This window comes from Oryza glaberrima, chromosome 3, assembly GCF_000147395.1.
Source record: "Oryza glaberrima chromosome 3, OglaRS2, whole genome shotgun sequence".
Lineage (NCBI taxonomy): Eukaryota > Viridiplantae > Streptophyta > Magnoliopsida > Poales > Poaceae > Oryza > Oryza glaberrima.
In genome coordinates, this window is record NC_068328.1 from 8,669,469 (window position 1) to 8,732,921 (window position 63,453).

Consider the following 63,453-nt stretch of genomic DNA (forward strand, 5'->3'; position numbering starts at 1 on the left):
CTCTCTGAACACGCACGGTGGCAGGCGACAGAGAAGGCGAGGCAGCAGCGAGGAAGGGCGGCGCAAGGGGCGACACGGAGCGGCGGCGGCGGCGGCGGGGGATGAGGCAAGGCGGCAGCGAGGAAGGAGGGGAGCTTCGCCGCGTCGGCCGCCACGATGGAGGGGAGCTTCGCCGTGCTGGCCGCCATCCCCGTGCGCCAGCGCGTCGCCATCTGCATCTGGTGGCAGCTGCGGCGAGGCGAGCACGGAGGCGGAGGAGGCGAAGCGGCAGTGAGGAAGGACGGCGCAGGGGGTGACACGGAGCGGCGGTGGCGGTGGATGAGGCGAGGCGGCGGCGAGGAAGGAGGGGAGCTTCGCCGCGTTGGCCGCAACGATGGAGGGGAGCTTCGCCAAGACGGCCTCCACGTCGGCGTCGCCGTCGTGGCCAAGGAGGACACCCATGCCCCGCGCCGCCATCCCCGTGCGCCAGCGCGTCGCCGTTTGCATCTGGCGGCGGCGGCGGCGGTGGCGAGGCGAGCGCGGCGGCGAAGGAGGCGAGGCGGCAGCGAGGAAGGGCGGCGCAGGGGGCGGGCGCGAGCGGCGGCTAGGTGGCGAGCGGCGGCGGAAGAGGCGAGGCGAGCGCGGCGGCGCCACAGAGAGAGAGAGAGAGGGGGGGGAAGCCACGCCGAGCGGCCGCCGCCACCTCCTCATCCCCCGCCCCCGCTGCCGCCACCTCCTCGGCGCCGCCCGCCGCCACCGCCGCGTCCTCACCACGCTCCGCCTCTCCACCATGGCCGCCATAGCCAGTGCTCGAACGTCATCTCCACTCCTCCGTCGCCATCCTCGTCCTCATCCCCCGCCGCCGCCTCCGTGCACATCATCCTCGTCGTCATCCATGTCCTCATCCCCCGCCACAGCCCCTGCCGCAGCCGCCGCCGCCGTGTCCTCCCCTGCCGCCGCCCCGACCCGTTTGAGAGAGAGAGAGAGAGAGAGAGAAAAGAGAGAGGATGAGGAGGATGACAGGTGGGTCCCACATTTTTTTAATGACTAGAGTGCTGACTGGACTGCCACGCGTACGCCACGTAGACCAAAACCACCGCGGATTGGGTCGAGGGGGGTAATTTGTCCGGTTTGGATAGTTGGGGGTGAAGAATACCCGGTTTTGTGGTTCAGGGGGGTAATTCAGACGATCGCGATAGATCAGGATGGGGGGTAATTCGTACTTTTTTTTCCTTTTTGTAAGGTACTCCTAGGCATGTTCCTGAATTATAAGAGTTATTATACTCACTTGGCGTCTTCTCTCTTTCTCGATAGCCAAAGTTGAAGGACGATTGGCACTCATCAGGCTAAGAGATTCGTGGCGCTGCAGTTTGGTCTTCTCAGGACCAATCAACAGGCGAAAGATATCATTGGCTAATCGGCTAATCTGAAGCTAACAACAGGGAAAGAAAAGTCAGGGCTTAACCCCGCAAAGAAATTGAGAAGCAGACATGCGAGGCAATTTCATGCTAAGACTACGCAGCACACAGTGTCCATATATATCGCCATCTCATCAGTCGCCGTGAGAGGCAATTCACGCTACATCGCTGCCACTTTCAGCTCAGCATGTGGAGGGTTTTGCCCGAGCCTGTGCGGGCCCGTTCACTGCACCCTTCACAGTCTGAAGATGGCTTCTGGCTGCATTCCGGCCAGCTCTTGCTCGTGTAGCAATCAGAGCTGTTTGCATTTAGCAAAGCAAACAGTGCTCTTTCAACGAGCAACTCTCAGAATCCTGTGCCTCTGACGCGTGACTAGTGCATGCATTGTCGTTTCTGACGTTTTAAGGCTTAGAGGACGGGATGGTTAATCAGTAACTACAACTAACTTCCAATTTGATTCGATTCAGATGTCCTGAATCTCTGAAACTCAGCTAGTCAATTTGACTCGTTTGGCAGGTCCTCGCACGGAGCTACTAATAAATACTCCAAATCTGAATAGTATATGCTATGAAGCAATAGCATATATGAAATCCAAATTGAACATTAGCCAATGGACACTACAAAATTGTGTCAGTTGTTGGATGACAGTGGCAATGAGACCAACAATCAGCAAAACTTAAAAATTGTGTCAGTTGCTGGATGACACTAGCTATGAGGCTGACAATCGGCAAAAATTATAGAACTGTACTGATAAGGAAGGGAATTACTGCGGCAGTGTGAACAACAAAGGTGAGTAGTTTCTCTGACGGGCTTCAGTAGTTAACACTCTCAAACACACCAAGCGGATCTTCCAATCTTTTATATTGACTACACCTATAAACAACAGCAAGGGATGCCATCATGGACATAAACAAAGGCTGTGGCGCGTCGCATTGACGGCTTCTTCTTGCAATATTGTAGAGTGCCCTGACCAGCAAGGTCGTCGTCAAATTATTGCTGCGTGTTAGCAGAAGCGTCTACCATACAGGCACCGTGACACCGGCCCCAACCGTGGGTTTACTACTCGGCGGCATGATCAACGTTTAATTAAATATACTTCCAGTCGCCTCCTAACCACTGCTATTTTGGTTTGACACTCGGTGTTCAGCATTAGTTATTCGTTGTTATTAGCTGGAGGCAGCAATCAGAAGATTTTGTGAGGAACTTGGTGTGTTCATACTCCATACTTTATACTTCTTCATAAGGCCCTTTCCTGCTAGGTAGGAGTGATTTTCTCAAGGCGATGTGTAAGGATGCAAACCATGTGAATGCAGGAATGCATGCTCAATGAAGAAGGATGGGCAAGGAACTGAAGAAGACCAGCAATTAGCACACGTGGTTTTAGGCATGTTTGACATGCATGCTTCATTTCGTTCCTTCTTTTCTTTCTGGAAAGATATGTTGGTGAAGCAATTGATTTTGAGAATCTGCTTTTTATCCTTTGTTGTACTAAAGTAAATGTTTCCCTTGCAACCGTTTGGGTCTGGATGGTCATTTTCCTTCCCAGCAAATAACCATCCTCTCGCTTGTGTCATACTCCCTTCATTCCATAATATAAGTCACAACCACTTTTATTAAATGTTCCATAATATAAGACATGCATGCAAGCATGGAATTAACTGTGACATATTCTCCATTAAATTATAACTTTTTAAATCATCCACTCTCATGTTATCTAATCCTATTGGATGCATGCATTATATTTATTAGGATAATCCAAACTACAATATGATAATAAATATTTCTTGGTCTTTGGATTAAGGGTGGTTGTGCCTTATATTTTAGAATGGGGGAGTACTATATATCTAATTAGACAAATTTTACAGTTTTTGAGAGATCTAAGAGATGCTTAAAATATATGATATCTTCCGATACCTCTCAATGACTGTAAATGACTCATCTAATTAACATGTTGGAGGAATGTGTTTTTCTCAAATTTTGAAAAAAAATGCTATTCATGGAGACGACACGTGAAAAAGTTTGGCTACAGAGCAATCCGGTTGGATGAGCTAGATTGGCTGCAGGAAATTTTAGCTTATCGCTAACCTCAGTAACTAGCTTTCGCTCTATCAAGTTACTATTGCTATGCAGGGAAGCACAAGTGGCATGGTGCCATAGTCGTAGATATACACGATCTACCCCCATCAAGGTTTAAATATATAATTTTTTTTAAGATATCACATGCACGCAAATGCATTTTTAACTAGAAATTTAGTAAGACCGAACATTTACGAGAAATTTTACCGTTCTTTAGAAAGTACCTTGAGATACATAATTTTTACACAAAAATTTTTAGTACTTTAAGATACTTAGTACCAAATTTTACACTAGAAAATATGTTAGTATTTCTGAGTACTATCTTAAGGATGATAAAATTACCCAACATTTATAGTTGGCTTTCGTTTATTTGAACGTATATTAGGGAGTGTGGTATGTGTTCCGTGTAATATGAAAATGTTTACTATTGCCATGCAACAGTTTGGATCGTGGATGACAAGTTTCCTTCTCAGTTTGGATCTAGTAGTGTATAATTTTCCGTGTAATAACAAAACTTTTACTATGCTGTGGGAGTACGTCATTTTAGCTTACAGTTTATTAGCAAGACCCATTCAGTGTTCAAGCATTTCCTTTCTGAACCAATCACCAAATGCTCGTAAATTCTGTTTCCCGAGTCCTGACAAGCAGCAAAAATGGACAGCAGTGCCGGGCTTTGGCGAGGGATCGATATCCTGACAGTTTGACACAATTCAAGCTGCCGATTAATTAGGTTAATCTGGAGGTTTATGTGATGCATGCAACTTAAAAAAACGTTGGCCACCGATTAATTAAGACACACAAATGGCTGCCAATGATTAGTCACAAGTACTAGAGCATTGGTTGCACGGCATAGCTTGATGTGCTGTCTCTGAATTATTGAGCCTCTCCCCCCGGATGCTTCCCTTCTGGGTCAGTGATAATCAAACACCATTGCATAGCACTCCCAAGTCGATCTTATCTCCAGTTTCCAATAATTTCGCCCCAAAGAACAATCCAAGCTTCCGAAGTTCAAGTGGCTGCGTTCACTTCAGCCCAACCAAAACAACAACGATATTTTCGTTAAGGAAAAAACACTATAGTATTTTTCGACGGATTACGACGTGTTTCTGCCCTCCCTGACAATGGCAGCTCGCTCGCAATTCTTGCCAGCATCTGGGAGCAATGCAAAGGGACGACGTACCTACGTACTTGGAGAACGGGAGGTAGTAGCATTACATTATTGGCTTTACGTGGTTTTGGTCCCTGCATTTGCTAGCAGAATACGGCAACGGATGCCTGCCTGGCGATGGTGCATCGCAGCTCACTGGCAGCTGCACAGCAGCAAGCTGTAGCAGCAGCAGCAGGGGGTGAGGAGGAGGAGAATTATTGGCTGCCGGTTGTGCTTAAATCGCACGCAGAGTGTGCGTTCGTGGTACGGGTCTGTACTAGGGGCCAAAGATATTTGTGCTTTTGTTGCAGCTGATTGCCCGTTCCGGTGGGTTGATCTCACTTGGACACGCTTTTATTAGGGTACGTTCCATGCATGACACGCAGGCACGATGTTTAATTCCGTCTTTGCTCCTGAGGTTGGGGGATCAGGATGCCGTGGTGGTGTTTATATTAGGCACCCCATGGATTTGTATTCGCGTTAATTGGGATCCCTGATTCCCTGTGCCGAGATTGACCCGTTTTACAACTCCACTGCCCCCAAACCGTATATATATGTTATCAGTGTCGTTTGAGGCAAAATTTTCTTATCTCACACGGCAAAATGTGGACACGAGCTAACCGAGTCGAGTAACAAAAAATCAAATTTGTGACGACGCGAAACCAAAACCACGAGCCGGCCCGAGAGCTGAAAGAACCAACACGGTCGCTGCCGTAGGTAGCACGTACTGGAAAGCGGGCCACCTTCGTCTGCCTGACACTCTGACCGATTAGCCCGTGTGTGCGGGCGGCGCAGTCACCCACGGGAGATATTTTCCGGTCGTCACGAAGCCTTGGGCGCGCGCGGGCGACGAGATCGATCGAGAGAGCTCACGTGCCCACCCCGGCGAATCGGACGTTCGGCCCCGTACGCCGCGCCGTGCGTGCGCGCGCGCGGCTGTGAGCGATCGAACGAACGGGTGGTGGTGGGTGGTGGTGGGAGGTGGTGGTGCGGGCGGGCGGGGCCAGCCACAGAAGCCCACGACGCGGGCGGGCGCGCGCAGGCGCAGCCACCACCCAACGCGGCGTCGTACTCGTACTGTGCTCGCGCGATGTCAACTCAACCCTCGTCCTCTGACTCCTCTCCCCTCCCCGCGCAGCGCAACGCAAGGTCGTCCCTACCTTTTTCCGCCGAGACAGCCACTCGTGCCGCCCCCGCAAAAACCCCACAAAGGCGAGCCCGGCGACCGCATCCCGCGCGCGTTAGTGCGACGCCCACATTGAACTCTACTCGTCTCGTCGCAGCGCAGCGCAACGGCGACTCACGCATGATTTTCTTGGGCTTACGAGATGGGGAAGTGTATGATGGGGGTGTTGACGCGTCGGCGTGCGCAACCTGGGGGGAAAGAAAAATTTGGGGGCGAGTTCCCGGCGCCACGTGGCCCGGGCACGAGTATTATCAAATGATTTGCTTCCAATAATTGGCCTGTCAAATGATTTGCGCCACTGGCACTCTGTACCCAACTTCTTCTTTACCTTCCCCCCCCCAGTCCCGGCTGCTGACACCAAGTTATTTTCAGTTTCTATTTTGCCAGGTCAAGCTTCCTATCCATCCAGGAGAAAAAGGCAGGATAATGTCGCGTTATCATGCTCAAGGCGGTAACGTTTTTTTACGAAATTTGACAAACCTCGCGATGCGAAATTTGACAAAAATGTTTCAACCGAAAGTCGTGTCAAAGAAAAGATAAGAGGGATGAGCGAACTGTGTCAAGCAGAAGAAAAGTTGTGGGAGGACAAAATCTGTCCTGCGACCGAAGGAAGAGGCCCAAGTTTGTTGCGCCTACACAGCCACATGAACCCCTTTTTATCACCCTCTGAATCTCTGATCCAACCATTCAGATTTTTGCCGCCCATACCCTCGATTCCTCGTGATCTCGGGATCGTCCGCGTGGATATTCCTCTGCTAGTACTCCCGTACTTACGGCCAACCATCTGTCCGTTCTCGCCCTAAAATCTGTGCAACTGATGAGTGACCACCAAGTACATTTTTTTCGTTTAATCATTTTTTCATCTTGTTTCGGCGACACTTGTTGCAGTGCCCGTTCCATATGGAAGCTTGAGGTCACATGATTTGCCTCAGGCCACACGTCACTCGAAAGGAAGAAATGCCACAATGGTCTCCCCAATTAATTCCTCTGAACAACTTCCTCGTAGTTTAATGGCACTGCTATAATGTGTGTACGTATGTATGGTTCATTATCGTGCAACGCGCTCTCTCTGGTCTCTTCTCCTCTCTTCGTCTTCGTCTTTGCCCATGAAAATTCCCTGCCTTGTCCCTCCAGGCAACATTGCCAGGTCAAAATTATATACAGGAGAGAAGAGGGCCAATTCGGGGAGAAAAATAATTTAGGTTTTGTTTGCTAGGACCAATCATGGGGCGACAGCTGGGCGGCACTGGCCATGGAGGCCATTAACAACACGGAGACCTCCCCGTGCTTAGCGAATTAATTAGTGTGGTAATCAGCTGCTAACTACGACTACTAAATGCTAACCCCGGGGTCGCGACGCCATGGGCTTCACCTCCTCCCCCTATATAAACCCACCAATGCCTGCCTTTTCTCCTCCCCCCTCCGCCTCGCACTCTCTCTCGCTATAGCCTATAGCGTCTCTCCCGAAGGCTCGAGACACCACACCTCTCTTCTCTTTGGCTCCTCTCCTCGCTGCATTGCGATCCCAAGAGCTGTGAGCTTTAGGAGGTACGCTCGTGTTCTTGGCTGTGGATTAATTCATGGCAAATGTGGCTCGGTTTAAGAGCTTTGGATGAACGTTGTGTGAGGAATGAGAGGGGAAATGATGCCGTTTATAATACATTAAAAATGATGATAAAATTGATATGAAACTGCACGGAGAAGTAATCGAAGGACCTGCTGATTTTTTCTTGATTCTTTCTGCAGCTTGTTCATCACGACCTGAAAATCATGGAGTTCGAAGACCGCTGCCACAAGGTCCAGGAGCCCAAATTCGACTGCCTGCTGTTTGGTAAGCTACCCAGTTCTTGCAGAATGTCACTCTCTGTTGATTTGTACATTCGCTTTCTTCCCCTGTTTTTTCTTTCACTGAATGCGAAAAGGTCTTGATCCTGTTCTTCCCTGGGGAACTCTGCAGACCTCGATGACACTCTGTACCCACTGAGCTCGGGGATCGCGTCCCATGTCAAGAAGAACATTGGAGGTACGATTAACTGAAACGCAGACTGATCTATTATTAGTTTAGTTAGTGAGATTTGTAGCTGAATGCGTGATTCTTGTCCGCCATTCCGTTCAGATTACATGGTTGAGAAGCTGGGTATTGAGGAGAGCAAGATTGAGAACCTTGGCAATCTGCTGTACAAGAACTACGGCACGACGATGGCCGGACTCAGGGTAAATTAGTCAGCTCCCCTGATCCCTTACACTGTTCTGTTTTTTATTCTATAATTACTCGGTTACTGAAATTTTTTTCTTCTTTTTTCCTTTGCTTTGATCGATCAGGCAATAGGCTACAGCTTCGATTACGATGAGTACCACAGGTACAGACACGAACGCATTAAGCCCATTCATCTCATGGCAATCCTCTGTAATGATCTGCTTAACATCTTCTGTTCATTTCTGACAGCTTTGTCCATGGAAGACTGCCCTACGAGAACATCAAGCCGGACCCTGTCCTGAAGCACATTCTCAAGAACCTGCGCATCCGCAAACTCGTGAGTTCCTCCAGACCAGAATCGAAACCAATCTCACATGTCTCATGTAATCGTGTTTTGGTTCTGAACTGGCACGCGTCGTTGCAGATATTCACCAACGGCGACAAGGACCACGCCGTGAGAGCCCTCAAGAGGCTGGGGCTGGAGGACTGCTTCGAGGGGATCATCTGCTTCGAGACCCTCAACCCGCCGTGCCCGTCGCCGCCGTGCGACGGGGAGGCCAGCATCTTCGACATCGCCGGACACTTCTCCATGCCCGGCGCCGCCGCCGACGAGCTTCCCAGGACACCCGTCCTCTGCAAGCCCAACGTCGACGCCATGGAGGAGGCCCTCAGGATCGCCAACGTGAACCCTCACAAGGCGGTGCGTCACTCACGTCACTCCTGACGCCAAAAGGATCGTTCTTTTTTATTCCTCCCTTCGCTCGATCGATTGACCTTCGTTTTTTTTTCTCAATTTCTTCAGATTTTCTTCGACGACAGCGTGAGGAACATCCAGGCGGGGAAGAGGATCGGGCTCCACACGGTGCTGGTGGGCACGCCGCAGCGGGTGAAGGGCGCGGACCACGCGCTGGAGAGCATCCACAACATCAGGGAGGCGCTGCCGGAGCTGTGGGAGGAGGCCGAGAAGGCGGAGGACGTGCTCATCTACTCCGACCGCGTCGCCATCGAGACATCGGTGACCGCGTAGGCCACACCTACTGTCTCTCCCGACTCCGGCGAATCGCTCAGAACGAGCAACCATCCATCCATCCATGTCCATCCCTGGCCGGGCAGGTGATCATCAGGTGGGAATTCAGAATTGGCCGGGACAACAATACGTTCCAAGAAAAAAAGAGGAGGGTGTTCCGTGGAAGTTCAGGATTCAGAATGTAACAGCAATGTTGGAACGGGTCCTGTAGTATATATATGTATCGGTCAGATCTTTGCATGTAAATTAGTACTCCTAGAAGCAATAATAATAATAATTAATAAAGAGAATGGGGGTTATTTATCACTTCTTGATTGTGTATTTATCTCTCGTGTTTAACTGAAGCTCTGAAGGATTTTTATTAGCCTGAACAAGTGAGCAACAAACAAGTGTTCTGATCTGCTCTGCTCTGAACTGATGACCAATTTCGCTTTCATTTCCTCTGTTACTTGGTGCGTCAAACTCCTCGACTAGGAGATGGGGGATATATCGTATCCGCGTGGATAGAAATCGGTTTCGCCAGTCGTGATACGCCAAAAGCTGAAGCTGTGCGTGCCTGTGTGCCTTTGGCTTGCAGGCTTGTGCTACTTGGGGCTTTGGAAAGCATCCACACGGATGAACACACACATCTGATCTACCTGCCCAGGAAGCAACACATAAAGAAAAACAAAGAAAAGAAGAAAAAAGGACCGTGCGTGAAGCATGTGAAAACATTTGTGTCATGGTCATCAACATCTCCCGGAGCAACTAACAGACTTTGGAGCAAGACTCCAAACAAAAGATGCGACACAGAGAGGAAACTGAACTACTAGTGATGATGAAGGTTGGGGAGGCTGCTAAACTAAGGCTTGTTTGTTTCCAATTTTTTTTCCCTAAAAACGTCACATCGAATTTTTTAACATATATATGGAGTACTAAATATAGATAAAAAAATTAATTGCACAGTTTACATAAAAATCACGACGAATATTTTGAAACCTAATTAGTCCATGATTAGCTATAAGTGTTACATTAACTCACGTGTGTTAATGATGGATTAATTAGGTTTAATAAATTCGTCTCGTGGTTTTCAGGCGAGTTATAAAATTAGTTTTTTCATTCGTGTCTGAAAATCACTTTCGATATCCGATCAAACATCCGATATGACACCTAAAAATTTTCTTTTCGCAAATTAAACAGGGCCTAAAGCATGAATGGATTGATGGCTCTGAAATTACTTCCTGGTTTCTGATTATTATATCACTCAAGTCAGTCCCGTGTAAAAAAGATTTGGTATTCAGGTCAACACCGCTGACGCAGTGTTGCCTGTGCCTGTCTCAACTTTCCTTCGTGCCGTGACACCATGAACAAACTGCTTTGCTTTGCCTGAAATTACCTTACAGTTTCACTTCAGTGGATTAGAACTGATGTTTTGATCAATATAAATGAAACAGGGTTCGAGAAAACCATTCCAATGCACATAGGATTACTACTCCCTCCATTTCACAATGTAAGTTATTCTAATATGTTTTTCACATTTATATATATCTATCTAGATTCATTAGCAATAATATAAATATAAATAATACTAAAATGATTTACATTGTAAACGGAGGAAGTAGTAATTAGCAGTACGCAGCGATGATGCCTCCCTGCTGAGATATGGAGTGCAGATCGAGAAGAGCCTGAAGAAAGACTGGATCTTACTCCCTCCGTCCTATAATATAACAGTTTTGAGTTTTTCTTCACTTGTTTGACCATTCGTCTTATTAAAAAAATTTAAAATTATTGTTTATTTTTTACTTACTTTATTATTTAAAGTATTTTAAGCACAATTTTTTGTTTTATATATTTGCATAAAATTTTTTTTAATAAGACGAGTGGTTAAAGAGTGTAAGAAACAAAACTCAAAATTCTTTATATTATGGGATAGAGGGAGTACTACTTTCTGATGCAAGGAATCAGACAACAACCCCGTACTACTTAATTAGCTAACGACATGATTGAAGAGACCTCTAGTAGCATGTATTAGTTGTTAAAAAAGTTTAGGACTGGGCACTCAAAAGAGGCAATATTTAGTGTGCAACTTGTGCAGGATGACAAAGGCACAGAAATGTCGCAACGTCAAGCCCCCTTTCCGTTGATACTTAGCCAAGCGATCCTGATTATTTTACAGGATTATCGCCCAATAATTAACGGCGACCGGGGTGCTAGTAAACAAGCTTGAAAGAAACATGTAATTGCCACTGACATCAGGACAAGTGACAACGAACCATCAGTGCTTATTACCTCCGGGTTCAGGTAACCACCGGATTAGCACTAATCAATACCCATGAGTAATTTATATACTGGCCTATTGATGAGTATGAATGTATGAAACACACTCAACACATGGATGTCAACACCTCAATACTATTATAGTATCGCGCTTAGCCGCGTGAGTATCCAGAGTTTTCTCGCCGAACTGACAAGATTGTAGAGTACATCTATCATTGTTCTTGTACTTGTAATTTGTAGCAGTACTCGGAAGAGGATCTCAAGCTCGGCATTAGCGTGTTTTTTTTTTCTGTGTGTGAGAGAGAATGAATCATGAGAAATTTTACCATCTTTGAAGGTTTATTTAAAGTATCAAAATTATAGTACAAATTTTCGTACATGTTAGTATTAGAGGTACCGAGATGTTTAAATTTTTAGAAATTTTACAGTTCTTAAGGAGGTAGCATGATAAAAAAATTTAGTGTAAAATTTAGTATCTCCTAGTACTTTGGTATCAAGAAATATCAAATTTATAATAAAAAAATAGTACCTCATGGTACCTCCTTAAGGACTATAAAATTACTCCTAAATTTGACATATTCACCTTTCAATATCTCCTCTAGAATTATAAAATCTCATGAATCATACCCATGGTGAAATAGAAGCATGCTGGCCGGTTTCAAATTTCAGTTGACAATAACATGCTACTAGTACACGCTTTAAAAATATACTAAAATATACTATTATAAAAATTTAAAATGTTTTTGCCGGTATTTTGGTACGTCATCCCCGTGTATGAGGCGATTTTTAAATTCGTTCGTTTTTGGAAATACATATTCGTATTTGAGTCAGTTTTTAAGTTCGTTTGCTTTTAGAAATATAGGAGTCATATAAGAAAATCTCTTAAAAAATTCATATGCTAACTTAAAACAATTGGACTCCTAATTGCGACTCATGATTTTCTAAAAAATATATATATCGAAGTGAATTTCCATAGTGAATTTCACGTTAAATAAACCGTATAACAATAATAAAGTTAAAATAATCTTCACTCGTTACAACGCACGGACATTTTTCTAATACTATATAAATACACCCACGAAGGTTCAGAACACCCTCTGAAAAAAGAGGAGGACCCACAACTCCATCTCTTGGCAATTTATTGATATGTCCTTATTACTGAACTTCAGCTCAAATTTATCAAGAAAAGATCTCGTTAAAGTTCTAAAGTTCCATTAAATTGAGACAAGGCAGCCGTAACTACGAAAATTGTTCACTTCTCAAACCTAAACTATCAAAACCGTTTACATTTCAACCCTATAGCTCAATATAGACTGGCTTTTCTTAACTGGTCGTGTTGACATGGCCCAAAGACTCTTAACGAATTTTAACAATTAGTATATGACTTTTGAATTCAGAAAATTCTGAGAAAGTCAGCACTTGCATTATAGGGTTTTAATGTTTTATAACTTAGACAAACATCGTACGAAACAACAAAATATCCTTTGGACCACGTCACCGCATCTTCCCAAACCATTCTAAATTTGGGCTAATACTGAAAATAATTGAACAAGATTTATAGTGCACGACTGAATCAACGTCCAGTTAGAAAGGTTATGTTGCTTTTTTCCTAACTTTTATTTAAGTTTAGAGTTGGAAAATGCACCTTTTAAGTAATCAAAACAATTAGTACCCGAATGTAGATGTCAGTATGGCTAGTAAAAGGCCTCATATAGATAAATACTTCAGAATTGAGTATTACTCCCTCCGTTCTAAAATAATTGCAGCCATGGTTTTCCACGCACAACTTTAACCACTCGTCTTATTTGAAAAATTTTTGAAAAAAATTAAAAACATAATTCACGAGTAAAGTAGTATTCATGTTTTATCATCTTATAACAACAAAATTGCTAATTATAAAAAAAATTCAAATAAGACGGACGATCAAAGTTGGGCGCTGAAACTCATGGCTGCACTTATTTTAGGACGGATGTAGTATCTCGGGTGTGCGATGATGCTGATGATTTGATCAATGAAGTGATGTGCTGCGCAAGCCTACGACGACAGGCAATGGTATACTCCTACTTGGGTAAACCAAATGCATGATTTAGTTATAAAATACCTCAATTGCAATAGTAATCCTACGAAAAATAGCAAAGTGAGTGAAACTCAACTGGTTTAGTCTTATGACGATGGAACCTACCCATCCGAGTTAAGTTCTAGACTTAACATGAATACTTACATTTACAGCTACATAGTGACATCGTCACTCTCAGAATATGTTAGTCCAGTCTCTAGAGATACTCATAGGAAGTAAATTTGCGTGTGTATATAAGTGCATATAAGCGTACGTGTTTATACCGTGTTTTAAAAAAGATTAAATTTCACAAAACTACATGCACTTTGCCCAAACTATCATATATAAAACTACAGATTTAGGACTATATCACAAAACTATAAATTTATCGAAGAACTCCATATTTAATATGGAGTATCATAAAATTACATGTTTAGTAATAAAATTATCACAAAATTACATGGTTTGCACCAAGTTAAGTACAAAACTACAACATTTATAACTCTAACATAATAGTAGTTGTAGGAATTTAGGACCTGTTTTGGGGAGCTTCTAACAGCTGCAGCTTCTCCTAGAATCTTAAGTTGCCAGAAGCTCCCCCAAACAGTCCAGCTTTTTACCCAGATTCTGAGTATCTATAGTTGTAGAATCTGGAAAATGAACTAGAAGCCAGAAGCTTCTCAGAATCTTAAACTCCAGCTTCTCTAGATGATCACCAGCTAACTTCTCAGCAGTTGCTTCTCAGAATCTTAAACTCCCCCAAACAGACCCTTAAACTTGTAAAATATGTAGTTTTCGTAAACGGAAATGATAGACCCATGAACACTTGTTCGTTTTTGCATTTGCTGTTCAATTTCTTTCTCGCATGCTGTGAGTCACTCCTGCAGCTTTTCCATTCGTGAAAAAAACCATCTTGTAAACCAATTAGCCAAGCCACCCCTTTTGCTACCTAAAGTACTCCATTTCCGTGAAACTACTCATCTGTGTGGTCCACGAAAGTGCTCAGCTTCAGTCTCCGACGATAACCTTTATGTGAGCATTGTCATCACTGTCATGCTTGCAACAAGCTAAGCTAGCTAGCACGATCGATGGTCTATCAGCCCACACAACTTGCCTCTATCAAGCCACAACTTGGTGGTGTTGATTAGTTGTCGCTAACTAGCATGGAAACTTCACCCCGGTGATGACATCTCAACTGTTGAGCTTGAGCGCTACCTAAGGAAAGGAACCTAGACATATTATAGGGAAGAAGTTCAGGACCAGTGTACTTACACACAAGAGTCCACTGAAACTTTTGGGGTGCTTTTGCCTGGATTATTACCCAAGTGGGAATTAACCACGGGTTGCACGCGGTGCCGTTGATCTTGGTGCGCGCCAAATGTACGTGCCCGATCTGATCGAGGAGCCAGCTTTGTCGGTGAGGATGGTGTTCGGCAGTACAAACCCAATATTGTGCGTACAAAGTGAACCACGAAGAAATTGACGGTTAAAAAATGGTCAACTTGGTGCCGCTTTTTTTCTTGGCATATATGGTGTGACACAGTAGTAAAATATTTCAGGCTCCAGTGTTGCGATTAGCAAATTAAGGGGAGAAGAAAACAAAACTTTGGCCGGCGTACGTAGCGAGAGCCCGCGCGGGCGCCGGCCGGGAGTGCATTGGCCCCTGCCTTTCGGCGTCCGTGGAGTGGACTTGCAATCTCGTCGTTTTCACCCGCGGTCGATCGAATCAGCGACGGGAAGTGACCGCCGCGTCGCTGTCGTGTGTGCTAACGATCCCTGGCCGGCGCCGGCGTCGCATTTTTTTTTTGCTCTTCGGCAACAGGAGCCACCACTGAGAGATCGATCGAACGAGCTCTCGCAGCTAACGGTGGAAAATTTCCCACCAGCAACGATGATGCCTCTTTGGTTAATTACTCGTGCGCGCTGCTGCAACCGTGTTTTCTGTCCGATTAATTAACTTCTCCTGCCCTGGATAATCTCATGCTAAAAAGTTCTCCTAGCTAATTAAGCTAGCTGTAGACTCCAAGCTTAGCTAGGTGGGCGTAAAGCGTACGTGAACTGAAAGTCTGAAAAGGGAGTTCAGAAGGAGCAGCTTGTGCTACTGAACCATCAAACTTTTTTCTGAGCTAGTAGAGTACTTGTATTAAGATAAGGAAGAAAGGTAGCCAGTGTAACCTATATAGCTAGTACTAGATATTAAACATATCATGAAATGTAATATATTCGCCTCGTTTTAACATATCGTGTTTTGTAATACTCTCTCTATTTTTTTAATAGATGACGCCATTGATTTTTTCTCACATGTTTGACCATTTGTCTTATTCAAAAAATTTACGTAATTATAATTTATTTTGCTATGAGTTATTTTATCACTCATAATACTTTAAGTGTGATTTATATCTTATACATTCGCATAAAATTTTTTGAATCAAACGAATAGTCAAACATGTGAGAAAAAGTCAACGGCGCATCTATTAAAAAACGGAGGTAGTATATTATATGTAATGTAACATACATACATACATACATACATACATACATATATATATATATATATATATATATATATATATATATATATATATATATATATATAGAGAGAGAGAGAGAGAGAGAGAGACACACACACACACTACCGGTGTGTGTTGCTTGCATCCATCCATCGAAAGAGGCTCTCAACCACGAAAGCATGACACACGACGAGTGGTTCCCGTGCGATGATATATTCTGTCGACAGGAGACGAGTCAAATCCGATGATGGAAACAGAAGGGAGTGTATATACTAAACACAAGGCTGGCAGCTAGGGGACAACCACCCCCATGGAGTGAGGCCACATCTGCTAGGCCACTAGGTGCCCTGAACTAAGACAACGTTGTTAAGAGAAAAATTAACGCGATCGATCATAGCCATCAGAACCAATATTCTCCAGCTCAGCGCTTATCCCCACGACGCTGCACAAGTGGCCATCGATCGCTCGCTCGGTCGTGATTATTTACCAGCGAAATTAAACCAGCAACCGGGGCTCTGAATTTTCTGATGCGGATGACAGCGGCGGCGGCGGCGAATACGCAACATTGTGGACGCTTGTGGCCGCCGTTTGCTGCCGCGTCGGAGCTGAGCTGAGCAAAGGCGCCGGCAGGGGAGAGGAATGATCGATCTCGCTGGTCCACGAGCGATCACGTCTCGCATGATTCGTGGGCTTTTTGGCATGATTGGGTATTTGGGTGAAGAGCGTTTTACGTTGGGGTCGTTGGGGCCTGCGTGTGACTGGATCTCGTTTGGACTCACCCTGCTGCTCCTGCTGCTCCTGCTCCTGCTCCTGCTCCTGCTGCTGCCTGTCGTCGTCAGTCAGTTCAAATAATGTGTGTTCGCGCGGATATGATCGACGTCCGTCGCGTGCAGCAGTGGTCTGAAAACATCGCGAACTTGTGTGGGTACAGATCGCGGGAACTGCAGATGGATTTGGGCGTGCGTCCACGCGTAACGCGATGCGTTTCCCCGCTGTGTGCCGTCCATTTCATGCTCGCGTGGCATGCTGTTCGGTGCTCATCTCATCTATCCCGTAGTATATGCTCGTGTATAGTTCGCTTCAGGTTCCAGCCCAACACGACCATTCAAGTAAAGCACACGGGATCATGGAAAGAAGCCCACATCAGAAATCACCAAGGCCACTACCATGCTGCTGCGAAGGGATAACCCTTTTTGGGCTGAAAAAGAGAAACTAGTGCTCGGGTGGGAAATAAGTCCACTGTAGGTCCTTCAACTATCGGCTGAGTTTCATTCGTGTCCCTCGACCGCAAAATTGGGTACAGAGTGTCCTCCAACTATTAAAACTCATGCATACGAATTGAGTCCCTCGGTGGATTGGACAACAGTTTTGCCCTTCATGGCATCCACGAGGCATCTTGACCTAGCTTTTGTCTAATGGGATGAAAACTGGATATGGAATCGCATGAGTATGTGGCGGCGCTCTGATGGCCATATGTGTCCCGCAAGGGAAGGGGCAGGAGAGGCTTGGCGTGGAAGGTGGGAGCAGGGAGAGGAGTGACAACGCGGTGGCATTGAGGTGGTAGGGGCAACAGAAGGAGAGGGAGGCTGAGTTGGAGGGGTAGAGGTAGACATAGATGGCGAGCATGGATATTAAGGTCCTGTTTGATTTAACTTAGGATTATTATAATCTGGATTATTAGAAGTAAGCTGAAACAAATAGGTAGCTTATTGTGATAGATTATTACAATATATAAGCCAAATTACTATAATATGGTAATCCACTCTAAAGGTGCTTTTTTAGATTATTGGGTGGCTAACAGCTAACAAACAGCTAATAATATAGAGAAACAAATGGCTTGTTAGCTTATTATATGTCGGCTTATTATAATTCATTTTATAGTAGTCTCGCTCAATAATTTAGATTACAATAATCTTAAGCTAAACTAAACATAGCCTAATTTAGGTGGGGATGTGAAAGGGATGGAGACAAGTACAGCTGGGAAGAGGGAGTCAGGTGTGCAAGTATAGCGGGAACAAGACCACATTCGATGTGTTTCGCATGGAGTCCATGGTTGCACTTGGGCAACAACTGCACCTTCTCGACATCCGCCACTTTGGATTGGTACACCACAGACTCAAACTTCTCGTCATCGCCCGTCGTAGGCTTCGCGTCGACCATCGTCGGGAGCGCCCAAAGCTCGGTGGTGAGGAGCCCACCCTGTGGGAATGGGGAGTCGAGGACAAGTTGAGGAAGAGAAACCAAGATGAATGCCATGGCAGGAAGCTCGCCGGTATGCAGGGCTATAGGAGAGGAAGGTGGGAAAGGGAGCGAGAGAGTGGAGGAGGGCTAGGAGAGGGAGTAGAGATGTTTTTTAAAAAATAAATAAAAATCAATGTGACTGACGTATGACATAGTCTTTTAGTGTTATTGTACAATTACCTCCGACATATGGGTGCCAATTTTTTATTTTTTTTTCGCAAATTGTAGTTACACATAAGTTCCGCGTTGAACGAAGACTATGCCAATATGCCACGTGTGATAAAGCCTCCAAGAAACCCTATTTGCACGGGTTTTAATAGTTGAGGACCGTTATGTAACCAATTTTGTGGTGGAGGAATGTGAATGAAACTCGATCCGTAGTTGAGGTACCTAAAGTGGACTTTGTCGTCCTAGGGCGAGCTCTACCCAGGGAAACATAGTAGAGGACCGGGCCCGTTCGAAACGACCAAACGGACCAACACGGAACACGTCAAAACGGGCCCAGCATCTCATCAGAAACTTGAGATCGCGGACGCTCACGTTGTTGCTGTTGCCGCGAAGAGATTGGGCCCATGAGAAGTTCCCTTCCAGCGAAGATCCACGCGGCGAGGCGGCGTTCGCATGTGCCGCGAGACAGAGACTACTCCCTCCGTCCCAAAATAACTCAATTCCTGAGTTTCCGTGTTCAACGTTTGTCCGTTCGTCTTATTTGAAAAAATTATGAAAAAGTTTAAAAAGATAAGTCATGTATAAAGTATTATTTATGTTTTATCATTAACAACAATAAAAATACTAATCATAAAAAAAATTCATATAAGACGGACAGTCAAACGTAGGACACGGAAACCCAGGAATTGAGTCTTTTTAAGACGGAGGGAGTACTAGAGGAGGAACCTGTCATGATTCCATCAAATCAGGGCCGTTTTGGCAGCGTGCGACGTGAATAACGAAGTGAAACACCGTGGACCAGCTCAAAAGGACAGGGCATAACCATCATCTGCCAGCCGGCCAAGCCAGCAAGGTTATCTGGAAACATACCAGTAGAACGAATCATAAAATCTTGCTGTCCTGGCTTTTTTTTTTTCATTTCACTTGATGTCTTTATTCCCTTTCAAACGTGTCAAAAGTCCACGATGCCCTCCTCCAATCCAACGCGGCTGATTGTGATTATGGTTAGAATTGTGTGTTTGATCTAGAACGACAGCTGTTTCATACTTTCATTTACAAAATGGTAATTGAATATGTAAGCCGAACACTATGCTTCTAATAGATATTTGCGGGTACGTTTTCCAAACGACTAGAACGATATGGTCCTCTAAGAAAAAACTTTCTATGTGAAATATTAAACAAATCTATATTTAAACGGTTAATACTTAATTAATGATACGATAATTGAATTTATTCTCTCCCAGCCAATCGGCTAATCAGCCAACGAAGGAAAAAGAGTTTCAACCGAGAGAAGAAACCTCGTGTAGAAGAAACCGCGTCGGTCAACAGAGTTGTACCTGTACTCTTATCAGTTCTTCCGTCCAAAGACTTTTCAAATCTTCGTCTGAATCAGGGCGGCTTGGGTTTTACTAGCCAGCCCGCACACACCACATTGTTGGCATTGGCAATGTGGAGTCGGACGCGGAAAAAGCCCAAGAAATATCGCACGCGGAGGTGGGAGGTGGGGGGGCACCGTGGTCATCTCGCCCACCCAGCCACGAGGCCAGCCACGACGCAGCGCATCCGCGCCTCGCCTTGCTTGATTTGCCTCGCCTGCCCTTTTTCTCGCGCGGCCGCCTCCGAGATTTCTCCTCCTCCTCCTCCTCGACTCGACTCGACTCACCCCCCACTGAAATCTTCCTCCCACCACCGCGCCGCGACGTCGCACGCCCCCGCGGCCGCCGCCGCCGCCGCCGCCGCCGACGTCGCTGTACCCCCAAACCCTAGCCCCGCTAGCGGGAGCGGTCGAGCACACACGCACGCGCGCGCGCGCGCGCGGAGTTCTCTCTCTCTCCTGTTGACCACCTGCATATCGCCCGCGCGATGGGATCCAAGGACGGGAGTGGAGCCGCCTCGTCGGGAGGCGGCGGGGGCTTCTTCTCCTCGATCGCCGCCGGCGTGCGCAGCTTGGGCACCGCCGTCCACAAATCTGTCAACGGGTGAGTCTTCCCCACCCCCCCTCGCGCCGGTCTCTCAGTTGCTTGCAACCCCGTGCCCTCTCAGATCCCGACCTGAGCTCCCCCGATTTGTTCACCCCCACTTTGGGCTGATCGGTTTTAGGATTGAGGCCTTCTCGCCCTCGTGATCTGGCGCTTCAGCGCCTGATTCAAGCTGGTGGGCGTTGATCTCTGCCGGCGGGGGTTCTAGACGAGTTTTGAACCGCGTCGTTTCATTGAATTTCAAGCTCTGGGCTTTACTGATCGTAGTATGATGTGGCGTCAGTTGATTGCCAACTTATAGTTCTTGTTACTGAGTTATCTTCTGTACAGACTCCTAAGATATATAGTGGTATGATCTGCGTGTTAAATATGCCAATCCATCAGCCCTTCAGGCTCATACTTAGTACGACGAAGTGAATAATTGGTTATAAAAGCTCAGTCATTTATTTTCTGGATGCTGTAGTATATACCAGCCGCTAGCATGAATTGTGATTTACAGTCTATTTTTAACTCTTCAACCTAAATAAGATAAGATGTGTGATGTGGTCTGTACTTAATTCTCATGTCACATTTTTAGTTAATGAAACCCACCTTTTACATGCATAGCATTTGGTGCCTCTTTGCTTTACTTTATTAGTATTTCTTCTGTTTTAGTCTTGAATTCTTCTTCAACTTGCACATTTATTGGATGTGTGGTAAGCTCTGTTGTCAAGGGACTGTTTTTAGCTGGAAAAACAGTTTGTCATGCATTTTGTAACGAGCAGTTATGTGCTGTACATAGGTTGGTCGGCTATGAAGGACTTGAAGTTATTAACCCAGATGGAGGCACAGAAGATGCGGAAGCTGAGGCTTTGAGAGGGCGATGGAAACAAGAGGTGAGAATCACTGAAATGTCAACAAAATAGTAATTTTATTTCTTGAAATACAAGCATGTTATTAGACTGACCATTGTACTAGTTTATGTGTATGTCAATTGTGTAATTTTGAATTAACTACGGTCAACAAATGGTAATGTCATGTATGGAAAGAAAAGCATATACTTTTTTTATACAAGCTGTGGCATATGTATTACAGACACTATTCTGGATATGTGTTCACCAATCACCATCCTGCAAGTGGCAGTAAAAAATAGTTAGGATGAAAATGTTTGAGAACTTTTCGTAGCTAAGTTTCTTAGCACACCCATTGCCTATATTTTGGAGAAATTATATATAAAGTTTCAGGTTTTTATTGGAGAAATTGGCTAATGGTATTTCTGTAATCTGTACTTCTTTTACTCATACAACCTGTTCTTAATAACATCTAATGTTGGGGGCTGCTTTAGTGTTATATACTTGTCTTTATGTTCTCAAAAGCCTTTGTACGACAAATGTTGGACATGCTCGACAAAATTGTACTATGCTTGGCATTAGTGGTAAGCATTTACATGTTTTAACCTTTGCACATAACAATAATTTTTATTAAAATATAAACCTTCTTTTACCTCATATTAGTGAATTCTTACTACTCTTGGTGAGGATACTCTTAAGTCTTAACTAGCTAGATTCCACTGTTTTGTGCAGCACAACACTGAAACGCAAGCTAGCTTTCAATGTTTATTTACTGAGTGACAGATTATTTCTGTTGCATTAGCTTATAAGTATGTTCTAATATATGGGAGTTTCAAAACCCCTAAAGCACGCGTAACAAAGCTGTAGTTTTCTCGTCTCTATTTCCAGATTTATCTTGTATGTGTCCACAGCTGTCATTTGTATATCATGTGCACTCTTCACAATTCCTTCATGCTGCAGCAGTTTTACTTGGATTAAGATTTGGGATTTCACATGCACACTGATGTGATTAAATGTCTGCCAAAAAACTGACTTGTGTAGTCGATTATATCCTGCCTGAATTATTGAACCTGCTGGATACTTACTGATGTCGTATTTATAATTTTTATGGTTCGTTCATGATTCATGATCCATATAGGGACGTGTTGAGATTCTATTTTATACTGTTCAAGTAGACATGTAGTATGTAACATCATTATTCAAAAGTTGAACCCTAGTTCTACTTGTGATGAGAAACAGGCAATTTGCATTACTTGCAGTTGGCTTCATCAAACAATAATTTTTGTGCATTTTGTGCCAAAATGTGTGATAACCTTCAGTTGGGCTTGAATTGGCATACTAGATCTTTCTAGAGGATGATTGGAACACCTTTGTATTTCAGCTGCACAGTGTTCTCGTGTATATCCCTTCATATGCTCTTGTCATTCCAATTAATCTGCAGGATCGTGATAGTTATTGGAAGATGATGCACAAGTACATAGGGGCAGATGTTACATCACTTGTGACACTTCCGGTCATCATTTTTGAGCCAATGACAATGCTTCAGAAAATGGCAGAGGTTTGTACTGTTAAACTCACATTTAGAGCGCAGTAGCCTGTGTTCGTCTTCTCATCCTGTGCATTGGCAGAATGTTACGTTCATTTGCTTAGCGTAGTATGTTCCCCAACATATTAGCATGCTGCCCCTTGGAAAACTATTAATCTGGTGAGAACTCAAAGTTGCCATATAGTCTTTGTCTTGTTTCTTGGGCATAAAATCTAAGCTATTATTATTGTTCACTGAAGCATATATGTTATATAGTCATGGACTGTAAAGCAACAATTTCTTGTTCACAGGATACTTGTTATATCTGTATGTCAAAAGTCAAATAATAAAATTCAGGAACAAGATACTTTTGTGAGAATCTATTGTTAATTACTGTTGCAAGCTATAATTTGGCCAGTCATCCTTTTGTGCATCCATTCTCTTCCTGTTAAAGTCTTAATACTCGATTGCTAATGATGTTAGCTGCATGTTCTGAATGCAGTTGATGGAATACTGTGAACTTTTAGACAAAGCAGATGAATGCGAAGACCCGTACATGCGTATGGCATATGCCTGTAAGTTTTGCACCTTCCCTCGTGAGCAATGCCTTTAATATCCTTGTTGTTTGATCTTTTAACTTAACTTTTCAGCTGCATGGGCTGTATCGGTCTACTTTGCATACCAGCGTACCTGGAAGCCTTTCAATCCCATCCTTGGGGAGACATATGAGATGGTTAACCACCAGGGTATTTCATTTATTGCTGAGCAGGTTAGTGATATCACCATTGCAGAAACCTTCTGCAAACATCTTCTGCCAGCCAATGATGCTGGTTCCACAGTTCTTTACTGCATGCCATCGATAATTTTTCATTTTATTTTCTCAGGTAAGCCATCATCCTCCGATGGGTGCCGCTCACTGTGAAAATGCACATTTTACATATGACATCACCTCCAAGTTGAAGACCAAATTCTTGGGGAACTCTCTGGAAGTTTATCCACTTGGAAGGTAATTTTGTCAAACTGTGATTGTTTCAGGATTATGAATAAACCAGCTCTTTATATCCTAAATGGTTTTTTGTTTCTGCATCACAGGACTAGAGTGTCACTTAAGAAGTCCGGTGTCAAGCTGGAATTGGTACCACCACTCACGAAGGTCAACAACTTGATATTTGGGCGTACTTGGGTTGATTCTCCTGGAGAGATGGTATTGACAAACCTGACAACTGGAGACAAAGTTGTGCTTTTATTCCAGCCATGTGGCTGGTTTGGGTATGATAACACTAATCCTGACTGTCTACTGCAATCTTCAGCCTTGAATTAATATTGTAATTTTATGTTTCCTTCGTTTTAGAATTACATTGAATGTTCCTGATTCCTGATTTAGTTGGGAAGGTGGTGGTATTAATTCAAATATATATTTTTTTTCTCTTGCCTTTGCCTTTGTAGTGTATCCAAAGCTTTAAGTTCATAATGCTTAATTTCTGAGTTTACTCTTCATTGTAGGGCTGGTCGGTACGAGGTGGATGGCTATGTGTATAGTGCAGCTGAAGAACCCAAAATAATGATAACTGGAAAGTGGAACCAGTCCATGAGTTGTCAGCCATGCGATCAAGAAGGCGATCCTCTTCCAGGAACTGAGCTAAAGGAGGTCAGAATTTCTTCGGATGTCCATTATTACACAGAACATTTGTTATATAAAGGCAAAGCTAATTAATACTTCTATAATAACTGTGGATATCTTCTCAACTCTTCAACATTATACTTTGTCCCAGATATGGAGAGTTGCTCCTACTCCACCAAATGACAAGTACCAGTACACGCACTTCGCACACAAAATAAACAGCTTCGATACGGCGCCGAAGAAGCTATTGGCATCGGACTCCCGATTGAGGCCTGATAGATATGCCCTCGAGAAGGGTGACATGTCAAAATCAGGTTCAGAAAAGAGCAGGTAATTGCTCATTTTGTCCTAAACCTGCGTTGTTTTAGGTGTTTAATTTGAGGCATGTGGCAACCATCCAATTATCTTGACATTTCATTTCGTGGAAACTTTCAGGCTTGAAGAGCAACAAAGAGCTGAGAAAAGAACACGAGAGGCCAAGGGGGAGCAATTTACTCCAAGATGGTTTAACAGGACCGATGAAATCGCCCCTACACCCTGGGGCGAGCTGGAAGTGTATGAATACAATGGAAAATACACCGAGCACCGCGCTGCCATTGACAGCTCAAGTGTGGCCGACGACGATACAGACGTCACTACGATCGAATTCAACCCGTGGCAGTACAGTAGCTCATCTTCCCAATGATTTTCGTAGGGTCTGAAACTGCACATCCGTATTTTTATTATCCAATATGCTTCCAGGCCTTGCTTGGCACGCTGATTCATCTCAGCAGAGTTTTCGTGCCTTTGTAGTATTATGACCTTCACTTTTTCCCTTCTTCATGCTTCTACTGTTCAGGAAGTGATGGTGTATTCGATGTAGTCCATATACTGTCGTTGTTAATCTAGCGAAAATTACAACATTTCCCTTGAGCCATTGTTCTGTCCAAGAAGGCACACCGTACACCTGCCTCGCACGGTTGGACGCTTGCACTCTTGTCACCTTTGCACCCATCCACCCAGCTGCAATTTGAATTCTTATCGTTCTCTGCCTTATACCTGCTTTGATTGGAACGTGATAATCTCCTCTCCTTGCCGTAAAAACTGAACAGTTTTTTCCTTTCACGTAATTCTGGTGAAATCCCATTGTTGCAAAGTCCTTTGGACAGGTAGCATTTGATTTTGATCCAACTGCAGGACAGGAGAGAGAGAGAGAGAGAGAGAGAGAGCATTGAGGATCTCGCTACAGCGGCCAGAAAGCTGATGAAACAACTGGCGCGGTTAGCATTGGAAGAGTGTACTTTGATCTGGGACGCTGGCAGAGGCAGGGCTGCGGATTAAAATCATGGCAGAGCGGTTTGTGGGTCATCAGTGTTCGATGGGCGGCACTAATGGCGTTGTTCGGTGATGAATGTGATGTGGCCCTGCCTGCCTTGGCGTCTTGCACCTGCTACGGGCGATGCCGTTTGGTGCAGCCGGTCCCCCGCTTTACCAAATGGCAGCTTAAGCTTAACCCCATTTCTCACCAGCGTCAGGTCACTAATAATGTGCGTAATGCTAACTCCTTGTCTTAGTACACTCCTCCGTACTGAATTCCCCTCCAAGAACCCATTTCTTTTCGCCCCAGAAAACCGGCACCAAACGATCATTTAGTACATCTAAAAGAAGGTAAAAAAAATCAGCTACCGGTAGGAGCAAATGGCGTCGGTTTGATGCTGGTATCTGCAGAAAAATTCCCCTGCATATGAAGCCAGCCATCAACTTGTGTTGTTCGACTGGCACGGAAATTCTCTGAGCTGAGCTGAGCTGAGCGGGAGGGGAGAAAAGAAGAAAAATAAAAAGGGCAGGGACAAGAAGATAAAGGTCACGTGGAGTGCGTCGCGAACGAATGACGCGAGGAGCAGCGGTGGCCTCGCCACTTGTCGCGTTGCTCAGCATGATTGGATCAAGCGTGTGTGGCGTCCCATGATGGACCTGTCAAAATATAACATCGAATTCAGATCACTTCTGCTGATCAAAACCGTGCGCAGTGTGCAACCCCCGGCCCAGTTCATACTTCCATTTCAACCAAAAGCGTCTGTACTGCAATCTGATTGAAGCTTGTGTGTGTGTGTGTGTGGCCATTTCGTCAGCAGTGGACATAGCTCAGCGGCGCAACTCCTTCCAATCTGTCATGAACAGATAGAATTTTGTATGCTAGATTGCTAGTACGACTCTGCAATCTGCATTCTTTTTTCAGGGAATTTTGGTTGGACAATGAGCGATGATCCAGTTGGTTTATTTCGACGATAATATACAGCTCTGTTGCACGGATCAGTGGTGGGCACTGTGGTCTGAACGTGTGATCCAACAAGCCCGGAGGAGGAGGAAGAGGAGGAGAGCACCTAACCGTCTCTCTGCTCTAGCTGGACGGCCACCATCTCCAACCCAAACCACTTCAGTCAGATCAGGAGATGGACCACTCCTCCCCCCCCTCTCAGATGCCCTCCCCCTAATAAAACCATCGCCATCACAAGCACACCCACAAAAAGAAAAAGAAACCCCAAAAGCCCCCCCAAAAAAAAAATTACAGTACTACACTACACATGAGCAGTTGCAAAACCGTGCAGCGGTGCACCGTCTCACACCGTGTCGTACTCATACGCGTCACGTACACCGGTACACCCTGTTGCCGTGCTGGCCCCAACGCAAACCAAACCAACCGAGCGCACGCGCGCGCGCGAGAGAGAGAGAGAGAGAGAGAGATCGAACGTTGCACAGCTCGACGTTCTCGCGCTCGGCTAACGCGGTGAATTCACGGAGGAAAAGGTTTCAAAAAAATTCACGGAGGAATCACAGGGGAATTCACGGAAAAGGATGGTACACGATCGAGTCCCTCTCGCTTTCGGTTTTGGGGGGGGCTCGTGGCCGCGGCGGCCTCTTCGGCCCGGGAAACGAACGAACGAGACGGGGGGGACCAAGCGGCGAGTGCGTGCCCCCAGTTTAAAATGTTTTGAATGCCACATGCGTCCATGTGTACTTGGAGGCGACGCGAATTATTGGCTGCCCCTCCGCTGCGCAGCTTGGATTCTGGATGGATCACCATGGATGGGGTTTTGGATGAGGGGAGGGCCTCAGGCAACAAGAGGGGAATCTCTCCCCCCAAGTTCGGATAGATGGTGATTAGCTTAGCTAGTGTGTCTTATCTCCTACTACTAGTAGTAGATCCATCAGTTTCCGATAATTCTCATGAGGTGACAAACTGACACTCCTCCAATCTCAAATCTGTTGTTTCTGATGAGTTACACAGAGATGGTCTGTTTTGAACGCATGAATTCTGCAGGATTTTTGCGTTTATCTCGCGGATGGGTGTTTCTTGTCTGATCTCCATGCATGCATGTCCAGTTGTCCATTCATCTCTGTGTAAAAACAGAGACAGATCAATGAACAGGTGATTTCCTATTACTGTCTGATCATAGTATGCCGTTAGCAGGTGGGGCCCTGCAGAACGGAATCTATGCAAGCACACATCATCAAGCACGCGAATAAACCCCACATCCGAGCTGAGCATGCTTGTGCCTAATCCAGATGCAAAAGCAGCCACTTAATTAGCATTTAGCAGCTCGTTCCTGGAAGTAGAACCACCCCCCCCCCCCCCCCCCCCCCCACACACACAACCCACTTGCAGTTTTGCATATCGCTGTACTTGCACATAGTAGTCAGTACATGTCAATTTAGCTGTAAATTTGCCCTCTCCTCTCTCTTTTTCTCCATGAAACAGATGGATTTGGATGTGACCCCAAGGAAAGAATATACCATTCATACATCCCTTTCTTTAAATTGTGGAAAAGGGAGGTAAACAAAGACGTGTTCATGTGAAGTCGGCTCACTGAAACTTCAGTAGCAGAGATTCTAGAGTAATTCTAGTACAAATAATTTCCTTTTGCTAGTGTCATTAATCTTTTAATTTTGTTGATTGTTTCTGCGCTTTTTCCTATAATTATATGTGGTTCAACTATTTAGAGAGCCCATTTGTATTTTCTGAAGGAAGATGCCTTTTCAACGGGATAGTGTCAGTGTAAATTAATGTTCTTAGGCTTGTAATGATATGAGTTGTTAAAAGAAACGCCCAACAGCATCCAAAGAATACATTTTTGGTTATCTAAAGAAACAATATGTTTGTCATGTGATCTGATCACAGCTCTAACTTTAAGCGTACCGATCCATGTGATTTCCCAACCTGGCTACATTTGCTCAACAAAAAGAAGAGTTAAAAAATGTAATTAGAGGTGAAAAATATTATTTGATCCAATGGCCTATGGGGAACTAGGCGTGACCTGTTCCTCCAGGAAGCAACAACCTGTTCTTGTAGAGTAGCATGGAGGTAGCATGTGACTGAGGCTCCCTTCACATGACGCCTTACTTTTCTTCTAATCAATATAGCAAGAACCAGTCTGGTAATTTTGTAATCACTTGTCTTTGCTTTAAAGAACAAAAATATTCATTCTCAAGTGGAGTTTTGTATATATAGATTTATAGTACTCTGAAAAGATAGCAAGGATTTTGGAAAAGTATATTCATGCCAGTTGGTATAGGGCAGCTAGCTAGCTAACTTTATTAATCTCTCACCACCAATGGCACTGGTGGATAATCTTAGGTAGGAGATAGCTAGGCAACTTTCTAGATCAAGGTGAAAGTGCATTAATGATGAACTTAAAAATAATTAGCCAATTTTAAGCTCATGGCAATATATGTTCACTGAAAAGGTCAACTCATTAATTGCTCTCTTACATGACAAGGGATCAAACTAGTCAACCCATGAACTATCTATTTGCAAAACCCTTGTATGGTCTCTAGATACAAAAATGTATGTTATTCACAGAAAGACAGTTTGATATTTTTCATGGTTTTGTCCAGTTTATTTAAGCTCTCACAAACTGATCCTATCAACAAAAAAAATCTATAACCGAAAATCATCATAATTTTAAATTGAGAATGTGGCAAGACATTGCAGTGGATTTCACACCCAGAGGGACAAGATTTACCCTGCTCCAAGCAGCTACTAGGAAGGCCATTTTGATCAAAGCATGTGATGAGACACTGAGCCCACACCTCCCATGTGAGCTACTATCTTCACTTGTTAAACCCTTTCTTAAACCCCTCCTACTCCAATGATCCAATGTCACATTTCCACTATATATGTACATATGAAAACTTGACAAAAGAAGAATTTTCAATAGCAGCAGTAGCATTAATCAAATAGGCACCACCATTTTCCTCTTGTCTTAGTTGGGAAGTTGGTGAGAGTGGCAGCTACTGCTCCCCAGTGCAGACAACCAATGTGATGCACGCCTCATTATTCCCTTTCTCCTCCAAAGATGGGGCCCTAATTAGAGGGGGGAGAACACATTAATGATTAGCTAATTTTCTTAGCAAAAAGCGTCTTGCAGCACCACAGAATCTTGTGGTCAGTGAGGCTGCATTCTCACCTTCCATAAACTATATCGACAAAGTTCTTGTCACTAATAACTCTGCCGTAACATTCAGAACGGTAGCAATCCTCAAAAATACTACATCAGCTGTAACTCATGTTTGCTCTGAATCTCTGAAAAAATTGCAGCCAAAATTGGTGGATTTTTGTGTGGGTGTGCTTTTAAGGGTGACTGAAACTCTGAAAGCGTCGTCTTCTAGCTTGTTTTTATTTCTGATATCAAGATTGGAGCCAACCACCGGGCGATTCTGACCATCTAACAGATCGGCCGTCAATGGAGATCGCTCCAGCTGACACTAATAATCAATATTATTCAGTGTAGACTTGAGGCGACTGTGACCTTTTCTATTTTTTGAAGCTTTCTATGATTGCGGTTAGATCGAACATTGTCATCACTGGCTGCATGTGACACTTAGCCTCCCCTTAATTAGCTATATATACATCCAATACGTAATTTGCTCTCCATCTGTTGCTTGCTTAGTCACAGCTAGATAAAAATAAAAATTAAAAAAGAACATATGGCACAAGCATGTGAATATACCATCCATTGTCTACCTTCTTCCCCTCTCCTCTCCAGCGTATCATGTGGTATGTATACATCAAGATTTCAATAAGAGAGAGAAACCATGTATGTGTGTATGTGTGAGAGAGAGGATTGTGTGGCTTGTAAGCAAAAAGCTCAAAGGTCCACTCTGAGAAGCAAGCAAAACCGATGGGAAAAAGCACAAGGGAGGGAGGAAGGTGTGTGTGGTCCAAGATCGATTAGAAACACCTTAAATACATTGGTTTCCTGGCATTTAGACCTGTGAAGCAACTGGCAATGCCTCATCTTAACAACACCAAAACAAAAACAAAAAAATTGGCACAGGGGATCGTTACAGTCTGCAGATGAGATGAGATGAGATGAGATGGAGCTGTACGCCACGGACAGCGATCGGCATTTAGGCCGGGCGCTTTCAGACGGTGTGGCGCCTCCATCCCTGGATATGGCACCGGCTCTCTCTCTCTCGCCCACAAATTCCCTAACTACTACTGCTATTTTCTGCCATTCTGTGGTCATTGGCAACGTTAGCCACGAACGAGAACCGGAGCACATTCCCCATGTTGAGATGCTCAGTTTCGCATGTTGAACGGACGCCTTTTGTTCTCTGAACGCTATGCTTCTTTTTTCCTTATCTGGATCTTCTTCTTTTTGTTTGGGTGAGATTAGGCCAACTGAACAAACTGCTCCTTGGGGGGCTCTAGCTCCTGCCAAACCAAGATCAGCTGAGAATTAGCTTTCTCTTTTTAGTGAGGAGTGCAGTAACAAGTTGTTTACTAATTACTGACAGTAACAGTGACTGTACGTACTGTATACTGTAGTATAGAACTATATTTGATTAGTGGTGGCAAATGGCAGTGCATGTTGTTGTTGAGCTAACCGTAGCTCCAAGTAATCATGCACTACTGCCCGATTAAAATACGTAACCGATCGATCTTATGCTTCCATTGGTACGGAGAAAAGGCCCCTGATTATATTTATCTTCCATCAAACGAGTGTTCCCCGTACTACTCACTCGGCAAGCCGATCATTACTGTCTCCAAGGACCACAGTGTACATAGCCCAACCATGCATGTGGCGTATTAGAGCGAGATTTCGCCTGATATAAACCCCAGCCACGATAACAATCACTCTTCTCCATGTGACATGTACAACATTAAATATTTAAAATTTAACTTGTATATATACCCACATAATATAATACTAGCCTTGATCTGTAATCAATTGATTTCATGTTATTTACATGTACAGGAATCAATCTGCATCATTTCAGTTTTGTCCTGACTGCTGATTTGATCGTAACTAAAAGCTGGAGTTATCTCTGATACGATCTTGGACGAATGGGATTGTACATAGGTGGGCAATGCCGAAGGTGTCACGCAAGAGATACCGGTAGCAGTAATAACACTAACAATTAATAAAGGCCACATGGCCAGCCCATAGAGGTTGTCTCACAGCTTGGTAAGGTAAAGAGGATGAGACCCATGAGAAAATTTTCATGATGCACGAGAGGGAAAGGAAAGGGAGGTGCAAGTAGAAGGAAGGAAGGAAGAAAGAAAGAAAGAAAGAAAGAGGAGGGTGAGAAGTGAAGAAGACCAATTGCAAGTTGCAGCTAGCTAAGCTGCCCGTTTGGTGGTGTTGCCATGGGCTGTGCAAGTGTGCGCAGCTGTGTGAGTGTGATGCTACTGCTCTTTTTCCGGTCTTCTCGTTGCTTGCCTTTCCTACGCCTCTCGGCTCTCCCCGTTGCCGGCCTTACACGTCAAGCAAGCTCACCCCCCCGTAGACCCACGTTTTCCTGCGGCCGGCCACCGCGCACCACCGGGGAGACGACCGTGCTTGGCACAGTTGTGCCGCTGACGGGTGGACCCATAGCTCCCTTGCAGCTGGGAAGGGGAATTAAAAAAAATGCGTGGAGTCAAGAACAATTCTGTTTTTAATTTCTTCAAGTAACCTCTTATTGGAAATTGAATAAATTGTACTTCATCCGTTTCACAATGTAAGTCATTTTAGCATTTTCCACATTCATATTGATGTTAATGAATCTCCGTTTCACAATGTAAGTCATTTTAGCATTTTCCGCATTCATATTGATGTTAATGAATCTAAATAGATATATATGTCTAGATTTATTAACATCAATATGAATGTAGAAAATGCTAAAATGACTTATATTGTGAAACGGACGAAGTACAAGCAATGTATTGGAAAAAAAATATAGGTTACGTACTTGCGTGCTTATAGGAAATAGCGGTTCTAAATGGAAAGGCGACACACTCGTTACCGATGCCAACGGTGACTAGGGTTGCTAGATCCAGCGAAATGGCCTGATGTGGTATCTCTCTAGTAAGCAAAGCAGCTACAACACGGAGCGGCACTGTCAGAATGATAGCGGATTGGTTGCCACTACCGGTGATCGCTGGGACGCGATACTGGATTTGTGGGGTCTAAGTGCTGCTTAATCTAGTCCATTCGGATAGAGGCAAGTTACGTTGGAAATAATTATTCTCTATTTTTACTGGATGGCATTTGATGAGCGAAGGCACTTGCAAGCTGTAGGATCTAGATCGTATAGATTTGGCCAAAGGTAGTAGTATAGCGAAGGAGCTTGGTAGAGGTGGATGGAATAAGGATGGTGCATGAGTTTTTCTTTTTTGCAGCGGGCCAGGCTCATCAGGCAACAAACATCATAAGCTTAGTCTTGTACTCCCTCCGTTCCATAATATAAAAGATTTTGAGTTTTTGTTTGCACGGTTTGACTACTCATCTTATTTAAAAAATTTTAGAATTATTATTTACTTTTTTGTGACTTACTTTATTATCCAAAGTATTTTACACACAACTTTTTGTTTTTTATATTTGCATAAATTTTTTGAATAAGATGAGTGGTCAAACACTACAAGCAAAAACTCAAAATCCCTTATATTATGGGACGGAGGGAGTAGTATTTATTTTTTAAAAAAGAAAATTGTTGTCTCTTAGTTAAGTCGGAATCTAAGCATTTCTTTAACATTTGATTATGTATATCCAATTTTGGATATAGAGATCGGATTTCTATCCGTTACTTAAAAAAAAGAAATAATAGTTCACTGCTAATTGTGTGAGAGCCGTGGAAAGAAAAGGAGTACATGTGAGATGGCTAGATATTGTACTGGTGATTTTGTTAACAATAGCGAATGATAACGGACCAAGGGAGAAGCATCAAGCATGATGCTGCCTATTTGCGTCTATAATGATGGATAGCTAGTGCGTTAAGCAAAAGCTTGCCGAATTTCTCTTCTTTTTTTTTCATGAGGCAATGTCATGTTAAGTTTTGGTGTGGTAGGGGTGCTTATTGGCAATATTTCTATATACGGAAAACTATTGAAAGCAACATTGGTAGAAGCATTAGGCATTGCATATATGATACTAGTTGACTTTCCACATAAGTATTGGAGTGCATCGTAGGCCATTGCAATCGTAATCGCAACAAGCACAATATATTGTTAGTGGCTTAAACATATTCCTCGAATAGATAGTGTAGTTAAATGCTCAAATAATAAAGAGGAATATATATATATATATATATATATATATATATATATATATATATATATATATATATATATATATATATATATATATATATATATATATATATATGCCCTGACCCTGACTATCAACTAAGATAAATTTTATGGTTCTTAAAATGGTATCTACATGTATCACAATTTTACATTAAAAATTTTGGTATCTCAAGATACCTAATTACTTAGAGGTACCAAATATGATACCGCTCAATATCTTCTTAAAGATGATAAAATTATTTATTAACTAAATTTTTTATGTCTCTTAGTATTACTTTATCCGTTCCATATGGTTGCAGTTTTAATAATCTTATACATGCAGATCCATTCCTCGTGGGTTAACATCTATCCTTTTATTAAATATAAAATGACAATGTTACCTTGGCTCATAATCTACTTGTGAAGCCTTACAATATGATAGAAATCCCGTAAGGCAGAGGACCTGTTTAAATTGGTGTCATTTTAAATCATACTATTTTTTTTATAAAATTGATAAATATATGGACATATTTAGTTTGGTACCACACATTGATAATGCCTAGAGATTTTTTTTTTGCAACACCACGTGTAGCCTATCCTATTAAAATTTGATAATGTTGCCAATTTATCAAAATTTTGGTATTGTCAAATTTTGGAAAGGTTCATTTTGGCACTAATCTGAACATGCCTAAAATTTTCGGCTATGACCAAAGTTTGGACACTCAATAATTCAAATAAACAAAATTTATATTCCTAGCTGTGTTTTGATTTGGGAAATTGGTGCATTTTTCCTGCTGTACACATTACCATGCTCAGCTCACCAACTGAGGATGTGATGTGTGTACCTGGAATTTTTGGCCGGCCAAACACAACCCTGTCAACATATAACATAACTTCCTCCAAACAGAACAATGAAACAGTAGAAAAAAGAAAAGACACTTCCAAAGCAAGGGTACTGTACTTCAGGAGCTCAGGGTAGCCGGCCGGCTGCTAGATCTCTGTCAGCTTTTTATGGACCGATGGAGAACAAAAGCAGAGGACATGGCGTCCCAGCAACGATTGGTATATATCATTAGCAATGGTCTATGTAACCAAAGGTGAATGACATCCCTTTCCAAGAACGTTTGGTATCTTTGGCGTTTTTACCCTCTTTTGGCAAACAAAAAGAAACAAATAAAAGAAAAAGAAACACCTTCGTTGCTATAGTTGCCTCTGCAGTTCACGTGCAGGCAGGTACGCAATCTTTCCCTTCCCATCACCTCTGCTTTTTGTTTCCTCCTAATTTGTTTTATCGCCAGCAGCATAAATTCCCAGAATGCGGCTGGACCAATTTTAGCTTGTTTGTGCCGAATTTGATAAGGACATTAGGGATAGAACAAAGAAAGGGAAGTCGTTGAGAAAAATAAAATATTTGCAAAGAAAAAGTCTTGCTATGTACTCCGTATGGACATATCAGTATTACATTCTCTATATGAGGATGGGTCATATATACATGATATTATATTAAAACACATGGTTAACTTAAGGTAGGTTGGACAACCGTATATAGGGAAGGAAAAGAAAAAGATATGTTGGACAGACTTAGGAATAATAATAGCTGAGCTTGGTTGTTGTGTATGCTGCGGTTGACTTAAAGGCTTAGTTATTTTCATATTATTTATCACATTGTTAAAACGGATTATTTGCTCCATGTTTCAAAAAGTATATTTGAAATAAGTATTCTTCAGTTGACCAATTGTTTTAAGTTATTTGTTAAAATTATTTATTATAATATTTAATATTATCCCTATAATCAATTAGATAATTTGCACCCATAATTCAGTCAACAATATGTTTCAACTTAGACTAATTTTTTAAGTCATGCCTATTGTTGTCATATATATTTGACATCATCTTATCATCTTTTCGTTTATACTTATGCTTATAATTATCAGCCAAATTTTGAATTTTCAACCTTAAATTTGAAGTTGATTTGAATGTTTTTTTCATCGAAGTTAATTTTTCAGTCTTTGCTTTTAGATCGCTAAAAACATGTATATAAAAGTTTTATTCACAAATTAATTTTCGTTTCCAAATATGCGAAACAATGGGGCCATTGGTTCTGCAATGAATTAAATAATCATATCCGGGTGCATTATGTACAAAAGCAAGAAGTTAAGTGCACCGCATTTACACATGACAATGGGCTAATTTTGGATAAAATATTATCACAAAATCAAGGAATTTCTTCCTCCATCTATTTTTGATAGTCATATTTCCAAATCTGAAAAAAATATTTTTGATAGGCATATTTCAATCCAACAACCTATTCTCTTAATGACTTTCTCGGATTTAATGCGTGACTCTTCATTCTTCCACACAAAATTGGCTACATGAGCATCGAGAAATGTGAATAGTAATGAATCGCTTATTTACGAGGAATGACTAGTAGCATATTTAAATGGATGATAAGTAGAATTACTTATTCTTAATCTGTGTGCCAAGATGAAATATGACTATCAAAAGTAGATGGAGGTAGTAATTCGAACTCCTTGTTCGTCACATTTCTCCCTGGTCTCAAAATTAAGAGTATATAGCCTGTGTAGCCATCTTAGGCCATCCACAATGGGTACCCCTGGGTCGTCCCCCCGCTCACGCCGTCCACCGTCCGTCCGCTACGCGTGTCCCTGGAGAGAGGCGCGACCCCCACACGGGGAACACGCGCCTCTAGCTCCTCAGCTCCCTTTTTCTGGAGACACTCCCTCGAGGCTACGCATTGCGGCGACACGGCGCCCCGTTCCCTGTCTCCTCCCCCCGGTGTTTCCCCTTTTTGCCCTCACCAGCGGCATGGCGACGAGAGAGAGAGAAAGGAGAGAGAGGCGACGGCGACGAGGATCTGCGATGGCGACGACCATATCCGGCCACCAGCCGGCGACGGGCGAAGACGGCTTCCTCGCGCCGCGGCAACCGGCGGCCACCAGCCGGCGACGGGCTCGACTTCCGCGACGGAGACGATGACAATGATCCGACACGACCCCGCATGCGCCTCGGCTTCCTCCGCCGCCACCGCGCCCACCACTGCCGGCACCGTCACGGTCTCCTAGCGGATCTGGCCGCAGGGGGGCAGATCCGCCCACGACGGCGCCGGATCTGCCCCCTCCGGCCGGCGGCGAGTAAGAGAGGCGGCGGCGAGGGGGAGAGAGAGAGCGGCGCGGCGGCGAGGGGGAGAGGGAGACGCGAGGGGCGGCGGAGAGGGGGAGAGAGAGCGGCGCGGCGGCGAGAGGGAGAGAGAGGGGCGCGGCGGCGAGAGGGAGAGGCGCGCGGTGGCAAAGAAAAAGAGAAGAGGGCGCGGTGGCAAAGAAAAAGAGAAGAGGGGTAGGAAAGTAAAAATATGAGTGGGGGCTTTGTGTGTTAGGACACCCATTGTGTACAGGAGTATCTCTACCAGGTTGCTTCAGATCTTGAGGAGTCCATTCAGGGATACCCTACACTGCAAGCTGAGTTTCTTTACGGTGTCCTCGATTAGTGAGAACACTCTAGGAGTGTCTCACATTATGGATGCTCTTAGATAAGAAATCGGCTGCATTTGCATGACATCCCTAGGTCATTCTAAAACTTTTAGCGATTAATTTGCCGCTGCAAGCAACAGAGGGCGTCAATATATATTGTTCGGAGTATATATTAGCAAGCATGATACATACTACTAGTACAGTAGGAGTACTATATATGTGTGTGGACCATATCACCATACTCTTGCAACAACACGTTGTAATAGCACACTCGAAAACACCTCCTCAGTAGTGTTTGGACCAGCTAGCTAGCAGCTATCGTTTCACAAATTAAGCTGCGTAACTTCGAGACCACATATCCCTTGCCGGATCACAGCAAGAAACCGGTCATGTGCACGTCATTGCTTCGTTTTCTTTCCTTTTTCTTTTCCTTTTTAAATTTTGTCACCTCTATCTGCTAGCGATCGATCGACCCAGCCATTTGGATATATTGCACACAACATAAGCGTACTGTACGTGATGCACGTTGCCGATATCATCCCTTGGCCCACCGACTCCTCGCCGCCGTGGTCTCGCGCGCGAACGCACGCACGCACGCAGACGCAGGCATGCATGCACGGAAGTGGTCTTCCTCTAGGGCCCCACACGTCGCGGCTGCAGCAAATCCAGCCGTATATCTGCACGCGTGTACTACTACTTGTAGCTTCTGCCAATCTGCATGGCATTCTGGATGTGCGCCTCGTTTTGTAGGAGTATTTTTCTTTCTGTACAAAGGAATGGAAAAGGGTGTATATTTTTTTTATTGTAAATTTTGTATCTCTCGATACTAAGAAATATTAAATTTAAACTAAAATTAATTTTGATACCTCCTATTATTTCTCTTAAATTCTAAAATTTCTCATTAATGCGTGTTCCGTCAAGCTGAGCCAAATCAGGAAACGCTCTTTTTCTTTTATATGTGTGAGGACATTTTCTTGATCCCTATGCGGAGCATAGTACTCCCCCCCCCCTAAGATTATAAGACTTTCTAGCATTACCCACATTCATATATATGTTAATGAATTTAGACACGTATATTTGTCTAGATTCATTAACATCTATATGAATGTGAATAATGCTAGAAAACCCTTATAATATGAACGGATGAAGTATATATATAGCTATATACTTCCTCTGTTTTTTTTAAAAATATTAATATTATATTAGTACACCAAATTTAGACATAGAGTATCTTTAGATTCATTATATTAGAATGTATTACATCCTAATATGATGTCATTTTTTTTTACAGGGAAAGTATACTGTACTATACTAGGGGTGCACTCTAACATTAGTGGTAGTGGCGTGTGCGTGCATGATCGAGGCCATGATGGGGTGTGTGGGTCTTCCATGTAAATGCATCGATCATGCGGCGCTACAGGGACAAATTAAGCGAATGGTACTACTATGGTAGGCTAAATTCGTAAGCCAAGGCAACGTACTCTCCTCCTCCTACTTCGTCATGAATGGTGCCGTTTTGCTCATGCTCATGCATGGCCTGATTGCGCAAGATGGAAAAGTTATCTTTTCCATCAAGTGTGTCAAAGCGGCAGGCGTATGAATGTACGATGGGATTACTGCACGCTAAAGCCAGGAATTAGCGGACAGAGGAGTCAGACGCGGCAGCTGGGTCCTACGGAGGGAGTACACCCTTCTGTCTGTTCACAGTGCTGCTGGTAGGGTAGGGTAGGGATGCTCTTTCTCTGGCGGGTGGGACCCACGGGTCGCTTCCGCATGTGGCCGGCCACCGGCGGCGCGCTCGATTACCCGGACTCTACAGTTTGCCCTGTTGTTTTTAGCTAGGAGTACTACTAACAGGGCCTGATTAGCTCGTGAAAAGAAAATTTTTGAGTGTCACATCGGACGGTTGACCGATGTGAAAGGGGTTTTCGGATACGAATGAAAAACTAATTTCATAACTCACTTGAAAACTACGAGACGAATCTTTTGAGCCTAATTAATCCGTCATTAGCACATGTGAGTTACTATAACACTTATGGATAATCATGGACTAATTAGGTTTAAAAGATTCGTCTCGTGATTTCAACCCTAACCGTGCAATTAGTTTTTAAATTTACGTATATTTAGTACTTCATGCATGTGTCCAAAGATTCGATGTGATGTTTTTGGAAAAAGTTTTTGGGAACTAAACAAGGCCATGTACAACCTTAAAAAATATGAGTATAATATGACAACGAATATATATAAACAGATAGCTATTTAGATTCATAGTTTTAAAATATGTCGCAATTATCTTTTGTTGTACTGTATTTGTAAAAACGAAGAAAGTAATAATATGTTAGAACTTATTTATTAAACAAATTTAAATAAATTTGTTCTGTTGTACTCATTTCGTCCCATAAAAAAAAATTAAATATCGCAAATACAATTATTCTTATAAGACGAATGGAGTATTGCTTAAACGAATTGTTCTGATCCACCTGTTAAGTTTGTTTCTTGAGATACATAATTTTATCTCTAAATTGGAGTATATAACGTATTGCAAAAAATCAGTCAATGATCTATCTTAAACGGGTTGAAGGATCAGCTTGGTAGCTAGTACTCCTAGATACGTATTGGTATCGTCTCTCGGTGACACAGTATAAAAGCGATCGTACGGTGCACGCGTTCGTACGTATTGGCCGGTGAATTAGTACCAAGTCGTATTTTTGGCTGAAAGGCACAACAGTACATATACGGCCAGATTCATTCATCACTTGGCACGGTACAAATGCACGTACGGCGTGGCATGGAAAATGTGCAGTTGCTAATTGGCTGGTATGGCTATGTTATTTCAAGCCGTCGTACGGAGTACTTCGCTAAGGTCTTCAGCCACGAGCAAATTAAAAGCATGGACTACCTTTAGCTTGACTCGTGGCAGTGGAAGTTGTTTTTGGGTAACAGTAGTAATGGTCATTAAAAGCTGGCAAAAAATTAACTTTATCGTAGAAAACTAATTAATTAAATAGTATATAATAACATAATGTATTAATTGTTGAACTGAGAAAAATGAATGTAGCTCAACCAGTGCTATTATAGTTATGTTTCTTCGAGTGGAATAGGTTCATCTGAATTTAAATTTTAAATTTGATATGTATTGCTCATATTTACAACTAATAATTCTTTTAATTATAGATGACTTTAAAATGTGAGTCCAATTTAACGCATGTATTTATATGAATAGAGTGTGTGCACGAACGTTTATACTAGTGAGTGTACTCACGTGTATATAAGCATTTGCGTTTGTGTTATCATGAATTATTTTTTTAACTGCCACGTTATTATTGAAAGATGAACCGAGATCAATCGATCGAGCAGGTTCATTGATATATTCTCACCAGACGAGGGGCTTGTTCACTTTGATGTCATTTTTAACTTTATTAAATTTTGGTAAAGTTGTTAAAAAAGTGGCTACATTTAGTTTGCTGCCAAATTTTGGTAACTATATAAGAAATTTTGCCAAAATTTTAGTATAATTGTCAAAATACCAAAATTTAGTAAGGTTTTTTTGGCATCAAAGTGAACAGGCCCGAGAATATACTGCACCGACGTGTTAGTGGGCGCCCACCATCTGCACACCTCGACCACGCGACTCATGTCACGCACGTACTACCGCGCCGCCCGCCCACCCGCGCGCACCGCACCGCGCCGCACCGCAGCGGCAGCGAACCGTCGATCGGCGCGACGCGACGCGACCCGCACCGCCACGCCTCCTCTCCCGTGGATCCAGAAGTCCTACCTGTCCTCCCACGTGTCACCCCGGCCCCACCGACCCTCTCGCCCGCGTGGGCCCCATGCGACGTCAACGTGTGGGCCCCACCCCCATCGCCCACGGACCTGCATCCGCCGTCGGTCTCTCTCCGCGCGCGCCGCTCGCCCACCGTTCTCCTCTCCTCTCCCCCCTGTCCCTGACCAATTGGGCCCACCACAACCGCGACCGGTTTGAGAAAAGAAAAAAAAAAACAGAGAGACTCCGATCCTTATCCCCTAACTCGCCGTCACCGCTCCCGTCGAGGCGCCGTCACCTCCCGTGGACGGCGGGGCCGCCACGTGCGGCGGGCGGCGGCGTCGCTGACGGCGGCGAGCCGGCGACGTAGCCCTCCAGCCTCCTCCTCCTCCACCACCTGACGCGACGGCACGGAGAGGGAGAGCCCCCCCCCCCCCCCGGGGGGGGAGGAAATTCAATTCAACGGGAGACGTCACGTCGAAACTTTTCTTTCTTTTTTTTTTCGTTTTTCCATTCCATCTCCGACGGACGCTTTCTCCATCGCCCAATAAGAAAAGCGCAAGAAAACAGAAACTGAATTATTATCTTTTTCTGGGCTCGGGAGTACATGATGAAACCGAGAGGAATTGATGATTAAAAAGGAGACAATAAAATGTTTCTTGTTGTGATTATCCATCGTCTCCGTGGGGGAGATAACGAGGGCCATGAAAATTTCCGGCGAAAAGTGACCGGAGGAGGAGGTAACGGAGGTGGGGAGGAGGATAGGCCGGCGGATAAGCGTAGGGGAAAAGGACCCAATCGGGGCGTACCGCATCGACACGTATGTCGCCTTTTTTTTTTCTGACGTGGCAGGAGAACTAAACAGTATTTACTCCTTTTTACACTATAAACTCTACTGGTTGAGACATGCAAGAAAAATACTAGCACACGAGCAGACGGGCTCATATTGGAGTAGATTTAAATTTTTCATCCAGAGCTACAACTGCGGTGGATGTTAATTAGGAGTAGGAGATATACTGGTAAGGTTGATAAACGATTTGTGACATACTCCCTCCGTTTCACCGAACATGTCATTTTAACATTTTCTACATTTATATTAATGTTAATGAATCTAGATATATACCCCCTCCCTTTCACAATGTAAGTCATTTTAGCATTTTCCACATTCATATTGATGTTAATGAATTTAGAAAGATTTATATTAATGTTAATGAATCTAGACATATATTAATATGAATGTGGAAAATGCTATAATGACTCATATTGTGAAACGGAGAAAATACTAATTAATTTATGTTTACGATTATTTATACCTTCTACTATTTGTACGATCTTTGAATCTTACACACATCAACGTTTAAATCATGATTATTATAGACGCGTTTACAATAAAAATTGAGTGAGATTCATCGTTAATAGTATCTCTGTTTCTTTAGTGTGTGTTAAAGGGTACTCTTTGAAGGTGTGAGTATACTGTGCGTATCCTCTATGTTATCTGAATCATTCTTAAACATGCTTAATTCTTAATAGGTGACGTAGTTTTTATAATGGAATAGCAAAAATCCTTCCATCGGGTACCCGATGGGGAGTAAAAATCGGGCGCCCCCACGCCGCGCCTCCCACGCGCGCGCACCGCCCCCACCACATGTCCCTACTACGCGCGCTCCGTTGCAACAACCGCCTTGATAAAACGGAAGCGTTCTATTAGGGGGATCCGTTTCTTTTTTTTTTCTATCAACAATGTTTTAGTCAGTGTACTTGATGTTTCACTATGTGTGGATGAAATGCTTCAATGGATTTTTTTATAATGTTTTAATAATTTCATCTTGATGGATACGTGGTTGTTGATGTACATGGGGTTTAAGTGTTGCAATGACTTTAATTCGTTTGTTGCATACGTTGAACCAAATTGTTTCATCTAACGATATGACTGTGCTTCACTTTTTTTTAAGAACTGAAACATTCTTTCGCTGTTTGCTGACACAGTGTTTTTATATAGGGTGAAACAGCGTCCGGTTTTTTGAAACCGTTGTTTCATACGTTGTACCAAAATGTTTTATGAGGTGATTTGGTTGTGTTTCAGCTTTTTACAAGATTAAAACATTTTCGATCTACCTAGTGAAATATTTCTGATCTACTTTGTGAAACATTTCCGATTTTTGCAAAAATAAATCGGACGTCCGATTTGTAGGCGCCTCCATATAATGGTGTGGCCCAACTTCATGAATTTTTCGATGGTATATATGAATTTGAAGACAAGTGAGATGAGCCAACGAAAAGAAAAAATATCTTCCATTTTACTATCTTTTCTTTTCTTGACCGTCATGACTCCTTTGCTTTCCTGATCATTATGCCCTACATTTTTATTTAGCAGTATTATCTAGTGTTGGATTCAGAAACAACTATAGGATTGTTCAGCAATGCTATCCAATGGTTACACATAGAGATGATAAAAAGGGCGATGCCACTTATCAACCTCCTTATGGTTGTGATACAATGGGTCCTACCCATGACATCCCTAGGTTATATGAGAAAACCACCAATTCGTTTTTAAGCCGTCTGATGACATGATGGGTAAATACTACTTATATTTTTTTAACCATTAATATGTGGTTGGTGTTCAAGTCTATATTGAATCATTTCAAGCGATAATGTAAGGCCCTGTTTAGTTCCAGGGGTGAAAGTTTTTGGCGTGTCACATCGGATATACGGACACGCATTTGAAGTATTAAACGTTGTCTAATAACAAAACAAATTACAGAATCCATCTGTAAAACTGTGAGATGAATTTATTTAGCCTAATTAATATGTCATTAGCAAATATTTACTGTAGCACCACATTATCAAATCATGACGCAATTAGGCTTAAAAGATTTGTCTCGCAAATTACACACAATCTATGTAATTAGTTTTTTATCTACATTTAATGCTCCATGCATGTGTCCAAACATTCGATGTGACATGGTGAAATGTTTTTGCGTGGGAACTAAACAGGACCTAAGATTATGCCTGGTATGAATAAGTTTTTCCCTATCATGTGTACAAAATACTGCCTCTTCAGAAAGTTGATGAAGCTCTAAATAGTGCCTAATTTGTGCATGTAGCTGCACCTTCTTGTGTTTAAATCCTAATGCTCATGTTTATTACTCATTTCTTGATTAGCATTTCACTATGCATTTCAAAAATGCTTTCATGAGGCTAATTAAGAGAAAAAAGTTATAACTTTACTATATGCATACGAACACAATTTAGTTCAGTTCATTTTCTATCGATAAAGCGTGGCATACAATACAAATGAATAATCACCTAATTGTTTTTCCTTCCATTTCATATTATAAGTCATTTGGATATTTTCTCTAGTTAAAATTATTTAAGTTTAATCAATTAATATAGAAAATATAGTAGCATTTTAGAAAACATATTACCAAAATATATTCAATGTTAGATTCAATTAAACTAATTTGGTATTTTAGATGTTGTTAATTTATTTTATAAACTTGATCAAACCTTAAAAAATCTAATCGGGAAAAAAAATCAAAGCGACTTATAATATGAAATAGAAGGAGCACATTTTAAATAACAACAACTACATATTTATACATAGCACATCAAAATAGAGAAGTCGTGGACACATGAGGCGGCATAGGAAGAGCGCTGAGCGGACGAATGTATTGAGATGGTTTGATTTAGCTTAGAGAGTGTTATAAAGGATTGATGGATTTTTTGAGTGTTATAAAGGATTGATGGATTTTTTTAAAGATGAAACTGAGTTAATAATAGCTATTTGAGAGCATAATTAAATACTAGAAAGTTAAAAAGTTTCTCAAAGAAATACCGATAAATAAGGTTATCTGTAAAAATCATACCGTTCACTAGCTTGAGAAGCATATTCGCTATAATCCATCCTCCGATTATTGCACATATGAAATAAAATAGGGAAAATTGGAACCATACACATTATAATTTTGCAAAATTTGAGATATGCCATCCTGACCTACATGTCATTGATTCATATGGGTCCTATGTGTCATTGAGATACCGATGGCATATCTCAAACTTTGCAAAATTACAATGGCATGGTTACAATTTACCCAATAAAATAATAGCGTAACCATATGAATTTAATGCTTAAGATAGGACATGGAAGGATATTAGGCATTGGATGTAATAGATCCGATGTATCACAACCTTCAGTGTAAATTTGCTGCGTACACTTAAAAAAAGAGAGTAAATGCTCCTTTTATTTTACAATATATGTATGTATAAGTTTATATGATAATAAAAGGCAGCAAGCATAGGTCTCAAACAAGCAGCAGTGAACTGAGCTTTTCAATAACAGTAGTTTGATAACGCTTATCCCCTCCAAATCCTTTTTATCCAAAGCTCAGCAAGATTAGCAATATTTACTCCCTACCAAATTAGACTGGATAATGCACGGTCGGTGTGACAGTGTGGTAACGTTTACAAGGAGTGGGAGTTAGTTCCATTTTTGCAGATGGTGAGGCCGAATTGTACAGCAGGGAGTAACAAAAAAAACTCACCTCATTTTTTTTTGACGACGGTGTGCATGGCCGGAGGAAGACAAAGGCCACGAACTTCTTATCTAAAATTTATCTGGCCCCTGCTGCTTTGCTGCCTTGGAGAACCTCCGGAATCTTAGCACCTTTTCGAGCATCGTCCCTGAACATTCTCCTCCACGAACACCACGCTAGCCTCTCAAACCCCTCCAAAATTAACAAAACTTTATCGAAAAATAGGAGAGAAAGAAAAAAAAAGATAAAAAGTGGGAGAAAAACCCAAATTAAACCACAGGACAGACAGAGACAGACAGCGCAGGGAGAGGGTGGGTGATTAACCCCTCCTAATTTGCACGTTTTCTCCCTAACTAAAAACGCCCCCGCTAATAATCCTCCTCCCCTAAAACCCCCCACCTCAACCCACCGATTAATAAGGATCACTCCTCGCGTTCGTGGTCACGAGGGACTCCCGGGATCCGACGGTGGAGGAGGGACTCCCCGCCTGGAGCACCGACGGCTCGGATCATCGACACGTGGCGCGGAGCCGTGGGCTCGCGGAAAGCGCTCGCGTCTGTAATAGGGGGGAGGAAGAGCGAACCGCTACCCGCTCCCTTCGAGGGGGAGGCGCCCGCGCCGTCGGATCGGGGACACGTGGACGGCTGTGAGGGGGTCGGAACCGGTCGTTGGACGCGAGAGGGGTGCGACCGGGTGGGGCCGGTGGCCGCGTGGGGGTTTAACCGGGGGCAGCCGGTGGCGGGGGCGCGTGTGGGTGGTGGTGGTGTGGGAAGCGGGGGTTGGGGGGGGGGGGGGGGGGGGTTTAAGAAGGGAGGGTTGGTTTTGAGGGGTTTTGGCCAAACCACACAAGAGAAAAACCAACAGGAGAAGAGAAGAGGAGAGGAGGAAAAGGGAAATAAATAAAAAGGAGAGGAGAGGAGAAGGGAAGAGAAGCGAAGCGAGGCCTTCTTCGCCGTGGGAATAATTTTGCGCTCGGGGGATCTTGATCTGAGGAGGAGGTGGTTGTTGGTGTTGGGGAGAGGGAGCGATCGGAGCCAGGGCGCGGATCGCAGGCGGTGAGGTGAGTCTGGGGACTCTGGGGGTGGAGAATCCGGGGAATTCTCGCTGATTTTGCCTATATGGTGCTGGGTCTCGCTGTTGAGCTTTGTTCTGGCGGTTTTTGGGTCCAATTCTGTCCGAATTTTGGTTGGTTTGCTCTGGAGGCCTGGTTGGGGGGCTGAATTCGCTTCATTTTTGGAGGATTTTCGCGCATTTCGTGGTTGCTTATTCGGATTTGCGTCGCTTTGGAGGGGTTTTGGCGTCGAATTGGGTGAATCGGGCGCTGAGATCGGATCTGGCGCTGCAGAGGTCCGCCAATTCTTGGTTTGTTCTGCGCCTGTGGGGTTTGTACTTCTTCCCCCCCCCCCCCCCCCCCCCTCTCTCTTTTTTTTTAACCGACGGGCTCGCTTTCCTTTTGGCAGTTGCTTAATCCTCACGGATTCCGATGCATGTGAGTTTTTTAAAGCCTTTTTCCCCTTCTCTCTTTGATCGCTTGGCGTGCTGGTTTACCTGGCGAATTTATTTTTCTTTGGATGCATTTAATACGGCTGGGGGAATCCATTTCCTCCCCCAAAACCCAATTCCTTTTCTTCTCTTAATTTGGATCACGGGTGGTGTACGAATTCTTCCCGTTTGCTTCGTTCTTCAGGTTTTGATTTGATGCAATTAATTCGCTCTTTTGATATGCTTTCGAGCGCTGGTGATTTGAAATTCTAATTCGTTTCGGGCGCCCAAGCCCGGATCTCCAGTCCAGGGTTTTTTGGGATTCTCAATTTTTTTGCTAATTAATTGCACTGTTAACCACGATCGTTCTCTGTTTAATTAATCTCGGAAGGGTTTATCCGAGATTTATCCCAAAGTTCTTCTTGCGGAGATCCCAATGAAATGATTTCCTTCCTTCTTTGTACCAACTGGTTTCCTTCTTGCCAATTGCTGATGTGGTTTTCAACAATTCCTGCGCAGATTTGTGTTCCGGGACAAGCCATGAGCAGCGCAACCACCGGTTGTTAACCAAGCAACCCCCCTGTAAATTGAAAGCAACCGAAGCGAAGCGCAAAGAAATGGTTTTTCAGAAGAGGTCATCGCTGGAGATGGAGTCGGGAGGCGGAAGCCACGTCGCGGAGATGCCGCGCGTCCCCAAGTCCGCGAGGGTATGGGGCTTCTCACCGGCATCATCAAAATTCGGCACCTTGCTGCTCCGGTTGGCGAGCCCTGACAGCGATGGCGTTTCTTCTTGTTTGGTGAAATTGTGCAGGGCAAGAGATCAATTCGGAAGAAGGAGAGCCAGGGTCAGGTGATGTGCGCGTTCGACCTGCTCGCGACTGTGGCCGGAAAGCTGCTTGATGAGGGGGAGGGTTCTCTGGGGAACGCGAGCTCAGGCACCCCGGCCGTGGACGCGTCGCCCAAGGATGTCCGCGTGAAGCAGGAGCAGTGCGATGAGGAGGCGAAGCATTTCAAGAATGAGGTGATGGATCAGGATAGCTGCAATGAGAGTGCATTGGTCTCCCACATTGCGTTTCAGTGGCCGGTGAATCACCATGGGCGGAAGGGGGAAGATCCGGAGGGGAGTCATGCTGTGATTGAGGACCCCAAGGCCAAGTCCGAGGCACTGGACAAGGAATCCTCAATGATAAGCTGCACCAAGGCTGAATTGGGTTGTAATTTTGCAGCGATCGCTGATAGGTGGTCGCCTGAATCCGTGGAGTCAGGGGCCTTCACTGGGGATGCAGCTGCAATTGCGATGCCGGCTACCACATCAGGCTTCCACAAGAATGCTCCAGATATGTATAATCTGCTCGATCCAATGGATGTGGATGTAAAGCCGCCTCCTTTGGTCAGCTCTGACAGCACCGGCGAAATGCCGTTGTATGGCAATAAAATTCGCCGATCGACCTCTTTCCCGAGGGTCCCCAAGGGAGGGGCGGGGTTTACTGTAGATAGAGATGAAGATGATGATGATAAATCTTCCGGGTGCACTCATCCGAGCACCGCTACTAACAGGGGTTTCAGGCCCAATTGTACAGCTGGTCATAGTAGGGTAAAGAAGTTGCTCGCCTGTAAGCACAGGAAAGTTGCTCCAGCCAGGATGCACAAAGGAGATCTTTCCTATAGTGGTGAGCATTGTGAGATCCCATTCACCTTTTCCTATTTTGAGGAGCACTGCATTGATGGCACTCATATTCAAACCTGCTTACTCTATTCTTACTTGAGTTCGTTGATCCTGCTAGATGTTGACCGGAAGCCTTCTTTCCGCAACAAGAAAATGTATTATACACGACAAAGGACACAAAGGAGCACATTCAAGCGGAGGAAGATGTTAGATCGTCATTCAGCCCAAGTTTCTGAAGAATATGCAAAGGCAAACACAAAGTTTGCTGCAAGAGACTCGCACACGGTTTCTTTGGAAGGTTTGTTTTGCTTGAACCTGTGAATTCTTCTTCGTGCAGCTGCCCCATCTTTTAACTTACTGGGGCAATATTTCTTCTGCAGCAAACAAGGGGACCAATTCAACAGCGTTCCAGAAATCACAAGAGTCAAGTGACTGCCACGGTAAGTTTGGCCCCATGAAAAATGTTTTTGATATTGTAATTATTTTGGTTTTATGGCCATAGTCTAAGACTGCCTGTTTTTCTCCTTGCAGTAAAACTTAGGATCAAGTCTTTCAAGGTGCCTGAACTTCTAATTGAGATCCCAGAAACTGCGACTGTTGGTTCACTGAAGGTACGGAAAAAGAGACATTTTGCTCCTGTTTTCTCATTAATTGATCAGCACAAAGAGATGTTGCAAGAATTTCACCTTTTGTCGATGATGTTTCCGTGTTTTAATATGTATTTATAATGCAGAAAACTGTTCTGGAGGCAGTAAATGCCATACTTGGAGGTGGTCTGCGTGTCGGTGTGCTCCATCATGGGAAGAAAGTCAGAGATGATAATAAAACCTTAATGCAGGCTGGGATTTCTCATGATGAGGTACTGGACAACCTGGGTTTTTCTCTTGAACCCAATTGTGCACCGCATCCGTCACAACTCTCACCTCCCGAAGATAATGAATTCATGGAAACTGTTGATACTACTGAACCCCTAGCTAGGTAATGAATATTCTCCATAAGAAATCATTGTAAAACTCGAATGTGTGTAGCCTAACCCAGCCTTATGTATTTCGCTGGATACAGGATTGCACCTGCTGACTCATCTTCCAAGCATGGTGAAGTTGATGCTTCACAGGAGCTTGCATTGGCACCCTTATCAGCAAACTACCAAGGGAGTGATCATGACTTTGTGCACTCTCCTGGGGGCATGTCTTCACCTGATAAGGCATCCACAAACTCGCGAGCTATTGTTCCAGTTACTCCTGCAGATTCCAATGCTGGGGCTATAGTTCCAGCAAACAAAGCAAAGAGGTCACCTGAACAAGGGCAACGCCGAATCAGGCGTCCGTTCTCTGTTGCCGAAGTGGAAGCCCTTGTGCTTGCAGTTGAAAAGCTTGGAACCGGAAGGTATGCTGCTTACTTCACTCATTTGACCTTACATTTTCATAATTTCTGTTTCTTACTGTATTTCTGTTTCAGATGGCGAGATGTCAAACTTCGGGCCTTTGATAATGCAAAGCACCGGACTTACGTTGATCTTAAGGTAATTATTATTGTGATACCTGTCAAATGCCTTACAAGCTTTTTCATGTCTAGTTAAAGCAAATACCTTGGCATTGCACATGTTTGCAAAATATGATCATCACTTTCCTTTAAAGGTGGTCATACTTATCATTATTTCTGATCCATTTATCAATTCCCATGATTTTTCCTTCTGTTTGTGCCAAGCTTTTAGTTCTTGTCACAATTGACTTACATCTTGGGCTTTAGGCAAATTTTGTAGCGTGTTGCTAGGCTGATTTAACAAACTGTTCGGTGCTTCTGGGTTTTAGGTTCCTTAAGCAGTATGGCAGTCTAACCGTACTGTTTTTGTGTTAGTAGCACATTTCAGTCAGGCTCTTGTTCTGGAAAACTTTTTGTCGTTATGATTCAGTTAGTCCTGTCCTCACGCATCAGCTTTGTTGTTTGGACGGGCCAAGTGAGTAGTAGTACCAGAATGGTTCACCTAGAAAATAAAAGCTACCTATTCTTGCACGTCAACTAACTCGGTCCTGGCTTTAGAAAAAGTCTCACCAAGGGATCAGATAACCTTTCCTTTACTAGAGTGGAAGCTTCTTGCTGCTTTGCATTTAGGCAAATTGACTGAAAATGCATGCGTTCTCTGGTCAAACTCAATGAAAGATTATTAAGTTTGAACTTGCATTTACTAACCGTGTCAAAATTGTCATGCCAACAGGACAAATGGAAGACGCTCGTGCACACGGCGAGCATCTCGCCCCAGCAGCGGCGTGGCGAGCCGGTGCCACAGGAGCTGCTCGACAGGGTCCTGGCGGCTCAGGCCTATTGGTCTCAGCAGCAAGCCAAGCTCCAGCCTAAGACGCCCCCGCTGGCTGAGGCTCTCCTGCTCACCTAATAACCTGATCTCAGCTAATGGTCTCTTAGGAAACCATTCCAGCTTTTGTATAAAGTCAGTCAGTCCATTCAAAGGAGGTTAAGGAAGATATTAGAAAAAAAGATATATATAAAAAGGTACAAGAAATATTGACCGATTTGTTGTAATATCTACTCACCAATTATTCTTTCAAGCCAGGGTTCTCTCTCCTTGTGAATTTAACCAAAGGTATGGGGTATTTCTTTGGCTACTTTGTACATGATGGTGATGGAGGAAGAAGATGATCCATGAACTGAGATCTGCAGTGACTACTAACTCACAATTTTTTTACAATTGTGGTTTAAAAGAGAAGAGATTAAAGCTTCAGATTCTTTTGTCAATTCAATTCATTCTTTTGTTAGGATGAAAATGGTGAAAATATAAGGAGGGATGGATCATTGCTTCCCCTTTTTTTTTTTCCTTTTTTTGTTATCCTAGGTGTACTATGTTTTCTTCACCAATCTTGTAGTTATCTTGGTCCCCTCAAAGTTGTACTTGATCATTATAACAAATATTAAAAAGAAATTGTTTATTCTCCTTCTTACCCCCCTTAAACTATGTCTCATGCATGTGATATTTTGTTATTATGACTAAAAATGTGTACTAAAACTTTGAAAGAGATCCTGCTTGGGATCAGAGCTTAGATGCTTGGCATTATTTATAGGTGCCCTGTTACAGTACTGCCACCAGAAGTTAAATTATTGGAGATTCTTATCCACTAACCTCAATCATAATAATCCATGTGCTGAAAGTTTACTGCTGCCAACAATGATTCTACATGAACTGTTTAATGGTAGTGCCAGTTCTTAATGCGTATACTGTTTGCCTGCATTATTGTTACTAAGGTTTTAAAACTTCTCCAACTAATATCTTACTAACTAACTCGTACCACTAAAAGTTGACTTGACTGCTGGTCGTATATGTTCACATAGTTATCTCATTTTGCCTAATTACAGTGACAAGTCAGATTTTCAGATATTTTAACAGTCCCAATCTGACCCTTGGTTTGGTTATTACAGCGTAAGAAATATCAACCTTCTAGTAAGACTGTAGAACAGCCATCTCCGTCTTGCCTACATCTCTGTTTCGTATACTGGAAGTATACCGCGTTTCCGTGCGATGATTGAAACGATCAAAAGCTTAGAATATTCCCATGTGTACATGGCGTGTATTAGGATTAGAAAACAAGCTAGTAGGCAAGAAGCCAAGGAAACGAAGGGAGTCGTAGTAGTAAGATAGGCAACTAACAAACAGGCTGGCTGTTGCTTGTAAGAAACCCTTGTGGCCTTATCATCAGGAGGAACACCGACACCTTGCCCCCATTGCACAATTGGACGCAAGCTACACAACACGAGAGACTCGCTGATTAAAACAAAATGCAGGAGTTAATTAAACCCCCTTTTTTTTTGTGGCCAGATGGATCACAATTAGTTGGGGATCAGATCGATCAGATCAGACCAGATCAGACAGTACTACTACTACCACCATTGTTGCGAGTGCTCTCCTACTCTGCACAACCTGGGCCCAGCTTCGTTGCAATCACTACTATGATCGCAACAATGGGGAGGGCGATTGCTGTGGCTAGCTAGGCCGTGTGGTGACATTTTTTTTAATAATGGAATAAACAAAAAAAAACACTCGAATGTTCTCACTTTCTCAAATCTCAGTGTAATTATTACTTTCTTTTTCTACTCTCGAAGCATTTATTCACTACTTTCAAAAATTCCAATATAATGACTCTTTAAAAATGAACTTGTTTTGAGATAAACAGAAGAAGCTTAATATAAATTTATGCTGAGACGGAGGGAGTATCCCTCATGCATTGATGTGCCCATGTTTGTAATTATGCGTGTGTATACGCCTGCCATTATCTTGACACCAAAAGACGAAAACATATTTAAGCACATGCACATATATATTAATTTCTGAAGAGATGTATAAGTTTTTTTTTAATGCAAGAGTTGAGCCGTTGAGCCTAGACGGCATGTCATGTTCACTCCATGTGGCGCTCGCCGAATTTTAATACGCGAGACTACGATTTGGGGGCAAATTACGACGTCGGCCGATCGAACCGACGAGTTTGTTACGCTGGAATGGAACAGCAAACCCCCCCTCACATGAGCTGAGCTATGGAGTTGCTGGTTAGGCTAGTTGCAGCCAAGCTGTTCGGCCGGCTGGCCTGAATGCGTCTGAGATCATCTGCATCTGCATCTGCTTTGCTTTGTACTTGGGTTCACGCATGTGCTGTTTCTGGAGTACAAACATCCCGATTTGGCCCATGCGATTAGGTCGTTAGACCACGTTTGCAGAAATGGGGAGCTTTCTCCGATGTTAGATCCACGGAGGAATGAATGACACTGTTTCGATCCTACTGAATTCTTGCGTTTACAAAAGATATAGTAGAAAGGGTCAGAGATTTTCAGGCAAATATGCACTGGTTTGTGGTTATTGAATACTATCCCAATCCCAAACTGGACCTGCACCTTCTCTCTCTCACGTCAGATATGATCTCAGCAAATGATCCGACGCCGAAACGTACTGTTTGTCAAATTTTTTAAGCTCCCATTTCCTATTTCCTTTTTGTAATTAACCACGTAGGGCTTAGCTAGCTAGGAGGCGATATATATTTAGGTCAATTTGAGGAGAGAGAGAAGAAATAGTGGTTGGTGGCGGTGGTGGGTGACGATGGATGGCTACAGTTGAGTTTGCTTAGCGTTGCGATGTGTGTGGTCCACTGTTTGTCGCTTAAATTGATTAGCTTGCTTGGTGCGGATGATTGACATTTGAATCCGTCTCTTTGCGAGTGAGCAAAGGGTTTAGGGTATTCTTTAGCCGCCCATCAAGTTTTTGTGGGGGGAAAAAAAGAAGTAAAACCCCAGCTTTGATTATTCTTTAATTCTTCTCGCTTATGATATCGTTGCCATGTGCTTCTCCGGTGTTTATTCCAAGGAAGCAAGCAATTCCCAAGCTTTGGATACGGTTAAAGCTTATATCAACGCATGGTCATTGTCGATCCGATTAATTACTGTTTCCCTTTCAAACTTAATTCCCCTTCTGCTGATGACAAGAGCACAGAATTAACTAAGGACATTCCTAGCTGCTATACATGAACTTTTCTTTAATCATTTCTTCGACACTGATCAAAGGAGGCATGAATAAATGAATTGGCATCAACTCATGCAGGCTTATGTACTCAAGGTGAAGAAGAACACGAACACGCAAACGATATATGTAACAATTGCCAGGCCGGCAAGTTTCACGCGCGAATAAACGCATGCTAGCTTCTGGTAAAGTCCGGAGTCCAAGTTTGCCAGGTAACTAAAGACACGTAGTACCAGCCGTCGGATCACGGGCTGAAGTGAAACGAACACGTGAAGAACAAGGACTCTCTATGGTCTTTTACAAACGGCTGTAACCTCCCCTCCCAGCCAATCCCAACGATTACCTGTTCATCGGGTTATCTATCTCATCTCGCCGCCGCCAGCCACAAGAAGGGGATTGATGAATTGATTAATGGACGATTCAAAGCTAGCCGTAAGAGACTAATTAGAGCAAGTTAGTATAGCCAATAATTAGCTTTAAATCATCTATATTAATTTAATAGTTAATTCTTACAATAGTTACCTATAAATATATACTACATAATTAATATATGGTCACATCTGTCGTACACACATATATCATGTAGCCCGTGCTGCAGCTGACTACAAATCTGTAGTCCGCTGCTTTTATCTCTTCTCTTATAGCTTGTTTATAGTCTGCTATTGTATCTGCTGTTATTATCTATCTGCTAAGTAGTAATTAACCGGACGCGCTGGCAACTGTGTCACTGTCAACACCAAACTGATCAGCGCTAGCTAAGCTAACATCTATGGAGATGGAAGCTTCTGCATGATGCTGCCGCTGGCCTTGGCCTAGTGTGCGTGTGGCACGCGGTGATTGTGTGTGGGTCAGAACACGTACATGTGCTAAGCTGCTTTGACCGGGATGGATGCGCAGACGTTTTGGACTCGCCCACAACGCGGTTCTTCGTTTCGTTCTTCCCTCTTGCTCGCGCCGTCGCGCGTGCAGGTGTTGGTAGTACGGCACGAAAAGAAAGAGGGGGGATTGGAATTTTTGCCTGGACTGGCTCTGGATGCTTCATGCCGGCTGCTGTTTGCTGGAAAGATTTTGCCGGTGATATGGAATATGTTCGTGTTCGATCCTGATTCCTGCGTCACTGGGGTTCTTGTGGTGCCATAGGGCCAACAAAAAGTGTTGTTCTTTTTTTTTTTCCTCTTCTCGTCTTCGTTAAGAGCTAGAGAATCATGGCTTTTCTGTACTTGCTGTTATGGGATTTATAGCCTAGTAGAGCTTGAATGAATAAGTTCTCTGCTTCGATGGTCGGTAGTCCTGAATTCGCCATCGTTTGCTCGGCAAATTTTCTGGTTTTTCATCAGAAATTCAGTACTTCGGTAGTTCGGTGGGAGTTGGAAACTTGGAATCACGAACGTCCGAACATCGTCCAGCAACGACCAAATGTGGGTTGAGCCTACTTCGGCCGTTTAGGCCAAATATGGGCCGCCATGTCCCGGCCTTACCGGTCTAATCGGGGTGAAACTCAGCGATCCACCCCAACACGGCCCAAAACCCAGCGCTCCACGCGTAAGACGGCCCAATATTTCAAGGGAGGAAAAGCACAGGGGAATAAGTTCACTTTGTGTGTTCCTTATCTTTACGTCAAGTTTAATTGGCATATTACCATAAATCTTTACCCCCATCTTGGAAAAACCATCCATGTCAGGCCCCATGGCAATGTGGATGGATTATTTTATTGAGCTACCATCCTAATCAATAAAAAGAGAATAAAAAGAATGTAGGACCTACATGTCAGCACCCACTTCTTTTATTCTCTCTTTTTCCTCGACCATGCACGCGAATTCAGCGGAGGAGAGGATGCCATCCCAAGCGAAAGACGAGCCAAGGCAGCGCTGTCCTTGGCTATGTAGAATAGTGATGACAAGCGATTGCTAGTCAGCTAGAGAAGAAGCCGGGGATAGTGGCGGTAGCCTCAAATCCGCGAGGGGATGGACCGATGGATAGGATGTGGTGGGTCGGGGCGGGCGGCGCGTCAAGGAGGATATCAAGGGAGGTCGATGGGTTGACGAGATCGACGAGTTGACGGTGGTGGAGCAGGGCGCCGTAGAACAGAGTTAAGATCGATGGCGGAGGCCTGTCGTCATGGAGTAGAAGATAGAGGACGGGGCTAGCAGAGTGGAGATCGGTGTGAAGGTGTAGCCGAGGTTGACAGGGACGGGGCCCGCCCGAGCGTTAAAGCATACGTCGGCAACGTCCAATGGAGCACAATTGGAGATGGCGTAGAGGATGAAATGGAAATTGACGGGTGGATAGCACCGCGGGGAAGAGCTCGATGAGGATGGGGGCCGTGTCTATGCACCAGAGGATGAGAGGTGGTTTTACCAAGATTATGGGTGAATATTTCTGGTGTTTAAGGTTGGGAACTCACCCCTCGTGCACGTAAAACGGAGCGACGCATTTTCCAATGATTGATGAAGCATTTACATTTTTTTCTGAAAAATAGATTAATATGATTTTCTAAAGCAACTTTCGTATAGAATTTTTTTTGCAAAAAAACATACCGTTTAGCAGCTTAAAAAGCATGCCCGCGAAAAACGAGCGAGATGGGTTGGTTACTCACGGGAAAGAACACAGCCTAAATCCGTGGTAAAGATAAGGGATGGTCAACGGACTTGTTCCCAAGCACAGATATCCTCGCGAAATCTGGCCCAAACTCCCTGAGCGAGCGTCGCGCATCTCTTGCTAGGCCAGTAGGCGCGGCACCTGAAATCGCCATCAAATTCGGCCATCTGGGCCGCTACGAAACGGGCTGCGCTTCCACCACTGCACCACCGCTTTTTAGGCGGAATAAGTTCACTTTAGGTCCCTCTATTTGTCACGCTGTCCGATTTTCATCCCTCGGCCGGAAAACCGGGTACGACGGGTCCTCGAACTTATGAAACCAGTGCAACGTAGGTCCTAAGGCAGTATTGCGAGCGGTATTGCTGACGTGGCATCCGACGTGGAAGGTTGACCCCGGTCTCACTTGCTGACTTGGATCGGCCGTTGGGAGGGGCATAAATAGGGCCAAAAAAATGGCGCGTGCCACGGCTCTCTCTCTCTCTCTCTCTCTCTCTCTCTCTCTCTCTGCTCAATCCGGAACCCTAGATCGAGATTTGGGACGACGTTGGGGGCGAGCTTGGTGCGGCGGCAGGGTTGGTCGAGGCGGCCGAGGGCTCGTCCGGGTGTGCGCTGGCGGTGAGGAGGTGCACGAGCTGGCGGTGAGGAGGTGCAGGGATGGCGAGCTCAAGGAGTAACTATTCATCGTCTTCTTCCCGACGACCGGCGGTCTCTCCCGTTCCATATCGGGTAGGTCCAATGGACTATCAACCACTGGTGTTTTGTGATTGCAAGGCGAAAGCGGCAAGGTGGATTTCGTGGAGCGTCGATAACCCTGGTCGCAGGTATTTCAAGTGTCGGGACGCCCGGGTAAGCATTTGAGTTGTGTTGATTTTGAATTTGTGGTTCGATTTTTGTTGGATTTGGTTGGTTTAGTTCTAGGGTTTACTGTTGCAGGCTGGGGGATGTGATTTTTTTTTGTTTGGTGCGACGGGCCGACAAGCAATTTTCTAAGATAGTTACTAAACGACTTGCGAGATACTGTGATGTCTCTTAGGACGGATAAGCGGCATTTGCAGCAGGAGGTTGAAGATTGTAGGGCGCGGTTGGAGGAGGAGAGGACAGGGTTTGAAGCGGCAAGGAAAGAGATGGTAGCAGTTAGGGAGATAGTCCAGGATAATCTAGTTGAGATGACTGCTTTAAAAGCTAGGATTAGCAAGGTTGAGGTTGAGAGAAATGTGTTTGTGCTTTGTAGTGTGGCTTGTTTGTTCGCTCTGGCTGTGGTGTTGTGTGCCAAAAACTGAATGTTGGCAGGTATGAAAACTGCAAAATGGTAGTTTGTTTAGCATGGGGAGAAATGTATGAAATTTGGGATGTATGAACCTTTTCATGAATTATGCAGTGATGAATGTGTTGAGCAAAATGGTAGTTTGTTTATCATTGATTCTCAGTTGGTGCCCAAACTGAATTTTGTGTTGAATCCCAGTCATGCAATTTATATTTGGTGAACATCAGGGCAGCTAAAAGTTAAGTACCTCTGTATCAAATATTAGTCAAGCAAAATGAAATGCATCAGAAACTTGCAGTTCAACAGCAGTGGTCTAAGCTGAACCATTGGTGGCACACATCAAGTGGCATACATGATCAGGAGCCAAATTGTCTGGCAAACAACACAGGTAGGTAATAGTTTGCAAAATACAGGAATGAGCCTGATTGTCTGGCAATCAACACAACACAAATAGCTGGATACATGGGCTACTTGCCCTGCAAGACCACATATTGCATAAACATAGCAGCAAACATTTCACAGCTTGTTAGACTCCCATGGCAACAGAAGAAGTGCTCCAGCTGTCTTCTTTTTGGGTCTGGCATTTGAGGGTTCTTGAGCAGAAACACAAACTAAAGCTTTCCCTGAAGTAACCTTTACTGATGCACTTGTGGAGCTTATGTGTGACAAATTCTAGGATGGGTTGGCAGCTATGAACTTTCAATACTTCTGAGCAATCCTTGTGGCTGTCACCATCTTGTTATCCCTCCTTGGTGGGCAAGCATGCAAGCTCTCATATGTCACAATTTGCCAACTGTCAGACCTGGAGTTCTTTGATAGCAAATAGACCCATGGACAGGTATCCCAGTCACACTTGCCCCTGACCCTTTTTTGGTCATCTTTTATAAAATTGATCACCTTCTTCTCAGCTAATGCATATTTTGTGATGGCCTTCTTGAACTGATTCTTGCAATTGAACTTCATGCCAAGTTCAAATGTGGGAACTCCATCCTTCTTCTTATATCTTGGATGTTTGTCCTGCCTTATCCTAACCTCCCCATCACTGCCAAGTTCTTCAACTGATTGGTCATCTTCACTTTCAGCATATGGGGTTTCATTTCCCTCATCTGCAGCTGCCTGCATACTTGGCTTAGACCTGTCTTGCTCAAAGAAAACAGCATCTAGGTCTTCTAACTGTCCAGTCTTAATCTTCTTCTTCACTTCTTTGTAATGCTTCTCTATTTCAGTAGCCTCTTCATCATCATCAGATGGACAAACATCACCAGGTATGTAGTCACTGTCAGATTCACTCTCTGAAGGTGCCAAGCTAGCCAGGGGAGCAGACTCAGGGTGATATACAACAAGCATCCTATCATCTTCATCACCTTCCATCACACTTTTACCCTTCAGCCCACTAGCATTAGTTTGATCACATTGAGCAGCTGTAGCTTTACATTGAGCAACATCTACCTCTGCAGCCTCTTCACTTTCCTTATCACTTTCCACTTCCATATCAGCATCGTACTCACTATCATCATCTGAATCATCACACAAATCTACTACTTCTGGTTCCTCAACATACACTTCTGCCACCCCCCCTCCACAATGAAGTCAGACATGTATGTACATACAGTGTCATCCATTAAGATACGCAGCCCAGTCTACATATCTTTTCATGGAAACAGCCAATGCAGAAGTGTTCCCACAATAAAATTGCAGTGTTCACGCAAATGTTCCAATATTCCACTCAATGTGACCTTATCCCTAGCTATATATGACAATGCCTCCACACCATCAACATATTTCTTCTCTCTACCTTCTGTCACAAATTCACCTTTTATATGAAACCTCACCACAAGAGTATGTAGCACGTCCATAGCTTCAATACCAATGGCCTACATGCATAGCGAAATAAAAAAAAGTGACTTCGGTGGACTATTATACTGTCATGAACATGTAAACAAAGCCAAATCACAACTTTTCTAGGGCCGAACGAATAAACTATTCCCAAATTGCACATATCCAAAATTTTAGTAAATAAACTACTCCTCAAGTACACCAAATCCAACACAACAACTACCTCAACCATACTTAAAAGCTAATCGTTGATCCCAAAACTATAAGCACCAATGCCGACTGAAAATTACATGTCCAACGCTGCATCTCTCTCCTGCACCCGCCGCTGCGAGCTTATGCGGCTCCGCAGAGCTAGCCACCGCGCTCGCCTCCACGGGGCCAGCCACCGCACCGCCCTCCACGGGGCCAGCCACTGCGCCCTCCATCGGCTCCACTGAGCCCGCCAGCTCGCTCCCCGACGAGCCCTCGGCCGCCTTGACCAACCCCTCCGCCGCACCAAGCTCGCCCCCAATGTCGCCCCAAATCTCGATCTAGGGTTCTGGATTGAGTAGAGAGAGAGAGAGAGAGCAGTGGCAAGCGCCATTTTTTTAGGCCCCATTTATGCCCCTCCCAACAGCCGATCCGAGTCAGCAAGTGAGACCGGGGTCAACCTTCCACGTCGGATGCCACGTCAGCAATACCGCTTGCAATACTGCCTTGGGACCTCCGTTGCACTGGTTCCGTAAGTTTGAGGACCCGTCGTACCCAGTTTTCCGGCCGAGGGATGAAAATCGGACAGCGCGACAAATAGAGGGACCTAAAGTGAACTTATTCCTCTTACGCCGACACGACATGGAAATTAATTAACAGGCTGCTTCATTCCCAGGCTGAGAACCCGTATTCACTTGTGTTGTGCTCTGGAGGGTGGTGAGCCGGCCGGGAGGCCACGTGGACGCGCAAAGCAGCTCGCGGACGCGGGAGAGACTGGCTGAGCAAGGTGGTGGGTGATTGCGCCAAGAAATTGCGTTGCACCACACGTGTACCGACGTACGTCCGGCCACGTCTCGTCCTCTCTCCATCCTGCTTCCGGCCGGGGCGGGCGGCGCGTCAAGGAGGATATCAAGGGAGGTCGACGGGTTGACGAGATCGACGAGTTGACGGTGGTGGAGCAGGGCACCGTAGAACAGAGTTAAGATCGATGGCGGAGGCCTGTCGTCATGGAGTAGAAGATAGAGGACGGGGCTAGCAGAGTGGAGATCGGTGCGAAGGTGTAGCCGAGGTTGACAGGGACGGGGCCCGCCCGAGCGTTAAAGCATACGTCGGCAACGTCCAATGGAGCACAATTGGAGATGGCGTAGAGGATGAAATGGAAATTGACGGGTGGATAGCACCGCGGGGAAGAGCTCGATGAGGATGGGGGCCGTGTCTATGCACCAGAGGATGAGAGGTGGTTTTACCAAGATTATGGGTGAATATTTCTGGTGTTTAAGGTTGGGAACTCACCCCCCGTGCATGTAAAACGGATCGACGCATTTTCCAATGATCGATGAAGCATTTACATTTTTTTCTGAAAAATAGATTAATATGATTTTCTAAAGCAACTTTCGTATAGAATTTTTTTGTAAAAAACCATACCGTTTAGTAGCTTAAAAAGCGTGCCCGCGAAAAACGAGCGAGATCGGTTGGTTACTCACGGGAAAGAACACAGCCTAAATCCGTGGTAAGATAAGGGATGGTCAACGGACTTGTTCCCAAGCACAGATATCCTCGCGAAATCTGGCCCAAACTCCCCGAGCGAGCGTCGCGCATCTCTTGCTAGGCCGGTAGGCGCGGCACCTGAAATCGCCATCAAATTCGGCCATCTGGGCCGCTATGAAACGGGCTGCGCTTCCACCACTACACCACCGCTTTTTAGGCTGAATAAGTTCACTTTAGGTCCCTCTATTTGTCGCGCTGTCCGATTTTCATCCCTCGGCCGGAAAACCGGGTACGACGGGTCCTCGAACTTATGAAACCAGTGCAACGTAGGTCCTAAGGCAGTATTGCGAGCGGTATTGCTGACGTGGCATCCGACATGGAAGGTTGACCCCGGTCTCACTTGCTGACTCGGATCGGCCGTTGGGAGGGGCATAAATAGGGCCAAAAAAATGGCGCGTGCCACGGCTCTCTCTCTCTCTCTCTCTCTGCTCAATCCGGAACCCTAGATCGAGATTTGGGGCGACGTTGGGGGCGAGCTTGGTGCGGCGGCGGGGTTGGTCGAGGCGCCCGAGGGCTCGTCTGGGTCCCCGAGCGAGCGTCGCGCATCTCTTGCTAGGTGGAATAAGTTCATCTGAGGTCCCTTAACTTTACACTGAATCTGATTTTCGTCCCTCGATCGGAAAACCAGACACAACGGGTCCCTCAACTATTAAAACCGATGCAGATTAGATCCCTCGGTGGTTTTAAGAGCGGTTTTGGCTGACGTGGCACCTATGTGGCTAATTTGACTTGGTCTTTGTCCGACGTGGCATTGACGTGGCGCTTACGTGGCAATTCGACCTGTGGGACCCACATGTCAGTCTCACATAGAAAATAATAAAAAAATCGTGGGTCCCACATGTCAGTCCAACTCACCCCCTCTTCTTCCTCCTCTCTCCCCATCTCACTCTCTTCATCTCCCTATCTCTGCTCTCTCCAGGCGCCACGGAAGACAACGGCACGCGGCGGCGCGCGGCCAACGGCAGGAGAGGAGGGAGCAACGCGCAAAGACCGGCGAGGCGGGCAGGGAGGGAGGACGCAGGGAGGCCGGCGATGGCCGAGCGCTGTGGGTGAGGGCTTGATGGCGACGGATGGAGGAAGAGGTGCACAGCCGACGGCGGCCAGCGGGAGAGGGAGCAGCGACTGCCCTCCGCCGCAACTTGCCACCACCACCGAGCTCGTCAGCGACCGTCCACCGGAGCGAGGAGGACGACAGCCAGCGACGGGTGAAGAGGACGAAGGCGGCGGTCTGGAGCAGAGGTCGGAGGAGGGCCCCCAGCCGCCAGGATGGCGCTCGATCCATCGCGTTTCACCACCACCGAGCTCGTCAGCGGCAGCCCACCGGAGCGAGGAGCTTCCGCTTCCCCTTTCCCCATTGACGCTGCCGCCGCAGCAGTTGAGGCGCCGCTCCCCATGCCGCCGCTTCTGTGGCGCACGCCGGATTTGGACGGGGACGCCATGGCCGTGGACGCGGACGACGTCGACATCGACCTCGGCATCCTCGGCGACTCCTAGGGCCCCCGCGCCGCCACCACTACCGGGTGGAGCAGCGCACGGCGGACGTCCTCCTCCTCCGGCTGCCACCACCACGCCTCCCCACATGGCTTCATCTCCTCCTCCTCTGGCGGCCATCGCTGCACGCCGCCCCTTCTCCCCGCCGGCCACCGCCCTTCTCCCGGCCGCCATTGCCGGATCTCGATTGCCGGCGCTGCTCCGGGGGGACCTGCCGCCACCCGGATCATCTGTTCCGCCCACCGCCGTCGCCGATCCCCTTTTATCGCCCCGGCTTTCTCCTCCAACTCGTTGCTCTCGCCGGTGGGCGCTGGTCTCGCCACCCCCTCCAGC

The 63,453-nt window shown here is 44.6% G+C and overlaps 3 protein-coding genes, 1 long non-coding RNA gene and 1 pseudogene across 5 annotated transcripts; 4 read left to right on the plus strand and 1 right to left on the minus strand.

Annotated features, from left to right (window-relative positions):
- LOC127765137 (uncharacterized) overlaps window positions 1-456 on the minus strand; it is an 8,937-nt pseudogene extending 8,481 nt beyond the window's left edge.
- A 6,735-nt stretch (window positions 457-7,191) lies between these two features.
- Window positions 7,192-9,031, plus strand: LOC127768554 (suppressor of disruption of TFIIS-like). Its single transcript, XM_052294161.1, has 8 exons — window positions 7,192-7,354; window positions 7,553-7,637; window positions 7,764-7,829; window positions 7,923-8,020; window positions 8,129-8,166; window positions 8,253-8,340; window positions 8,428-8,703; window positions 8,806-9,031. The coding sequence occupies exons 2-8, from the start codon at window positions 7,577-7,579 to the stop codon at window positions 9,028-9,030; spliced, it is 852 nt and encodes a 283-aa protein (XP_052150121.1). The 5' UTR covers window positions 7,192-7,354; window positions 7,553-7,576; the 3' UTR covers window position 9,031.
- A 10,781-nt stretch (window positions 9,032-19,812) lies between these two features.
- LOC127767289 (oxysterol-binding protein-related protein 3C-like) lies at window positions 19,813-25,118 on the plus strand. The gene is made up of 10 exons (XM_052292570.1): window positions 19,813-20,240; window positions 21,022-21,115; window positions 22,512-22,628; window positions 23,098-23,170; window positions 23,246-23,364; window positions 23,480-23,601; window positions 23,688-23,864; window positions 24,099-24,243; window positions 24,368-24,546; window positions 24,652-25,118. The coding sequence occupies exons 1-10, from the start codon at window positions 20,125-20,127 to the stop codon at window positions 24,899-24,901; spliced, it is 1,392 nt and encodes a 463-aa protein (XP_052148530.1). The 5' UTR covers window positions 19,813-20,124; the 3' UTR covers window positions 24,902-25,118.
- A 2,123-nt stretch (window positions 25,119-27,241) lies between these two features.
- Window positions 27,242-28,300, plus strand: LOC127768802 (uncharacterized). Its single transcript, XR_008016615.1, has 3 exons — window positions 27,242-27,428; window positions 27,518-27,625; window positions 27,956-28,300. It is a non-coding gene; the product is annotated as an uncharacterized LOC127768802 (long non-coding RNA).
- Window positions 28,301-46,354: 18,054 nt separating this feature from the next.
- LOC127767045 (telomere repeat-binding protein 5-like) lies at window positions 46,355-51,638 on the plus strand. 2 transcript variants are annotated; one of them, XM_052292249.1, is made up of 10 exons: window positions 46,355-46,594; window positions 47,536-47,723; window positions 47,828-48,695; window positions 48,801-48,980; window positions 49,063-49,122; window positions 49,214-49,293; window positions 49,416-49,660; window positions 49,745-50,068; window positions 50,141-50,204; window positions 50,898-51,638. In XM_052292249.1, exons 2-10 carry the CDS (start codon window positions 47,634-47,636, stop codon window positions 51,072-51,074), a joined length of 2,088 nt encoding a protein of 695 aa, XP_052148209.1. In that variant the 5' UTR covers window positions 46,355-46,594; window positions 47,536-47,633; the 3' UTR covers window positions 51,075-51,638. The 2 variants fall into 2 exon arrangements, with proteins under 2 accessions (XP_052148209.1, XP_052148210.1); XM_052292250.1 differs by having other exon boundaries at window positions 47,828-48,686.
- The last annotated feature ends 11,815 nt before the right edge of the window (window positions 51,639-63,453 follow it).

Excerpts from the sequence above, each read along its gene's own strand:
- LOC127768554 (XM_052294161.1), top strand. The coding sequence starts at position 7,577 with ATGGAGTTCGAAGACCGCTGCCACAAGGTCCAGGAGCCCAAATTCGAC. Across the intron at positions 7,638-7,763 it reads ATTCGACTGCCTGCTGTTTG|ACCTCGATGACACTCTGTAC; the intron begins GTAAGCTACCCA and ends GGAACTCTGCAG. Across the intron at positions 8,341-8,427 it reads ACCTGCGCATCCGCAAACTC|ATATTCACCAACGGCGACAA; the intron begins GTGAGTTCCTCC and ends GCGTCGTTGCAG.
- LOC127767289 (XM_052292570.1), top strand. The coding sequence starts at position 20,125 with ATGGGATCCAAGGACGGGAGTGGAGCCGCCTCGTCGGGAGGCGGCGGG. Across the intron at positions 23,171-23,245 it reads CATGCGTATGGCATATGCCT|CTGCATGGGCTGTATCGGTC; the intron begins GTAAGTTTTGCA and ends TTAACTTTTCAG. Across the intron at positions 23,365-23,479 it reads TTTCATTTATTGCTGAGCAG|GTAAGCCATCATCCTCCGAT; the intron begins GTTAGTGATATC and ends TTATTTTCTCAG.
- LOC127767045 (XM_052292249.1), top strand. The coding sequence starts at position 47,634 with ATGGTTTTTCAGAAGAGGTCATCGCTGGAGATGGAGTCGGGAGGCGGA. Across the intron at positions 48,696-48,800 it reads TTCCTATAGTGGTGAGCATT|ATGTTGACCGGAAGCCTTCT; the intron begins GTGAGATCCCAT and ends TGATCCTGCTAG. Across the intron at positions 48,981-49,062 it reads GCACACGGTTTCTTTGGAAG|CAAACAAGGGGACCAATTCA; the intron begins GTTTGTTTTGCT and ends TTTCTTCTGCAG.